The sequence below is a fragment of the Hylobates moloch genome, unplaced genomic scaffold, assembly GCF_009828535.3.
Source record: "Hylobates moloch isolate HMO894 unplaced genomic scaffold, HMol_V3 SCAFFOLD_19, whole genome shotgun sequence".
Lineage (NCBI taxonomy): Eukaryota > Metazoa > Chordata > Mammalia > Primates > Hylobatidae > Hylobates > Hylobates moloch.
Genome location: NW_026652294.1, coordinates 39731171 through 39801974, shown reverse-complemented (window position 1 = coordinate 39801974; position 70804 = coordinate 39731171). Strand labels below are relative to the sequence as shown.

Below are 70804 nucleotides of genomic sequence, written 5' to 3'. Positions count from 1 at the left end.
TTTGTCTTGATCAGTGTAAATGTGAAGAAACAGGATAAATAGTTACATGTACTTCTTGAGTTTCCTAGGGCTGCCGAGGGACCACCTGAGGTCAGAGTCACGATAATAAAACCAGTTTCACAGACCCTCACCTCCTGCTCCTCAGCCCCATCCCCTTCCAAACCTGGCTGCCCAAATCTCATCAGTGTATATTCCAGTGCCGGCAGAGACAGCCTCACAAGCATTTACAAATAAGTCCTATCTCACCAGGCGCTCACTGGATCTCTGTCACCATGGAAGAGATGAGAAGATTCCAAGAAAATTCCAAGACCTTCCACTATCATATCAACATGTTACAATTTTCCTCTTTCAGGAAGCATGTGGCATCAAGAAACAGTGCTTCTTCCTATTGTTCTTGGCAAATTACATCAAAATCTGTGTGCTCTTAGTCCAGAAAAGAGATGACACTTCCAAGAAGGAGAGAATATAGCACCTGCTTTTGGCTAAAGCCCCTCTTCTCCAAGGTTGTACTGGCAGGTTTTCTAAATTTCGATTAGAGAATAGTGAGAAGCTTGCCCTTGGAGAGGTGAGTTAGGTAAGAGAGCTATGATTGGATGTTACCACTGAACCTACCTGAAATGAGGTAAGAGAGTTGGGAATGGATCCCACCAGATGCCCATCATTTTTATGGCAAGTCGTAAGAGGGATCTGAATGTCTCTCCCCCAGGACAATAGCTGCCCCATCTTGCCTTGGAACTTGGCTGTCAGCAGCAAATAAACCTCACTGTGTCTGTCCCTGGGACTAGCGAGTCAGACCAACTTGGGGGCTCAAGGTATTTGGATATTTGAAGAAGTCTTGCCTTCCACAGAAGACCGGAGTCTGTGTGGTGATATCTGAATTTTGCTTAGCATTGTCTTGAACAGGGACTAAAGAAACATTTCAAGAAGAAAACAATTGTTTTTAAAAACTTAACTCTTCTTTGTCATTTGGTGCTCAGAAATCTTTGTCTCATTGCAAACAAAAGAAACTAAGTAAGGGCAGTCTTGGAAAGAAGAGGCACCAGGTACCATTACTGCATTCATACTGAGGCCCAGCACCACCACGACTACCACCAATGGAAATGAGAGATGGGGTTCACATGTGGATGACAAAGATGTGGATGACAAAGGTCTAGCATCAAAGGACAAAATCAACAGAAGTGAAGAGGCAACCTATGGAATGGGAGAAAATATTAGCAAATCATTAACGCCTGATAAGGCGTTAAAATGCAGAATATATGAGGAACTCTTAAAACTCAACAACAAAAAAACAAACAACCTGATTTTTAAATGGGCAAAGTACTTAAATAGACATTTCTCTAAAGAAAATATACAAAAGACCAGCAAGCTCATGAAAAGATGCCCAGCATCACTAATCATTAGGGAAATGCAAACCAAAACCACAGTGAGATACCATCTCTCACACTTATTAGGATGGCTGCTATGAAAAACAAACAAAAAACAAACAACAACAACAAAAAAAACACAGGCCAGGCACTGTGGCTGGCTTGTAATCCCAGCACTTTGGGAGGCCAAGTTGGGCTGATCCCCTTGAGGTCAGGAGTTCACCTGGCCAACATGGTGAAACCCAGTCTTTACTAATAATACAAAAATTAGCTGGGCCTGGTGGCACACACCTGTAATCCCAGCTACTCGGGAGGCTTAGGCAGGAGAATCACTTGAACCTAGGAGACAGAGGTATGCAGTGAGCTGAAATCGCACCACTGCACTCCAGCCTGGGTGACAGAATGAAACTGTGTCTCAAAAACTAATAATAATAATAATAACAAATGTTGACAAGGATGGAGAAATTAGAACACTGTGAACTGTTGATGGGAAAGTAAAATGGTACAACCACTATAGAAAACTGTAGGGTTGTTGCTAAAAAAAATTACAAATAGAATTACCATATGATCTAGCATTCCCACTCCTGAATATATACCCAAAAGAATGGAAGGCAAGGTCTTGAAGAGATATTTATACATGCATGTTCATAGCAGGATTATTCACAGTAGCCAAAATGTGGAAGTAATCCAAGTGCCTATCAACAGATGAATGGATAAAAAGTGTGGTATATACATACAAAGGAATATCATTGAGCCTTTAAAAGGTTTCAGATGTTTCCTCTTTCCTTTTTTTCTTCTCCTCCTGTATTCTCATTACATGTATTTATATGAATAGCTTTTGTAGCTATCCCACAGTCCTAGGATGCTCTGTTCGGTTTTTCCTTTTTTAGTCTCTTTGCACTTTGCTTTTTTTTTTTTTCTTTGAGATGCAGTCTCGCTCTTTCAGCCAGGCTGGGATGCAGTGGTGCAATCTTGGCTCACTGCAACCTCTGCTGCCCAGGTTCAAACGATTCCCCTGCCTCAAGCCTCCCAAGTAGCTGTGATTACAGGCACCTGCCACCACGCCCAGCTAATTTTTGTATTTTTAGTAGAAGTGGGGTTTCACCATCTTGGCCAGGCTGGTGTGGAACTCCTGACCTTGTGATCCACCCACCTGAGCCCCCCAAAGTGCTGGGATTACAGGCGTGAGCCACTGCACCCAGCCTTGCACTTTGCTTTTTAGTTTTGGAAGTTTCTTTTGAGATATCCTCAAGCTCAGCAGTTCTTTCCTCAGCTGTGTCCATCTACTAATTAGCCTATCTGGGCGGTCTTTATTTCTATTACAGTGTTTTTGATCCCTAGTGTATCTTTTTGGTTCTGTCTTAGAATTTCTATCTCTTTGTTTAAATAGCCCATCTGTTCTTGCATCTTATCTGCTTTATCTGTTTAAACCTTTAGCATATTAATTATATTTGGGTTAAATTCCTGATCTGATAATTCCAATATCCCTGTCATATGAGTCAGATTCTGATGCTTTCTCTGTCTCTATATTTTGTTTTTGCCTTTTAGTATGCCTTGTAATTTGTTTTCCCCAGACATAACGTACTGGGTAAAAGAAACTTCTGTTCATGAGCCTTTAGTAATGTGGTGGTAAGGTGTGCGGGAAGAAGAGCACTCTATAGTCCTATGAGTAGGCCTCAGTCTTTTAGTAAAGCCAATGCCCCTAGACCGTGAACTTAACACGTGCTTCTCAGTTGTTCCCCTCTCCCCTTAGGTAAGCTAGGATGGTTAGAGTGAACTGGAATTAGGGTTTTCCTTCTCCCACATGGAAGGTTAGAGGAAATTAGAGTTGAGTATTTCCTTTCCTCCATGTGGAAGCTACAGCTGGTTAGAATTGGATATTTTCCTTCCCCTAAGTTAATTACGCTCTGATAAAAACCCAGCAGGTTAGACTGGTTAAGTAGTTTCTCCTAGAGGAAGGCTTTTTTGAAAAGAATGGAATGCATTAGTATTTCCAGATAGCTTCTTTTCCCATCCCCAGGATGGAAGCATGAGGGTTATTTTCTCAAATTATTCACTGTGAGAACCTGGTAGAGCTCCAGGAGGTAAAATTCACAAGAGTGTAGGGACCCCTTTATGCCTGGGTCCCCCTGGAATATTTATCTCTCAGACTTGTCCATGCCAAGCCTCCAGCAACTCATCAGGTACAATGCTGGTTTCTACTTGTGAGTTTCTGCTTCAGTATGTTTTGATTCTCTGTATTCACCTCTCTGTCTCTCCAATCTTGGGGACACTGGTTTATCCTGTGACATTACTTGTCTCACAGATCTAAGAAGAGTTATTGGTTTTCCAGTTTTTTTCAGCTTTTTACTTGTTAGGACGGAGTGTTTACTTCCAAGCTTCTTAACATGCCAGACCACAAACTAAAAGTTCTGCATTTTCAAAAGTGTTAACCTCTGAGGGTTTTCTAGTTGTGATTGTGACCTTTGGTTCCAACTCAATTTTAACCAAAGTTAAATCAAAGTGTTTGAAGCTTAAAGCTCATATTTCCACAATATCCTTTGCCCAGTTTTTGTTCGGTTTCTTGTCTTTTTTCATGTGGTTTTGCAGGAGTGTGTGTTGTATAATCTAGATATTAATCCTTTGCTGATTTTCATTTTGGAAATATCTTTGCCCAGTCTGTCACTCATTTGTTAACTTAGGTATTTTTTTTTTTGAACAGAAAATCTTATTTGGATGTAATCAAAGTTTTTTATTTTCCCATTACAATTTATCTTGCGAATCTTATTTGAGAATCTCTCTTGCTACAAGGATTCTAGGGAGAAAAATAAAATAAAATAAGAATCTCTCTTGCTACCCCCCCACTTCCAAGTTAAAAAGATATTATACTACATTTTCCATATTAGCTTTTAATTTTAAACTCTCATTTTAGGTCTTTAATTCATTTGGAATTTCTTTTGAATAGACTTAAGATAGGGACCCACCTTTACATTTCTCCACTTAGCCAGTTTTCAAAATGCTATAGACTAAATAATCCACTCTTCCTCTATGATTTCTGGCACTACATCTTTATATTTAAGTCTGCTTTTGAGTTCTCTAGTTAGTTTTATTAATCTATTTCTCCCTGCACTAATATCACAGTTAGCACTTGGCTTTGTAATGTCTCAATATTTGGTAAGGTGAGTCTTTCCTCTTTACTCTTCTTTTTTGGGCTTTATTCTCCCTTATAAATTTTACAGTAAGTGTTTCACTTTCCCCCAAAAAAATTCTGGAAATTTTATTGGAACTGCATTGAATTTGTACATTAATTTGAAGGGATTTGGCATCCTTACATTGTTAAGCCATTTATCCATGAATATAGTATGTGTTTCTACTTATTCAAAACTTCTTTTTTTTTTTTTTTTCTTTTTTGAGACAGAGTCTCGCTCTGTCGCCCAGGCTGGAGTGCAGTGGTGCCATCTTGACTCACTGCAAGCTCCACCTCCTGGGTTCACTGCATTCTCCTGCCTCAGCCTCTGGAGTAGCTGGGACTACAGACACCCGCCACCATGCCCGGCTAATTTTTTGTATTTTTAGTAGAGATGGGGTTTCACCATGATAGTCAGGATGGTCTCAATCTCCTGAGCTCGTGATCCACCCGGCTTGGCCTCCCAGAGTGCTGGGATTACAGGAGTGAGCCACCGCGCCCGGCCTCAAAACTTCTTTATGTCCTTTAATAGTTTTAAATTTTGCTCCATAAAGATCTTATGTAGTTTTCATTATTAAGGTACTAAGTACTTGACAGTTTTTTATGCTATTGTAAAAGATCATTTTGTAGATTTTTATATTTTCTAATTGGTCATTGATAGTGCAAACAAGCCCTATCAGTTTCTGTATGCTGGGTATCATCTCCAGCAATCTTGCTGAACTCTGTTTTTAGTTCTGTCTCTCTCTATATCTCTTAATTCTGTTGTGCTTATGATGTAAATAAACATTTAATCCGCAAATAAGCAATTTTGGCTTTACCCTGCTAGCACTTGACCCTCTTGTTGTTATTGGTAGTGGCAGTGGTGGTGGTTTTCGTGGTCCTGGTGTGTTAGCAAGGAATTCCAATGCCATGTTGAATAGTAGTGATAGAGTAAGTAACCATTTTTGTGTTGTTCTCAACCTTAAAAAGAATATATCTAAAGTTTTTGTCTGTTTGTTTGTTTGTCCATTTGATTTTTAGAGACAGGGTCTCACTCTGTTGCCTAGGCAGGAGTGCAATGACATGATCATAGCTCATGGCAGTCTTGAACTCCCAAGCTCAAGTGATCCTCCCACCCAAGCCTTCCAAGTAGCTGGGACTATAGGTGCCACCATGACCAGCTAATGTTTTTAATGTTTAATTTTTGTAGAAATTCCTGGCATCAAGCAATCCTCCTGCCTCAGCCTCCCAAAATGCTCAGATTAGAAGCACCATGCCAGGCTGCATCTAAAGCTTCAGTATGATGTTTGCTGAAGGCTTTATTAAGTTAAAGAAGTTCCTTTTTATTCCTGATTTTTTCATAACACTCATCATAAACTTTATTAAGCATTTACTGGATCTATTAAGATCATGTAGTTTTCTTCCTTCTCTAGTCTATTCCTGTGGTGATCGTATATTAATATACTTTCTAATTTTTTTTTTTTGAGACAGAGTTTCGCTCTTGTTGCCCAGGCTGGAGTACAATAGCACGATCTCGGCTCCCTGCAATCTCTGCCTCCCAGGTTCAAGCAATTCTCCTGCCTCAGCCTCCCGAGTAGCTGGGATTACAGGTGCACACCACCATGCCCGGCTAATTTTTTGCATTTTTAGTAGAAATGAGGATTCACCATGTTAGCTAGGCTGGTCTCAAACTCCTGACCTCAGGTGATCCACCCACCTCAGCCTCCCAAAGTGCTGGGATTATAGGCATAAGCCACCATGCCCGGCCTACTTTCTGATTTTTAAGTAAACATGAATTATTAGATAACTCTAACTTGATCCTCATAAATTAGAATTTAAAAAATACACTGTTGGATTGGGGCAGCCAATATTTTATTTAAAATTGTTTGCATTAATATTCACTCTGTTTTCTTTTCTTTCACTTTCCTTAACCTGTTTTCTCATTGTGATTATACTAGCCTCATAAAATAAATCAAGCAGCTTTCCCTCCTTTTTCTGTTTTCTATTTTATGGAACAACTTGTGTAACATAAGGCTTATCTGTTCAACATATGGTAAAACTTGGTGCCTGGAGTTCAGTGGAGCCACTTTTCTTGTATCCAAGAAAACTTTATATACAAATGTTTATGTAATTTTCTATTTCTTCATATGACATTTTACATTTTCTGGAAATTTGTCCTTTTCTACCCAAGTTTTCAAATGTATTAGTATATAGTTCTTGAGACTGTTGCTTTTCCCCTCTTCTTCACCATCCATTTCCCCTCTTCACCATCCATTTCCCCTCTTCTTCACCCAAATTATGTCCCTGGCAGCAATTGTGTTCAAGTAAAATGTTCACCTTACCAGACTCTGCACCTTAAAATGTTCACCTTACCAGAAATTCTGCAAAGGATGTCTGGTAAAGACTTTTGCTTCCCAGATGTAGGCTCTACCTCCTCCTCTTCTCTTTCCTTAGAGGAGAAACAGCCATCTTGCAACCATAAGGTGAAAAGCATGAGCAAGAAAGTGCTATACTCAGTTGAACACAGTCCTTTTTGCTTAGTTACTCTTATCAGAGGTTTGTGTTTAGTGTTCTCCCCCCAACTCCCTGAAAAAAAGGCTCGTTTTGGTTTAGCTAATTTTATCCATTGTGTTTGCTCTCTTTTTATTTCTGCCATGATAATTATTAGTTCCTTCATTCTCATTTCTGTGGGTTCACGCCATTGCTCTTTTTTTTAACTTCTTGAGTTACGCACTTACCTTTTTGTTCTAAGTATTTTTTATTTTCTAATAAGCATAGTCATAAATTTTAAATTCTTTTATGTACTTCTTTAGTATAAATTTTGACATTGTGATTCAGCACACACTTTGACATTATAATTTGTTTCTAAGTATTTCATAATTTCCCTTGTCATTGCCTCTTTATCCCAAAGTTAATATTAATTCTTCCCAGAAATGTGATATTTTTAAGTGCTCTTTTTATAATGAATTCTAACTTTATTTCACTATAATTGGAGGATGTAATTTCCTCATAATTAATTTTTTGTAATTTATGGATATTTCCTTTGTTAAGTATAAAAGCACATGTTTGTGTGTGTATGTTTTAGTTCAAAATTATTAAATATATTATTCAAATATTCTATCTTGCTTATCTTTGGCCGTCTTGATTCATATTCTGAAAGAGCTGTGCTAAAATCTCTGCATATAATTGTTCATATATCTATTTCCCCAATATACATTTTGAGACTGCATTGTTGGATGCACATATGTTTAAGATTGTTATTTCTTCTTGATTTATTATCCTTTGTTAGTATATAACATCTCTATTTGTCCTGTATGTTATTTTTGCTCTAAATTAATTTTTCTTCTGATGTTAAAATTGCTACCTTGGAGTTCTTTCTTTTTTAATGTGCCTAGATTTTTTTAACCTTTTATTTTCTAACTGTGCATAAATTATATTTTGCTAACAGTATTTTATTGAATTTTGTTTTTATATTCAACCAGAGTCTCTTTATTTTGATTTCTGGGTTGAATTCACCTATATTTATGTTAATTAATGTTATCTTGGAACTTATTTCTGCTATCTTGTTTTGTGTTTTCTATTTACTGTACTTTCTACTGCTTTCCATCTTCTTTGGGATAATTCAAAATTGTTTTCTTCCATTGAAATGTCTGGATTTTATATTTTCCATTGACTGTGTCAAATTTATTTTTTAGAATATAATACATTCTATGTATACGCTTCTCATTGTTGACCGTAACTTATTATGACCCTTACTTATGTTTATTCTTTCCCTTGTCAACTTCTTAAGCTTAACAGCATTTTAAGCTTAATAACTCTTCCTTAAACAGAACAAGTGCATTGGCATACTCCCATCACCCTCTAGACTTTCCTACTAGCAGCTTCCCACTCCTCTTCCCCACCACACTTCTGGTTTCAGGTTATATTTCTGAATTATCTATGATACATAAATTTTTCAGGAGGAGGGATTGCTAATTTAGGTAACAATATACTTTTGTAAGATATGTTTCTCCCCTTTACCTTGCATATCTCATTACTTCATCTTGTACTCATTTCCTATCTTACTGGGATACTTCTCTTTTTAAAATGCTATCAAGGGAGATTGCCTTCCAAAATGGTGAAATGAGGACCTTGGTGAGCCATTATCCCTTAAAAACAACAAAAATACTGGAAAAACAACTAAAATCAACCATTTCAGAACTTTGGAAGTATACCAAAGCCACAGAAGGAACTGAAAATCATTCATCCAAGAGAAAAATACTGAACTTCAATAAGACAATGGTGTTTGTGGCATGGAAGCTATTCCCATCCTCTCTCCCTCTCCAGCTTGGTGGCCCAGTAGCCATGAAAAGCCAGCAGACATGGAGCTAATGGAGATGACTGACCTCTTCTGGAGCTCCATTAAAAGCCCCATGCCTAGAACACACTCAATATTTTGTCCAAATTAGCAGCTACCTGGAAAATCTCTGTTCCCAAGATGTTGTGGTTATTTCATTTGATTCACAACTCAGCTCATGGACAAAAACAACAACAACAACAACAAAAAATCTGTCCCCAGGGCATTGCCAAAAGCAATAGCAATCTGATGGCAATATCTCAGCTGCCTAAGTCTGTGATTCTGGTTGCAGCAAACAAGAGCCTGGCCAACAACAATAAAAGTTTAAAAGGAAGTTCTTGAGAACTAGAAAACCACAGGGAACTTTAAAAAGCTCCAACATATTCCTGGGGATGTAGAAGGCTGTACTCATATGCATGCTTGGGGGAGACCATGGAAAGAAGAAGGCCCCAGTCATTCACCTCTGGGTGACCCTGAGTCCCTGTACAAGCAAAAAGTGAAAGCTAAGGCTGTCTTATAAACTGCCTGAAGTGTGAAGCTGTGCCTTCAGATACAGATCCCCTTGGCAAATGGTGAAAGATATACAGACAAAGCATTTAGGGAAATCTTCAGACCAATCATTATTGGCTGACCACTAAATTATACTGACCTAGGACTGAACCCTAGGAAACCAGACTTAAAAATGAAAATAATAACCCTTCTTTAAAATGCTAACAGAGAACTCAGGACCTGCATATTGCAGGTCATATAGAATCTACAGAATTAGTCCAGGAAAGGCACTAAGCACATAAGAAGCAAACAGGAAAACAATGACATAAAAAGCAGCAATAGCAACAAACCTGGGGGGGTGGTATCTCATACCATGTTGTTACAATATACTATCTATCTTAGTCTGTTTTGTATTGCTATGACAGAATGCCTGAGACTGGGTGGGTAGCTTATTTTTAAAAAGACAGTGGGCCTAGTGGCTCATTCCTATAACCCCAGCACTTTGTGAGACTGAGGCAGGAGCAGTGCTTAAGCCCAGGAGTTCAAGACCAGTCTGGGAAACATAGTGAGACTCCATCTCTACAAAAAAAATAAAATACTAGCCAGGCATGGTGGTTCACATCTGTAGTCCCAGCTGCTTAGGAGGCTGAGGTGGGAGGATTGCATGAGCCAAGGAGGTCAAGGCTACAGTGAGTTGTGATCGTACCACTGCACTGTATCCTGGGTGATGGAGCAAGACCTTGTCTCAAAAAAGAGAAAGGAAAAAGAAAACAGGTTTATTTGGCTCATGATTTTGGTGGCTAGAGAGTTCAAGATTGGGCATCTCTATTTGATGAGAACCTTGGGCTGCTTCAGCTCATGGCAGAAAGCCAGGGGGAAGTGAGCATGTGCAAAGAGATCACATGGCGAGAAGGGGAGCAAGAGAGAGGAATCGAGGAAATCAGACTATTTTAAACAACATGCTTTCATGGGAACTAATTGATTCCCACAAGACAGAAAACTCACTAACCCCCATGGGAAAGCATGAATATATTCATGAGGAATCCACCCTCATGACCCAAACATCTCCCACTAGGCCCACCTCTCAGCACTGCCACATTGGGGATCAAATTTCAGCAAGAGTTTTGACGAGGACAAAATACAACCAAGCCATAGCACTATCAAAAATGTTCAGTTTCAGCTGGGCGCAGTGGCTCACGCCTATAATCCCAGCACTTTGGGAGGCCAAGGTGGGCAGACCACAAGGTTAGGAGATGGAGACCATCCTGGCTAACATGGTGAAACCCCATCTCTACTAAAAATACAAAACCATAGCCGAGAGTGGTGGCGGGCACCTCTAGTCCCAGCTACTTGGGAGGCTGAGGCAGGAGAATGGTGTGAACCCAGGAGGCAGAGGTTGCAGTGAGCCGAGATCGCACCACTGCACTCCAGCCTGGGTGACAGAGCAAGACTCCATCTCAAAAAAAAAAAAAAAAGTTCAGTTTCATCAGTAATTTACAAGACATGCAAAGAAACAGAAAAGTATGCCACACACACAGTTAAATAAACAGCCATCAGAAAATATCCCTTAGGGCACACAGATGTCAAGTTTAGTAGACAAAGACTTTAAATCAACTATGAAAAATATGTTCAAAGAATGAAAGAATATCATGCCTAAAGAATTCAAGAAAAAGATGACAACAATATCTCACCAAATAGAGAATATCAACAAAGAAATAGAAATTACCCCAAAAAAGCCAAATAGAAATTCTGAAGTGGAGAAATACAATAACTGAAATGAAAAATTCACTAAAGGGGATTGATAGCAAATTTGAGCTGTCAAGAGAAAGAATTGGCAAAGTCGAAGATAGGTCAGTAAAGATTATCTATCTGAGGAACAGAGTAAAAACAGAATGAAGAAAAATAAACAGAGCCTCACAGACCTGTGGGATATCATCAAGCATACCAACATATATATAATGAGTGTTCCAGAAGAAGAAAAGAAACATAAAGAGAAATAAAAAATATTTGGAGTAATGACTAAAAATTTCCCAAGTGTGGGGAAAACCACTAGTGTACATATCCCAAGAAGCTTAACAAACCCCAACTAGAAAAACTCAAAAAGATCCACACTAGACACATCATAGTCAAGTGGGTGAAAGTCAAAGACAAAAAGAAAACCTTGAAAACAGCAAGACGAAAACAACCTATTGTGTCCAAGAGATCTTCAATAAGATTGACAGCTAACGTCTTATTAGAAATCATGAAGGCAGGAAGACAGTGGGATGACAACTTCAATGTGTCAAAAGATTCTCAATCAAGAATTCTATATAAAACAAAACTCTACTTCAAAAATAAAGATGTTAAGATATTTCCAGATAAACAAAAACTGAGAGCACTCATCACTAGTAGAGCTTATCAGAAATACAAAAGGGAGCCCTTCAGGCTGAAATGAGAGGACTTTAGACAGTAACTTGAATCCACATGAAAAAAAGCACCAGTAAAGGTTACTAAATGGATAAATATAAAAGGCAGCATAAACATATTTTTGTTTATAACTTTCCCCTTTTTCTGATTTAACTTTCTCTTTTTAAAATCGACTGCATAAAGCAATAATTATAAAACTGTACTGATAGCTGTATAAAGTATAAAGATGAAATTTGCATAACCATATTGGCACAAAGAAGCAGGGAGGGAATGAGGTATATTGGAGCAAAGATTTTGTAGATTACTGAAATTAAGTTAGTATTAATTTGAAGTAGTTTTTTTGGAAATTAAAATGCTAATTGTAATCCCTAGAGCAGCCACTAAGAAAACAATTTGTTAAATGGTTTCAAAGAAGATCTTGATGTGGTAAATGTTTTGAGAATTTTTGTGCCTGAAAATATTTTTAATTCATAATCACATTTTAATAGTTAGAATCCATACAAAATACTAGGTTTTGGAAAGCTCTTGTCCTTCAGTCATTTGAAAATATTACTCAGTTGTTTTCAGTTTGACGTTGAGAAGTTTGATGTCAATGTGGTTATTGTTTCTTTTTCTCTGGGAGCTTTTAGAATTTTCTGTTTCAACAATGACTAAATAATAGCACATTTAGGAATGAACTTAACAAAAAATATACAAGACCTATGTAAAGAAAACTTTAAAATTCTATTGAAAGACAAAAAAAGAAGACTGAAACGAATGAAAAAGTTTAGTTGAAAAGAATAAGACCTTGTATTTGATAGCACAATAGGATGACTATAGTCAATAATAATTTAATTATACATTTAAAAATAAGAGTATGATTGGATTATTTGTAACACAAAGGATAAATGCTTAATAAGATAGACAGCCCATGTTACATGATGTGATTATTATACATTGCATGCCTATATCAAAGCATCTCATGTACCTCATAAATATATACTCCTATTATGTACCCACAAAAATTAAAATTAAAAATTAAAACAGGCCTTGGCCAGCACAGTGGCTCATGCCTGTAATCCCAGCACTTTGGGAGGCTGAGACGGGTGGATCACTTGAGGCCAGAAGTTCGAGACCAGCCTGGCCGACACGGCGAGACCCTGTCTCTACTAAAAATGCAAAAAATTAGCTGGGCATGGTGACACATGCCTGTAATCCCAGCTACTCAGGAGGCCGAGGCATGAGACTCGCTTGAACCTGGGAGATGGAGGTTGCAGTGAGCTGAGATTGTGCCACTGCACTCCAGCCCGGGTGATAGAGCAAGACTCTGTCTCAAAAAAAAAAAAAAAAAAATTAAGACAAAAGAAAAAGTTTACCATTTTCAATAGGTGATTCAGCATCACAAAGATGGTCTACATTCATGTGTACATTTAATGCAATACTAATAAAAATATTAGCTGGCTTTTGTTGTTGCTGCTGTTTAGTTGATTGCTCTGTTTGGAACTAGAAAAGCTGATTCTAAAGTTGATATGAAAAAATAAACAAGAATAGCTATGAAGACTAAAAGAGAAGTACAGTGAGATTGGACCAGCCCTAAAAGATATAAAACCGCATGAATAGACAGACTGACAGAACAGAAAATTTTCATGAAGGAAAGGACTAGTCAGTGAGTGATTTGGAGACAATTGGGCAGCCATAGGATAGGAGGGAAAAATGGATTCCTAACTCACACCCTACACCAGGAAAAACTCCAATTGGCTGAAAAACAAAAATGTAAAAAGTGAAACTATAAAATGACATGAAACCAGGCCGGGTGCAGTGGCTCACACCTGTAATCCCAACACTTTGGGAGGCTGAGGTGGGGAGGATCGCTTGAGCCCAGGAGTTCAAGACCAGCCTGGGCAACATAGTGAGACTCTGTCTCTACCAAAAATACAAAAATTAGCCAGGAGTAGTGGCATGCACCTGTAGTACCTGTTACTCGGGAGGCTGAGGTGGGAGGATCGCTTGAGCCCGGGAGGAAGAGGTTGCAGTGAGATGAGATCATGCCACTGTGCTCCAGCCTGGGTGAGAAAGTGAGCTGTCAAAAAAAAAAAAAAAAGTATATGAAACCATGAAAGTATTTAAAGAAAACATGAAATAATTCTTAATAACTTTGCAATAGAGAAAGCTTCTCTGATTATGACTCAAAATCCAGAAGCCATAAAAAATATTAATGCATTTGAATACATAAAAAGAAAAAATTATACTGGCCAGGTATAGTAGCTCATGCCTATAATCCCAGCACCTTGGGATGCTGAGGCAGGAGTATCACTTGAGCCCAGGAGTTTGAGACCACCAGCCTGGGCAACACAGTGACACCCCATATCTACAAAAAAAATAGAAAAAAATAGCCAGGTGTGATGGCACATTCCTGTAGTCCTAGCTAGTTGGGAGACTGGGGTGGGAGGATCACTTGAGCCTGGGAGGTTGAGGCTGCAGTGAGCCATGATTATGAAACTGCACTCCAGTCTAGGTGACAGCAAGACCCTGTCCCCCCCACCAAAAAAAATTCTACCGGCCGTTGCAGTGGCTTACGCCTGTAATCCCAGCACTTTGGGAGGCCGAGGCAGGTGGATCACGAGGTCAGGGGATCGAGACCATCCTGGCTAACACGGTGAAACCCCGTCTCTACTAAAAATACAAAAAATTAGCCAGGCGTGGCGGTGGGCGCCTGTAGTCCCAGCTGCTGGGGAGGCTGAGGCAGGAGAATGGCGTGAACTCGGGAGGCGGAGCTCTCAGTGAGCCGAGATCGTGCCACTGCACTCCAGCCTGGGCGACAGAGTGAGACTCCATCTCAAAAAAAAAACAAAAACAAACAAAAAAAACACCTCAGCATAAGTCAAAACACAAACTGGGAAAAATATTTGCGACTCATTTCATGTCCAAGAGGCTATTCTTCCTGCAAATCTCCTACAAATCTATAAGGAAAAGGCATAGATTTATAAATAAACTCAATAAACTCAGAGGCAAAGGATATCACAGGCAGTTCACAGAAACAGAAAAACAAGTGGGTAGACCCAGAAATCCTACTTTGTGAAATGTATCCTACAGATACACCTGCCTATTCATTAAATGGTATTTATACAAAGTTATCTATTACGAAAAAAAACTGAAAATAGCCCAAATGTCCATCAGTAAGAGACCAATTACATAAATTAGGGTTTGTCCACACAATGAAAAGAAATTATGCAATTAAAAGCACCTTTTGTGTGTTGATACGGAAAAATCCCTAATGTATATATATTAACAAAATAAAAAGTAATAAAAATATAGAACAGGATCTATATGCCACTTTTTGTATAGAAAGAAAAAAAACTAAGATTATATTCATGTCTGCTCGTATTTGCATAAAGAAACTCTGCAAAATATGCCAAAAGTAATAAAAGTGGTTATCTATGGGGAATGGGTGGGAAATGGATGGATAAAAGAAGAAATGAAAGTTAAACTTTTCACTATATACTCTTTTTTTGAATCTTTTGAACCATGAGAATCAACTATCTGCCCAAAATTAAAAATTGAATTAAAAAGTAATTTTCTATTTGTCTTTGCTATTCTTAAGTTTCACTGTAATATGTCTAGGTCTGGCTAGAATGTTTTGTTTTGTCTTCTTAGATATGAGCTTTTTTTGGTGAATCTGAAGTCTGTCTTGGAAATTCTTGGTCACTTTTTATTCAAATTATTTCATCCCTCTCCATTTTCTTTTTATGAGACTCATCTTACTACTTAAATCTTACATTTTTACCTCACTCCTGTTTCCTAGCTTTTATTCTTTATCTCTTCCTGATGTCTCCAGGAGAGTTGCTAACGTGGTCTTCCACTCGCTAATTGCTCTTTGTCTTTATCCATCCTGCCACTCAATGTATTCATTGAGTTCTTTGATTCTTTCAGTCTTCACATTCAGGATGTCCATCTAATTTATTCGACAACATTTGGGCTTGCTTCCGCTTCACATTTCTGATACCTTCCCCATGTCTTTAAACACATTTGTTATGCTTATTTCAAATTTCGATTCCATTAATTGATTGGTTGTTTCCTTTGATACAGGTTGTTCCATTTATCTTTCTCATAGAACCGTCGCCCTTCACGTGACCGTTGCCCTCCTCAGACATCCCATTCTTTTTCCTTATGAGTTCTTGTCCTTGGGACTACCAACTACACTGGCTGCCAGTGCATATGTGTCGATTGAGAGAGCCTCTGGTGTTGCAGTCTGAAACCAACCACTTCCCTTTTGTCTCCCCCAATCAGGCAATACTTTTCCTCAGCAAGTCTTCCAGAGCCTCTTTCTCAGATACTATTCTTTTCCAAGGGCTGCCTCCCTCTGTTGCAACTGCCTGTCCCATTATATTCATCTGCTCAGGCTGCTATAACAAAATACCACAGACTGGGCGGCTTCCATAACAGACACTTATTTCTCACTGTTCTGGAGGCTGGGAAGTCCAAGACCAAGGTGCCGGCCAGACTGGTGTCTGGTGAGGGCTCTCCCTTGGGTTTCAGATGGCTGCCTTCTCACTGTGTGCTCACGTGGCCTTTCCTCTGTGCGTGAACACAGAGAGAGGGAGCAAGCGAGCTCTCTGGTGTCTCATAAAGACACTAATCCTATGAGATCAGGGCCAACCCTTATGACCTCATATAGCCTTAATTACCTCCTAAAGACCCTGTCTCCAAATACAGTCATATTGGATTAGGATTTCAACATACAAATTTGGGAGTGGCAGTGGGAGATCACAATTCAGTCTATAGCACCTGTGGAAGAGGGCGTAGTCAGCCTTCTCCCACTGGAGGGCCCTTGTATCTGCTGTAACACTGCTCCCTTCTCACCTCGCTGCTCTGAGTTGGCATTAAGTTGGCCCTGGGCTAATGCTGTTTTTTTGCCATACAGTGGCAACAAGGTGTGCCGGGGTCTTGCCAGGGCAAAACGAAGGCAAGAGATCAACAGTCTGACATCCCCTACTGTTAGGAATAATGCTCAAAATCCTAAGGAAATTGAACACTCGAAAAAAGGATTCTTAGCAAAGCAATTTTACTTCTGCGCAGAGGAGTGCCTCCTTGGCCAGTTGCCATGAGAGCACACCTGAACAAAGGGGCACGAGAGCCTTTATTCCTGACGCAAGTCCTGCCCCTGTACCCTTTCCCCATTGGCCGGGGTCAGGTCGTACAATGTAAACTAATCCCGGTTGGCTAAACATTTGATTTTTTTAGATAGGGTGGGCACATAAAAGAAAGTGGAGGGAAAGGGGAAGGGGTGTCTGTAATGAGCCAGAAAGTTAGTCCTCTTTCCAAATAAGGAAAGGAATGTGAGCTGGTACTGATAATGCCCAGTACTGTGGCCTGCCTGGGCATCTAACGAAGCCAAGAAGGAAAAAAAGAGAAAAAGGGAGAAAAATGGGGGGGGGTATATAAATTAAAGAATAAAAGATTGATCAGATTATTTGAAGAGAAACGTCATCATATCCCACACTAGCCCCCATCCATGATATCTGTTCCTCTTCTGCTTTAGACTTACATTACATACATACACACACACACTCTCTCTCTCTCTCTCACACACACACACACCGAGAGAGAGAGAGAGAGAGAGAGAGAGAGAGCCATTAACCATATAACTCCTCAGGGTTCCCTCTTTGTTTTCTGTTCAGTTCCAGGACCCATCAACCTGCCTCCCATTTCTGTAGCATCTCCAGGGACAGGAGCTAAGAGCCTTTCCTGGTTGCAATCTCACAGGAAGCCTGAAGTTAGCCTCATTTCAGTTCCCAGCTTTGCCATTGCTGGAGATGAAGTTTAATCTCCAAGCCTCCACTGTTTTTCTTCTATTATGAAAAGCTTGGAATCGATGATCTCAGGTGGTTCTAGCTCCAAAATTCTGGGATTCTGTGTGGTAAGTGAAAAAGTGGCAGATAAGGAACATTGAGATATTTTAAGACTACACAGTTTCCAAGGAGATAAAGAGACATAGTGGGGGAATACCCAACAAGAGAGAGTTATTAGCAAGAATGGATGTCAAATTTAGAAGGTGGAACGTCAATCAAGTTTCAGGGAATGAGAAGAAGGCGAAGGATGTTAGTTGAGGTTCACAAAAGGGGAAAACAACTGATTGAAACGAGATTTGGAGGAGAATCTGCAAGACTGAAGAATGACAAAAACGATTAACTACCATGTAAGCAATTATAGTATTTTCTTTTTATTATTAAATATTGCAGATATAGCAAAAGGTACACAGAATAATAATGAGCACCGTGTCCCCAGAGCTCAATCTAAACTATTACGCATTACCAATATACAGTAAGCCTCCCCGGTGCCATGTCCTTCCCTCCACCATCACCAGGAGATGGTAACTATTATGCTAAATTTGTTATTCTGTACACTTCCACTACATAGGGATGTATTCGGGGGCAACATTTTCTTTTTGTAAGTCAAATTTGGGCCAGGCGAGGTGGCTCACACCTGTAATCCTAGCATTTTGGGAGGCCAAGACAAGAGGATTCCTTGAGGCTGCAAATTCAAGACCAGTTTGGGCAACATGGAGAAACCCCACCTCTGCAAAAAATACCAAAAAAATTTGTATTTTTTTGTGGTAGCATATCCCTGTAGTTCCAGCTACTCGGGAGGCTGAGGTGGGAGGATCGCCTGAACCCAGGGAGGAAGAGGTTGTAATAAGCCATGATTGCGTCACTGTACTCATACTCCAGCCTGGGCAACAGTAAGAGATGATGTCTCAAAAAACAAACAAACAAACAAACAAACAAATAAAAGAGAATCAAATCTGATGTCTGAAGACTGAGAAGTATGACTATTGAAATGCTTGAGATAAAGAAAGGTGTCCTCGCTGAAGGGGTCTGGGCAAGGAGAAAAAGAAAATGGATGGAATAACTAGGGGCAGAGCATGAGAAGCTTCCTTTTACCCACTTATGTCTTTTCAGGTGAAGAGGTCACTAGTAGTCACTTCCATATGTGGACATAGAGCATCGGTCAGCTTCCTGGTGAAGGCAGAGAGCCACACTCCCAGAACACCCAAGGTCAGAAGGAAAGCCATTATTTCAGCTACTGCCTAGCAGAGCTGTTAGTTTGGACCTGTGGGTGTTCTCTTCTCAGTAATCCCAGCATTGGGAAATTGGTCATGAAAACAGAACAGGAGGCCATTTAACATGTCAGGGACAAGCCACAGCGCAGGCTGAGGTTTGAGGCCGGTCTCCAAGACCAGACTTAGGCATGACTGCCCAGTGAGAGAAGTACAACCAGTGTTCTGCCTCATCCTTTCCCTGGGAGGGGCCCTTGAAACTGCCTCTGAGGGATCCTGTCTTCCTCAGCCTCAGCAAACTGCCAAAATGGAATCATAGAATCATTCCACGAAAAGATGGTTGGGTTCACGGAGGCCACCAGCCTTGCACCATTGTATTCTTGAAAACCCACTGGGGCCATCTTTAGACAACCCAGCCCTGCAGCAAACTTAACTAAGCCCTAAATGCTGCCATAGCAAACAGATTAAAATTCACTTTCGTCGACATTAAAAATAATTTGGGAGAAAAAAAGGCAAAAAGATTTTTCTAATTTTGCTTTTGAAATTATTTGTCTGAGTAACTCATTTAATTCACAATTTGCTTTGCTTTTTTCCCCCAAAAATCTGCGTATAATTGAGAATTCTCAAGAAGTGAGGAAATTAAATCCACAGATTACTTTCAAATGTGTGAAATGTTGTATGAATGCTAAAGTTAGCAATTCATGAAGCTGGTGTGTTAACATTTGTAAGCATCTAATTAAACATGTATTCTTTATCTTGTGGCTTCCTTTTTGCATTTTAGAGCCAGCGATTATTTTCAAGCTGGAAACATTGGTATAGGCTCCCGAGAAGCTCATAGGGCCTAGGCCCTGTGCCCACAGGCCTGGAGGATCAGCAACCCAGTGAGAAGGTTTTAGGGGATGTACTTGTGTCTGTGGGCACTGACTGGTTCCTTTGTCTCAATTCCCCATGCCTCCCCACCCATGGTCATTGTTCATTGGTTGTTTCCTCCTCCCACTTCCATAACGGTGAGGAGCTTTTGTTGTTCACTGATGCATCCCCAGCCCAGAAGAGCATCAGGCCCATCACAGATACTCGATGTAAGTATTTGTTGAATGCACGGTCACCTCTGGGAATGGGATTGGGTGGTGGACAAATAGGGTTCCAGATGTACTTCTATTGTTCGAATGATGTATAATGAGAATGTAGTCACTTACTAGCTTTGTAATTTAAAAATAATATAATTTTACAATGAGATGTCACCTCGCATCCATCAGGATGGCTACTATTAAAAAAAAAAAAGAAATAACAAGTGTTGGCGAGAATGTAGAGAAACTGGAGCCCTTGCACGTTGTTGGTGAAAATATAAAATGGAGCAGCCACTGTGGAAAACAGTACGGTTTCTTCAAGAAATTAAAAATAGAATCACTATATGATCTAGCAATGCCACTTCTAAATATATACACTCCATAAAATGGAAGCTGAGTCTCAAAGAGATATTTGAACACCCACATTCATAGCAGCATTATTTGCAATAGCCAAAAAGTGGAATCAACCCAAATGTCCATCAGTGGATGAATGGATAAACGAAATACAGTATTACTAGAAGGGGATATTATTCAGGCTATAAAAGGAAGGAAATTCTGACATAGGCTACCCCGTGGATGAGCCCTGAAAACATTATGCTAAATGAAATAAGCCAGTCATAAAAAGACAAACACTGTATGATTTCATTTACATGAAGTACCTAGAGTAATCAAATTCATAGAGACAGAAAGTAGAAAGGTAGTTGTCAGAGGCCAGGGGAAGAGCAAAATGGAAAGTTATTCATCAGTGGGAATGGAATTTCAGTTTTACAAGATGACAATGTTCCTGTTTTTTTTTTTTTTTTTTTTTTTGAGACAGAGTCTCACTGTGTTGCCCAGGCTGGAGTGCAGTGGCATGATCTCAGCTCACTGCAACCTCCACCTCCCAGATTCACGCCATTCTCCTGCCTCAGCCTCCCAAGTAGCTGGGACTACAGGTGCGCGCCATCACGCTCAGCTAATTTTTTTGTATTTTCAGTAGAGACGGGGTTTCACTGTGTTAGCCAAGGTGGTCTTGATCTCCTGACCTTGTGATCCGCCCACCTCGGCCTCCCAAAGTGCTGGGATTACAGGTGTGAGCCACCGCACCTGGCCAAAAATGTTCTAAACATTGGTGGCACAATCGTGTGAATAATACCTAACAATACTGAACAGTACAGTTAAAAATGCTTAAGATGGCAAATTTGTTGTTATGTATATTTTACTACAATTAAAATTGAACAACATTTAAAAATACAATTCTAAACGTAAATATATTTATAATTTTGAGTGCAGGAGACTGTTTTAAAGAAAACACAAAACTCAGGAAGATAAAAAGAATGATCAACAGATTCAGCTAGATAAACATTTTACATTTCTGGCCAGGCGCGGTGGCTCATGCCTGTAATCCCAGCATTTTGGGAGGCCAAGGCGGGCACAAGGTCAGGCTATCGAGACCATCCTGGCTAACACGGTGAAACCCCGTCTCTACTAAAAATACAAAAAAAATAGCTGGGCGGGGTGGCGGGCAACTGTAGTCCCAGCTACTCGGGAGGCTGAGGCAGGAGAATGGCGTGAACTCGGGTGTCAGAGGTTGCAGTGAGCCGAGATTGTGCCACTGCACTCCGGCCTAGGTGACAGAGTGTGGGGGTGCAGGTGTGGGGGTGCACACCCATAGTCCCAGGTATTAAGGAGGCTGAGGTGGGAGGATTGCTTGGGCCTGGGAAGTCAAGGCTGCATGAGCCGTGATCATACCACTGCACTCCAGCCTGGGCAACAGAGCAAGACTCTGTCTCAAAAAATATATATTATATATTTTTTACATTTCTATGATAAAAGACAACATAAAATTAAAATACAAACAGCAGGCTGGCAGAAAATACCTGCATATATATGTTGCACATTGTTCATCATACAGGAAAACTTTTTTTTTCTCTTGAGACAGAGCCTTGCTCTGTCGCCCAAGCTGGAATGCAGTGGCACAATCTCGGCTCACTGCAACCTCCCCCTCCCAGGTTCAAGCAATTCTTTGGCCTCAGCCTCCCAAGTAGTTGGGATTACAGGCACCTGCCACCACACCCAGCTAATTTTTTTGTATTTTTAGTAGAGATAGGGTTTCACTATGTTGGCCAGGCTGGTCTCGAACTCCCTTCTGCAGGTGATCCACCAGCCTCGGCCTCCCAAAGTGCTGGGATTACAGGCATTAGCCACTGCATCTGGGCCATAGAGTAGAACTATTTATGGGAGGAGGTAAGTATATTTGGTTTAGTTAGTATAAATCAAATTACTGCAGTCAGTGAACTCTCAGGACACACTTGACAGACACACAAGATAAAGAGGAAGAGGTTGCAAAGTGTTGATGTTTGTGTAACCACAAGCACGGCTGAGCCTAGAACATGATTAGTATTCAAGCAAATGGAGCCGTGCAGGTATTGTTACAGATTACCTTCATTCTAGGACCTTTCCTTCTGTCACTAATACCATAAACCACATGCAAATGAGGCAAGTAAGATCTGGGAGGAACTTGAGAAGCATTTGTGCAATGTCCAGGGGTAAGCTTATAATGGGATGAACTTAGGGAGTTAACAAGAGTCTGCACTGACCCTCAACACTCCAAACATTCTTGGGATGGCCAGGCACAGTGGCTCATGCCTGTCATCTCAGCACTTTGGGAGGCCCAGGTGGGCAGATGGTTTGAGCCCAGGAGTTCAAGACCAGCCTGGGCAACATGGTGAAACCACACCTCTATAAAATACAAAACTTAGCCAGGTGTGGGGGTGCACACCCATAGTCCCAGCTATTAAGGAGGCTGTGTTCTGGCAGCTCTCTCACCAGTGGCAAAAAACAGAAAAGTATCATTTCCATTGGATATCCTGCTACAGAATGAATTTTCACGTTGAACATTTAATTTCCCATTTAAATAAATCCATCTGGAATTTGATTTGTATATGTCTATTTTCCAAATAATGAGCTAGTTGTGTTTGCGTGATTTGCGGCACATTCTCTACTTTCCCCACTGGGATATGCCATGACAGCATTTAATGCATTCCTATAGAAACTTGGGTTTATTCTGAACTTTCTATTCTCTTTATTGTATCAAGGATCATAAACTGGGACCCTGTAACCTGTTTCAGGCCTCTAGACCCAGATTTGTGTTTGGTCTTGTTTTGCTTTTGGTCAGAAGTGTCTTTGAAAACTGTGAATTTTCATGCCTTTAGGCAGCTCACAAAGTCGGGCCTATCTTAGAGCAAGGTACTTGCCCAAGCCCTTAGAGCACTTGAGGTTTTTTGCCTGGAGTGACACTAGCAACATGCTGTTTTAACACTTTCACCTTAGAACACATTTTGGTGTCTGGCAGTGGACATTCCCTCTCATTCTTTTGTAATGGTTCCTTAAGTACTCAATTCTCTACATAAACTTTTACATTGTTTTGTCAACATCTGTGGGGGCGGGGTGGGGGAAAATCTCTGAGATTTTGATTGCAATCGCATTAAATTCCTAAATTCATTTGGATGGAATGTACAGCTTTACCATATTGAAACGTCATTTAGACATTTTGTAAGTCCCTATTCAGTTCTTTTATATTCTTAGTTAAAATTTTTAGTGTTTCTTCTAATTGAGACGCGGTCTCACTCTGTCACCCAGGCTTGAGTGCAGTGGCGCTAACTCGGCTCACTGCAGCTTTCACCTCCCAGGCTCAAATGATCCTCCCACTTCAGCCTCCCGAGTAGCTGGCAGTACAGGCAGGTGCCACCATACCCTCCTAGCTTTTTATGCTTTGGTGGAGACAGGGTTTCGCCAATTTGCACATGCTGGTCTTGCACTCCTGCGCTCAAGCAATCCTCCTGCCTTGGCCTCCCAAAGTGCTGGAATTACAGTTGTGAGCCAATGTTAGGGGGCTTGTCGACCAGCATACAGGGGCCTTGGAGGTTGCTTCAGAAGTTCCCACTAAGCCAAGGATACAAAGCCTGGTGACAGCCCTCCCATGTGAGGACCAGGTCTTATTTACCTCGCTCAAAAAATCTTTCCTGCTCATTTCATTTGAGAGTGATTTTGCTTTCTTTGCGATCTCTATTGCACTGCCCCACCCAGAGAGTTCCAAATCTGAATGGACTCTAATGATGAAGTTAAATCAGCCCCCACTTCAGTCCTTTGGAATTAGAATCTATGGGGCTGGGTCCTGGCATCTGTATCTTAATGTTCCTAGTTGAGATCCTTAGGCTAAAAGGCCGGTATTTGCTAAGCACTTCTTTTCCTCCAAACTCAGCCTCTGAACTAGCTGGGACTACAGGTGCATACCACCACACCAGGCTGATTTTAAATTTTTTTGGAAAGACGGAGTCTCACAACGTTACCCAGGCTCGTCTCCAACTCCTGGGTTCAAGTGATTCTCCCGCCTTGGCCTCCCAAAGCGTAGGGATGACAGGCATGAACCACCATGCCCAGCCAATAAAGCCCTTCTGTTTCACTCTAATGATATTTTTGGTGCATACCTACAGCCATTGTTGTATTAACCTGCATCACTGAAGGAAAAGAGAAGGGGAGAAGTGATAGTTTTGCTTTTCCCTGAGCATATCAGATGAAACCTGGGCTGTTTAGCTCGTTTTTGGACAATGTATCGACATAATTTAAGATGGTTGTCTTATTGTAGCCTGTCTACAGAAGGTGCCTAGAAGACAGAGGAATATGCAAAACTGGGTTGAAGAGTGATTAATCAGAAGTTTACGTGGTACAGAAGAGAAATTTTAATGGCAACAGAATATTGACCTTCTAATATTTGAAAGCCTATTAAATAGGAGAGAAAGATGATTTTCTGTTTTGTTGTAAAAAGATCCAACCAGTTCTGATGGTTGAAAGCATCATGAATGCGAAGGTCCACTCAACGTAAGCAGAGCTTCCTAACATTTGGACTTCCACAGCGACGGGATCTGCGTCCTCGTTCAGTTGTGCCTTTCCCATCAGCGAGAGACTCCTAGGAGCCCATTAGGAAGCTGGGCCAGAACTCACAGGTTTTTTGGATGGTATCTGAGATACTATCCTGCTCTTATATTTTTACTTTTTCTTAAAAAAATATTTCTGAGGCCGGGCGCAGTGGCTCACGCTTGTAATCCCGGCACTTTAGGAGGCCGAGGCGGGCGGATCACGAGGTCAGAAGATCGAGACCACAGTGAAACCCCGTCTCTACTAAAAATACAAAAAATTAGCCGGGCTTGGTGGCGGGCGCCTGTAATCCCAGTTACTTGGGAGGCTGAGGCAGGAGAATGGCATGAACCCGGGAGATGGAGCTTGCAGTGAGCCGAGATTGCGCCACTGCACTGCAGCCTGGGCGACAGAGCGAGACTCCGTCTCAAAAAAAAAAAAAAAAAAAAAAAAAATATTTCTGAGACTGAGTCTCACTCTGTCCTCCACGCTGGTGTGCAGTGGTGCAATCATAGCTCACTGCAGCCTCAAACACCTGGGCTGAAGCAATCCTCCTGCCTCAGCCTCCCAAGTACTGGGACCACAGGTGTGTGCCACGATTCCTGATTACTTTGTTTATATTTTGTAGAGATGAGGTTTTGCTATGTTGCCCAGACTAATCTTGAACTCCTGACCTCAAGTGACGCTCCTGCCTTGGCCTCCTAAAGGAGTGAGATTATGAGCAGGAGCCCCTGGGCCTGGCTGAGATTTTTCCCCTTAGTCTTTTTGTACACAGGATATTTTATTCATAAAATACATAAATAGTAGGAAAATTGGGGGGTCAAGTAAAATAGATATGTTGTAATAGTTGATATATAGACCAGAGTTCCTTAGCTGAACTGGAGGGGCAGGCTTTAGGTGATCCATACCCTAAATTTCCTTCCACCTTCCTCCCTCTCCCACCAGACTGGACTCTGAAATGGGAAGGACCAGCGGGGAGGAGAGCCCAATACCCCTCAAGTTTAGAGTGGAGAGGACACAGCCTCTGCTGGGACAGGGAAAAGAGGAATGCGGAGACCCTGAGGATGCTTTCGGACAATGCTCAGAGGTTGGGACATTGCCAGGAGATACCGTTCACCCCGGAACTCCAAGAAGAGATCAGTTTGGCAGTTACATGTGTTTTTCTTCAAACTGGTTGCCAGGTTGGAAAGACCGATGACATCAGAGATTCCGACCTTCCTGATTGGACTCTGGGTGCTTGGGAGCTCAGGTGGGCAACAGCAACTTCTCAGAGCTGCTCTTCACTCCTAACTTCTCCCGAGCCTCTAGAAGAGAAACGCGCTCTTCTGGGTCCTAACGGAGTCTGGAAGAAGGCTTTGGACAGAACAGGGACTAGGTTCTGTGGACAGAAACAAAGCGTTTGGGAGAGATTATGGCCAGTGGTCAAGCGCACCCCCCATCTGAGGAGGAGAGCCCCCAGCCTAGCACAACGGCGTGGTCCCCTGAGGTAGTGGTGGATGACGAAGTGCCAGGACCATCAGGTGAGGTGACTGGAGGGAGAAGCGATGGGAGATGATTGGCTGAGGAGAGGGAAGGGGGCCAGTTACTGGGAATCTGGAGCACCTGAGTAGGGTGTGTGGGAAAGAAAGGAGGGACTCAGAAAGCCAGGGATCTGGGAAGGAAGGTGCAGGGAGTGCGGCCAAGCATGGCCACATGGAAAGAAAGTCTGAGGAGCAATGAAGGGGGTCAGGAGATGCGCTCAAAAGATGACAGAGGAAGGCCGAGGCGGGCGGATCACGAGGTCAAAAGATCGATACTATCCTGGTTAACACGATGAAACCCTGCCTCTACCAAAAATACAAAAATGATCCGGGCATGGTGGCGCACGCCTGTAGTCCCAGCTACTCAGGAGTCTGAGGCAGGAGAATCATTTGAACCCAGGAGGCGGAGTTGCAGTGAACTGAGATCCCGCCACTGCACTCCAGTCTGGGCAACAAGAGGGAGACTCCACCTCAAAAAAAAAAAAAAAAAAGACAGCGAGAGAGAGAGGAGACAGAACTCAAGGGAAGGTTTCCATTTTTCTCCAATCGAAAGTTCTTATCTGTGATGAGGAAATGTTTTGAGGACAGAGAGCTGGAAGAATGGGGAGGTGAGGGAGAGGCAGATGGAGATCAGCAAAGGAGAAAGGTGGAAACATGGCTTGGAGAAGCCGACAGTCTGCGAGTCTGGGGAGGATGGAAGAGTAGTTTGAGGTTTCTGGGTCGGGGGTCTAAGGTGATCAATGGCAGAAACATGACACCATGGCCTGGTTTCTTCACTCAGCCCCTTGGGTAGATCCCAGCCCCCGGCCTCAATCCCTTGGCCTGAAAAGGAGGAGGGAATGGTCAGACGAATCGGAGGAGGAGTCGGAGGAGGAGCTGGAGTTGGAGCGCGCCCCTGAGCCCAAGGACACCTGGGTGGTGGAGACGCTGTGTGGGCTCAAGATGAAGCTGAAGCGAAAGCGAGCATCCTCCGTGCTTCCTGAGCACCACGAGGCCTTCAACAGACTGCTTGGTAGGAGGATACCCCAAAGAGCACCTCCAACCCGGTTCTTTTAAAAAAGTGGAACCTTTCAATAGTCACACTTTCCCAATAAGAAGAATATGCCCTCCTTGGGGGGTGAGCGCTCCATGCGGGAGGAGGATGCTTAGGAGATAGAGGATTAGGCTAGTCTTAATAAAGGCCTGCACTTGAAATAAGAAAGCTTGGTTTCTGGCCTGGTGCAGTGGCTCATGCCTGAGATCTTGGTGCTTTGGGAGGCTGAGGCCGGAGGATCTCTTGAACTCAGGAGTTTGAAGTTGCAATGAGCTATGATTGCACCACTGCACTCCAGCCTGGTTGACAGGGAAAGACCTTGTCATAAAATAAATAAAATAAAAGATAAAAGAAAGCTTGGTTTCAGCTGTACCCTCTGAAACTCTATGTCTCTTGCTGACTTTTCTAAACCTAAGTGTCTCCATCCATGGAAGGGGATGATAACAAGGCCATGGGCACACCCAGCTGTGACTATCTCAGGAAGCAATGATGGGAATTCCATTATGACTTCTGCGGTGGTCCCTTCGTGTCTCATGGGAGGACATCATGGCTTATTCACAGCTCTTCATCCTGTAGACTCTGACACCAAAGGCCTCCTTCAGCCTCTCCTCAGGGGAGTCTCAGAGCAGGAGCCTCCCTCCTCGCCCAGTGAAAGTCCTTCTCTCCTCTCCCATCCACCTAACCCTTGGCCACAATCCTGAGACTTCCCCCAGAGGGGCACAGTTCTCCTCTCTGCTCTGTTGCTCCCACGGCAACCCTTTTCTGCTTCTCACCCTGACACAGGCTCTCTTTTCACAGAGGATCCTGTTGTTCAAAAATTCCTGGCCTGGGACAAAGATCTGAGGGTGTCAGACAAGGTAAGTTTGTTCTCCACTCAACTGTGTTCCTGTTTTAACACATGTCCTGGGGGAGGGTGCAGCGTCTAAACCCACAGTTCCTCTCCTCTCTCCCTCTATCATCTCCCACCTGCTGATTCCATACTCTTGGGCGCCCACGTTTTGATTTTTATTTTTTCGGAAACAGGGTCTCGTTCTGTTGCCCAGGCTGGAATGCAGTGGTGCCATCACAGCTCACTGTAGCCTCAGCCTCCTGGGCTCAAGTGATCCTCACGCCTCAGCCTCTCCAATAGCTGGGACTGCAGGCGTGAGTCACGGTCCCCAGCTATTCTAGGTCTTTTCATAATTTGTCAACATCTCCCTCGGGGCTCTGGTGGCCTATTGCATAGTGGATGGGTGGCCCCTGCCTCTCCTCAGGGTCCTTTGGGATCCAGGCCCTGGGCCACAGTCCTGAAACTCCTTACCCCTATCCTCTCAGATCTTTGGGACAGTCCTTTGCCCCAGCTCGCCAAGACCCTCCTGACATTAGCCGCCCTAGACACACTCCCTCCAATGATCCCATCGGAGCTCATCATCATGGGAGCATCACAGACCTCCCTTCCTCCGACTTCCCGGATTTGCAGCTGACTTTGAACACTCTCCACCTGCAAGCCCCCAATGAGCATAGTCACCCAACACTGAGGTTCCTTCTGTGATAGACAACCGCGCCCCAGCCCCTGTTCCCTTATCTCCACCATCTTCCTCTTCCAGGATGTGACCAACCTTTCTCTCTCTGTATTCCCTTCTCTCCATCAGTATCTCCTGGCTATGGTCATAGCATATTTTAGCCGTGCCGGCCTCTTCTCATGGCAATACCGACGCATTCATTTCTTCCTGGCTCTGTGAGTAGTTTGCTTCTTCCCACCTGTCAATATCCAACACCCTGGGACAGTGGATGAAGTGGGATTCCAACCTTCCATCTATTTTTTTACCCTATTTCTCCTCTTCACTCTGTGTATAAAAATGATAAGATTATACTATGGCATTCTTAGTCTCTTCTTTCTAAAAACAAACACAAATGCAGTTGACAAATAGTAAAATCAAACAAAAGGAAACATAAACCCGTCCTAAAGGAAAAGGAAAGCCGTGGACACGACCCTACTCCCCAAGCAAACAGCCATTTCTGGTTCTCCCATCTCTCTCCTTCCCATATCAACACCAAATGCAATTTTCCATCCTTCTCCAGGTTCCCATGACAGAGGCCGAAATTCAGGTCGTCCTCGCATAACACGGATCCGTCATCAAATACTCCCTGCTGGGGCTTCCCGCGAGTCCCGCCCCAAGCCAGGGGGCTTCCTAGTGCTGCCTGAATAGCTTTCCAAAGCACAGCTCCCACCCCTTCACTGCCCACCTGAACAACTTCCTTAGCTGATTTGTCTCTAAATGGAGGCCCGGGTCCACAGGGCGAATTCAACCCTCTCTGCAATCCTTCTACCACCAAACCTGCCCACCATCTTCATGTTTCGTTGTTTGCTTTCGCCACTCCTCCCAAATGCCCTCCACTCCATTTGGATTTTGTGTTTTCTGTCTGGGTGTCCTGCACACATGTGGATCTGAAGGGAATGACCCATTCCTTCAAGTCGGTTCAACCCCACAGCCTTTGCAATGCCTCCCTTGATCTTCCAGCTTCTGCATGGCCGCAGCACTTTAGTGACATCCTAGGATAATGTGACATTTTGGATTCGTTTATCTGCCCTCCTTTTCCCCAAACCCATCAGACTAGACCCCTGTTGAAGACAGGGTCTTGTCAAAATATCAAAGTTTTTGTTTTTGTTTTTACCAGACAGAGACTTGCTCTGTTCCTCAGGCTGGAGTGCTGTAGCCAGATCATAGCTCACCACAGCCTCCATCTCCCAGGCTCTAGTGATCCTCCCACCTCAGCCTCCTAAGTAGCTGGGACTACAGGTGCATGCCACCACATCTAGCCAGTTTTTATGATTTTTAGTAGAGATGAGGTTTTGCTATGTCACCCAGGCTGTTCTGGAACTCCTGGGTTCTCACCTCAGCCTCTCAGAGTGCTGGTATTATAGACATGAGCCACCCAGTCAGCCAAAATATCAAAGTATTCTTGAAACACTCAGTGCAATTCTTTTCATTTTGCAAGTGCTCATGTTATATTGACTCTATGAAATAATTCATATGGCATTTGCCTATAAGATAAGTCTTTCCTTCCTTCATTCATTCATGTATTCATTTATTCAACAAAACCTTATGAAGTACATCATATGTGCCAGGGAATAGGAAGGATGGGAAGAGAGAGTTCACAGCAATGCTTGTTGAATTAATGCACCAAGATAAACGAAGCCCTCTAGTGGCCTTTTGGTAGGTGAGAGATGATTTACAGAAACATACCAGTCAGTTCCTGTCCTTGGGGGCACTTATGATGGAGGGGGAAGACAGGTGTATGCATACATGACAAGGAAGGGGGGTTTGGGAGGAACAGCGATGGGGACTAGGATGAGGTGACGTCATCTGTCTTGTATAAGGATGGCGGGACACATCTTAGGACAAGACTTGGGTTGTTTTTAAATTCAGAGGGGGTCTTGCCATATTACCCAGACTGGTCTCTAACTCCTGGCCTCCAGTGATCCTCCTGCCTGGACTCCCAAAGTGCTGGGATTCCAGGCAACAGCCACCACTCCCAGCCACCACTTGGGTCATCTCCTTCTTGAAGGTGTGAGAGGCGCCCTTAGCAGGTCTCTGTCCAGCGAGGCCTCCTGAGGAAGGCAGGGCTCTCTGCAGGGTGGGTGTTGGTGCTGAGCTGAGGACGGTCCCCTGCACTCCTCTCTGGGAAGCTGCCCTCAGGCAGGGGTCCCTCTTTGTGGGGCCCCTGAGCAGCAACCTGATCTCTCTCCCCAGCTACCTGGCCAGTGACATGGAGGAGGACAACCAGGCCCCCAAACAAGACATCTTCTCCTTCCTCTACGGGAAGGACTACTCCCAGCGACCCTTGTTCCATAAGCTTCGATACCAGCTCCTCTGTTCCATGCGCTGGAGGACGTGGGTTTCCCCAGAGGAGATGGAGGAGGTAGGTGGGGCCATAAGAGGAGGTGGTGGTGGGGAGGGATGGGGTGGATTGGAGGCTGGAGGAGGGCAGGGAGGGGTCTTCCTGGGGAATCCCTGGCTTCTCAAGTGGTGTGTGTTTTTCCAGATCCAGGCTTATGACCCAGAGCACTGGGTGTGGGCCCGAGATCGCACCCTCCTTTCCTAGAGCTCCGGGGACGTGGAGGCCTGAGGTCATCGGCCTGAGGGAAGGTACGTGTGTATCCTCCGGGGTAAAGGCAGAATATTCTCATCTATAAGAAAATCTGAGGAAGCTAACTGCTTGATCTGGCTTCAAGCCTGGTCAACATGGCGACACCCCATCTCCACAAAAAATACAAAAATTAGCCGGGCGTCCTGGTGGGCCCCTCTAGTCCCCAATACTCAGGAGCCTGAGGTGGGAGGAACACCAGAGCCCCGGGGGTCGGGGCTGCAGTGAGCTGTGATTCTGCCACTGCACTCCAGCGGGACGTCAGAATGACACTTTCTCAAAAATGAGAATACTACCTAGGTCCAGGGAGGCTCATGGTTGACACACTTGAGTTACTGATTTGGGGAAAGGATTCAGTGAAGATTTGGTTGACATCTTGTGCAGCTAACCACATTTAGGACCAAGCCTTAGACTTAAACATGACAGATTAAAGTTCAGGATTAGGAATCTGGTCTGCTGGTTCCTGAGGTTGTCGTGTTAGACATGTTTGTAGCGTGGTTAAAAGTTTAGATCTTAAGCAACATAAAAGGCCCCAAGTGTGATGAAGTCCAAAGCCACGTCCTCCAAGGGTGCTCACTCCCTGGGTGGACCCACCCAAAGTGCTTGCTATGAAGCAGATCACTGGGGCTGACCTTGGGTGTATTAAGTGATTTTTGGAGTCAAGCTCACCAAAGTGTGAGTACCAGAATCAAAAATGATGGTTCAGAATCAGGGTTTACAATAAAGGGTTAGAGATAAAATCGGATTTATACATTGCTCTGAACTCTAGTTAGGATTGACGTGGGATGGGAATAACCTTCCTGTCTAGAGATCTCCCTCCTTGAAGTGTGACATCCTCTCTCTCACTTACAGAACACTGGGCCCAGGGGAGATGGGAATTTTCAGCAGGAAGTTTATCGCGACGCTAATGCCAGACACCAGGAAGGAAGAGAGGAGCCTCCTATGCAGATCATCTAGAAGAAGCTGGACTCTTCTAGAAGGGGCAAAATAGAGTGACCAGGTTTCCCTCCTAGGAGCCATGGAGGTACTTTTAGGAGTCAGTGGAGGGAAAGTGAGAAAGCAGTGGTGTTTCTGATTCCACCCCTTCCTGCGGCAAAACCTCCCTTCTCACGTTGCTGAATCCCAGCCTCCCCTGGGCTGGAAGCTGGAGTTCCTGTTTCCTATGGACTTGGTTGCCACAGTCCAGAGCATTTGAAGGCACAGCGCAGGCGCTCAGATTGTCACAGAATTCTTTGTAAAATGTGAAATTACTGCCATAGGATTTTAAGAGATAGTTTAATAGCTACTGTACATTTTATTGTTTTATTTTTAAAATGTTGGCCATAGAATTATTACTAGGTTGATTTGAAATAGTTTGGAGTTTTTGTAGTTTTGAAAACATGCTGTTCCTATACAGTTCTCTGATGGGTGTTATATGCACATAAATATAATTTAGTTTTCATTTTAAGAGAGGATTATTTTCATCGTAAATGTTTTCTCTTTAAATCGTTTTATTATTACATGTGCTCCTGAAGGGAGCACTCTTGTTATCTATGATACTGACCTAATATATGCATTATATTAATAGGTAGGTGGTAGTTCCCCTACATTCTTGTAAATAGAAATGTTTATTTTCTGTTTAGTGTTTGTTACTGAATTGTGAGAATTCAGTTGTGATTTTTAACATGCCTTCCATATATACTAACATGTGCAATATATACTATACATTTTATTTGTTTATTTTGAAAATGATGGGCATGGCATTATTACTACCTTTATTTAACTAGTTTAGAAATAGAAGTATTTTTTAAAAGACACTGTTCTTATCAAGTTGTGTGATGGGTGTTACACCTGTTATATACACATAAATATAATTCTGTTTTCGTTTTTAAGAGAGGATTCTTTTTATCCTAAATGTTTATTTTTAAATCTTTTTTATCTGTTATTACATGTGGTGCTGAAGGGAGCACTGTTATTACCTAGAGTAGTTACATAACATATCTATTATATTTATAGCTACGTGGCATTTCCCCGAAATTCTTGTAAAAATAGATTTTTATTTGATGTTGAGTGTTTGTTATTGAATTGTGAGAATTCAGACATAATTTGTTAGCTTGTATTGAAGGGTTTGTATGTTACTTTAAAGAGGACGTGTGTTTGAAAGGAGGACAGGAGCTGTGTGTTGGAAAGAGGACAGTGCAGTGCGCTGCCTGGGAAAATGCAATAAAGCTGGAGTTTTCTCATCTTCACAACGACTGTGACCATATTGGTCTGGATTGCTTATTTGTTGTCCAGTGACATTTTTTGTTTAATGGGGTTTTAGTTATTTGAACAAATTTATTAACCCTGGAAAATAATGCTGAATCTTTTTTTTTTTTTTTTTTTTTGAGATGGAGTCTCACTCTGTCGCCCAGGCTGGAGTGCAGTGGCGCAATCTCAGCTCACTGCAAGCTCCGCCTCCTGTGTTCACGCCATTCTCCTGCCTCAGCCTCCCAAGTAGCTGGGACTACAGGCACAGGCCACCACGTTCAGCTAATTTTTTGTGTTTTTGGTAGAAACGGGGTTTCACTGTGTTAGTCAGGATGGTCTCGATCTCCTGACCTCGTGATCCATCCGCCTCGGCCTCCCAAAGTGCTGGGATTACAGGCGTGAGCCAATGCCCCCGGCCCTTTATTTTATTTATTGATTTATTTATTTAAGACAAGAATCTTGTCCCATTCCCCAGGCTGAAATGCAGTGTCTCAATCTTGGCTCACTGCAACCTCCGCCTCCCAGGTTCAAGCAATTCTCTTGTCTCAGCCTCCTGAGAAGCTTGGATTACAGGCACTTGCCACCACGCCCAGGTAATTTCTGTATTTTTAGGAGAGGCACCATTTCACCATGTTGGCCAGGCTGGTCTCAAACTCCTGACTTCAGGTGATCCATCCCCCTCGGCCACCCAAAGTGCTGGGATTACAGGCATGAGGCACTGCATTGCATTCGGCCCATACAGTAAAACTATTTATGAGAGGAGGGAAGTATCTTGGGTTAGTTAGTAGAAATCAAATCACTGAAGTCGACGAACTCTGAGGAGATGCTTGACAGACACACAAGATAAGGTGGAGGAGGTTGCAAAGTGTTGATGTTTGCGTAACCACAAGCGTGGCTGAGCCTAGAACGCAGTTACTATTCCAGCATATGGAACCGTGAAGCTATTGTTACAGATTACCTTCATTCTAGGACCCTCGTGTCGCCAATACCATAAACCACATGCAAATGAGGCAAGTAAGATCTGGGAGGAATTTGAGAAGTGTTTGTGCAACGTCCATGGGTGAACTTATAATGGGATGAACTTAGGGAGTTAACAAGGGTCTGCACTGAGCCTGAGCACTCAAAACATTCTTGGGATGGCCGCATGCAGTTGCTCATGCCTGTCATTTCAGCACTCTGGGAGGCCCAGGTGGGCAGATGGTTTGAGCCCAGGAGTTCAAGACCAGCCTGGGCAACACAGCAAAACATACCTCTATAAAAATACAAAACTGGGCCTGGCGCGGTGGCTCACGCCTGTAATCCCAGCACTTTGGGAGGCCGAGGCGGGCAGATCATGAGGTCAGGAGATCGAAACCATCCTAGCTAACATGGTGAAACCCCATCTCTACTAAAAAAAAATACAAAAAAATTAGCCGGGCGTAGTGGCATGTGCCTGTAGTTCCAGCTACTCGGGAGGCTGAGGCAGGAGAATCACTTGAACCTGGGAGGTGGAGGTGGCAATGAGCCTAGATCACGCCACTGCACTCCAGCCTGGGTGTGACAGAGTGAGACTCCATCTCAAAAAAAAAAAAAAAAAAAATACAAAACTTAGCCGGGTGTGGTGGTGCACACCTGTAGTCCCAGCTACCCAGGAGGCTGAGGTGGGAGGATTGCTTGGGCCTGGGAGGTCAAGGCTGCATGAGCCATGATCATACCACTGCACTCCAGCCTGGGCAACACAGCAAGACCCTCTCTCTCAAAAAAAAAATTCAAAATATTCTTGGGGACTGCAGGTCTGTTGTATCTATCTCCCAATGATGTAGTCACAGGGTAAACAGACCAAATATTGCCCAAATCTCCTGTTTAGTGCCATCTCTGCCGTTAGAGAATCCCAAGCTTAGAAGGAGGGAAAGCTAATTCTTCTGCTGACTTGGTGAATCTGCCTGTGTGACTGGCTATTGGTCAGCCTGCCATGGATTGCTGCCTGAGTTGCCTTCCTGTCTCTTGCTGCATCCAATGAGGGTCCAACCAATCCACTCGAAAGTATTAGGATGAGTAGAAGTGAGCATCAAAAATACAGGATTACTTTCCAGAATACATAAAGACCTTCTACAAATCAATAAAAATGCAAAGCAACTTAATGTTTAAAATGCACATGAAACATGAACAGGAGACTCACAGAAGAAGAAATGCCTGTATGCAGATGAGTAACTTCACCTAACAGACTGGCAAAATTGAAGAGATTGGTAACATACCATGTTAGTGAGTGTCTTAGTCAGTTTGGGCTCTTCTAGCAAATTCTCATAGACTGGGAAACTTAAAACATTTCTTTCTCACATTTCTGGAGGCTGGGAAGTGCAAGATCAAGATGCCAGGAGAGGCAGTGTCTGGTGAGCACCCATTTGCTGGTTTGCAGACTGGAAATCTTAAACATTTCTTTCTCGTAGTTCTGGAGGCCAGGAAGTCCAAGATCAAGGTGCCAGGAGAAGCAGCATCTGCTGAAGGTCAGCTTGCTGGTTTGCAGATGGCTGTCTTCCTGTTGCTCCCTCACATGGCAGAGAGCAAAGAGAGAGAAAGCAAGCTGTCTCTTTTGTTAAAAGGGCACTAAAGCTATCATAAGGGTACCACCCTTAGGAACTAATACATCCCAAGGGCTCTATATCCAGGTACAATTATATTGGAGATTAGGGTTTGATATGGTTTGTCTGTGTCCCCATTCAAATCTCAACTTGAATTGTATCTCACAGAATTCCCACATGTCATGAGAGGGACCCAGGGAGAGGTAATTGAATTGTGGGGGCCGATCTTTCCTGTGCTATTCTCCTGATAGTGAATAAGTCTCAGGAGATCTGATGGGTTTATCAGGGGTTTCCGCTTTTGCTTCCCTTTCATTTTCTCCTGCCGCTGCCATGTTAAGAAGTGCCTGTCTCCTCCTGCCATGACTCAGGCCTCCCAGCCATGTGGAACTGTAAGTCCAATTAAACCTCTTTTTCTTCCCAGACTTGAATATGTCTTTATCAGCAGCATGAAAATGGACTAAGACAGGGTTTCAACATATGAATTTTGAGGGGGGCACAGATTCAGTTCACAGCAGTGAGGATGCAGGAAAATGACTCTCTACGCTTTGGGTTGGAATTTAAACTTGTAAATTAGACTTGTAAAGTCTTCAGAGACTCACATATGACTTGCGAGATCACGGCTCTGTTCTGGCAGCTCTCTCACCATCGGCAAAAAACCCAGAAAAGTATCATTTCCATTGAATATTCTGCTACATAATGAATTTTTACATTGAACATTTAATTTCCCATTTAAATAAACCCATCTGGAATTTGATTTGTATATGTGTTTCTTTTTTCCAAATAATTAGCTAGTTATCCCAGCACCATTTGTGGTATAATCTATACTTTCCCCACTGGGATATGCCATGATAGCATATAATGCATTCCTATAGAAACTTGGGACTCTTTCTGCATTTTATATTCTGTTTATTGTATCAAGGATCATAAACTGGGGCCTTGTACCCCATTTCAGGGCTCCAGATGTGTTTTTTATCTTGTTTTGGTTTTGGTCAGAAGTGTGTTTGAAAATTGTGAATTTTCATGCCTTTAGGCAGCTCACAAAGTCAGAGCTAGCTTAGAGCAAGGTACTTGCCCAAGCCCTTAGAGCACTTGAGGTTTTTTGCCTGGAGTGACACTGGCAACATGCTGTTTTAACACTTTCACCTTAGAACACATTTTGATGTCTGGCAGTGGACATTCCCTCTCATTCTTTTGTGATAGTTCCTTAAGTACTCAGTTCTCTAGATGAACTTTTACATTGTTTTGTCAACATCTGTGGGGAAAAAAACTCTGAAATTTTTATTGCAATCGCATTAAATTCCTAAATTCATTTGGATGGAATTTACAGCTTTACCATATTGAACCATCATTTAGACATTTTGTAAGTCTCTGTTCAGTTCTTATATATCCTCAGGAGAGGGAAGGGGAGGAGAGGGGGGTGGGAATGCGAGAGGGGGAGGGAGAGGAGGCGGGGAGGGGGAAGGGGAGGGGGAGGGGAGGGCAGGGGAGGGGAGGAGAGGGGAGGGGAGCGGAAGGGAAGGGGAAGGGAAGGGGAAGGGGAGGGGAGGGGAGGGGAGGGGAGGGAAGGGAAGGGAAGGGAAGGGAAGGGAAGGGAAGGGAAGGGAAGGGAAAAGATGGGGATAGGACAGACCTCTGTAAATCCGAGACAGCCCTGCGTCTTGCTCAGGGTCCCTGGGAGGGCAGTGAGACTCCAGAGAGGGATGGCGGTGTGCGAGGTTTACGAAAACTCCCATGATAGGCACCAAACCAAGCAGCAGAAAGAGCTTCCAGATACGAGGGGATCCCTGGGCAGGAGCAGAGCATGTCTTACAGCTACCTCTATGGACCAACCTGGCCCTGGACCACCTGATTTCACGGACAATCAAAGATATGTATCATATACGTGGCGGGGAGGGGTGATTCCAGAAACAGATGGCTTCCCCCTCAAGGGCTGGCGTTGCACAGCTCCCAGGCTGAGTTACGACCTCAAAGAAAGGGAGGGGAACCCCAGATTGATTGTGCCAGCCTCTCTGGATAAACAAGGAAGCATGCCCCTCCGAGGAGCTTGCATCGTTCTTGGCAGTCTTATTGTCGCCCTGCTGGGCCTGTTCCTCCGGGGTTCCGGTGGAGAACCACTTCTTGTTTAGGGGTGGGGTGGGCACTGTGTGGGTGTGTTCTGCGTGGGGTGGGGGCTGTCTTGCTTTCTCGCTGAGCCCACTGGGCTGGCTAGAAGCGACAGGTGTGTGTGAGATGGTCCGCTCTGGAGGGGAGGCTCCGGCGGAGCGTGGGAGCGGAGCAGGGCTGGGGTGGGCCGGGATGGAGGGTGCGGCGGACGGCCAGCAGGAGGCGCCAGACGACCGGCAATGCGGCGGAGCGGGCTGGCAGCGCTCGGGACACGCCCCCGCCCCAGACCCCTAGCCCACTGCAGCCCACGCACCCCATCCCTCTCCCCCTCCCAGACAGAGAGGAGTGGAACGGGCGGCGTGGCAGGCGTGGCAGGCGTGGGACGGAGGGAGGCAGAGAGCAGAGCGAGCCTGCGCCTGGTGGGAGCGAGCTCAAGGTCACGGCCAGAGTCCAGCCAGAGACCCCAGAGCGTCCGCCGCACACCCGCCGTCCCACGGGGAGACGTCCGACCTCCAGCCAGATGAGTTCATGCGCGCAGCCTGACGGGATCAAAGAAGGAGGCCACCACGGAGTCAACACTTTAAATAGGGTCATTTCCGTTACCGTGTTTTGGCATTTCTTCCTATTTTAAGTTTATGCAAACAAAAACGCGCAGGGCCGGGCGCGGTGGCTCATGCCTGTAATCCCAGCACTTTGAGAGGCGGGGGCGGGTGGATCACCTGAGGTCAGGATTTCGAGACCAGCCTGGCCAACATGGAGAAACCCCATCTCTACTAAAAATACAAAAATTAGCCGGGCGTTGTGGCAGGCGTTTGTAGTCCCAGCTACTCGGGAGGCTGAGGCAAGAGAATCGCTTGAACCCGGGAGGCAGAGTTTGCAGTGAGCTGAGATCCCACCATTGCACTCTAGCCTGGGCGACAGAGCGAGACGCTGTCTCAAAACAAAAACAAAAACAAACAAAAAACAAAACAAAACAAAAAAAACTGTCGCAGGCCCCGAGTCTCTTCTTCTTAGGGGCCTAGCCTGGGCCCTCCTCCTGCGTCTGTCCACGCGCACCCCCCGCCCGTCCCCCCTTCCCCACTCCACCCCACCGCGTGCTGGGCCTGCCACCTAGCTTCTAACCTCCCGCCTCCTCGCGACTCCACCCCTGCCGCCGATAAGCGCCTCCTTTCTTTCTCTGCTCTTCTTCACGGCCTTCCGACCAAGGCCCGGCCCCTCCCTCACTCTCACCCACACCTGAACCCCAGGGAGGCCCCAAGAGCAGGACGCCCGCACAAGGCCGCTCCTCCACCCGATGCCCCTTCTCAGCCACACTCGCCAGAAGCTGCCTCCTGGCCCTGGGCTCCATGGCAACCAGCATCAAACCAGGCCTAATGCCTTCCCAGAGTTCCTGAGGGCAAAGGGCAGGAGCAGAGAGCACGACCCCAGCAAGGGGAGGACCAATGGGGGCAGGGGGCAGAGGGCAGCGCCTGGACTCCACGTGCCGGCCACAGAACCAGGCAGCCTGTTGCTAGGTAACCACATCTCCCATCACTGCCCCAGCACATCGTCCTGAGCCGCCCATCCTGTCTCCAGCCACCTTCTGTGGAGTCGCAAACACCATCATCTGTGGGACCCTGAAGGCCAAAGGGAGAAACAAGAGCACAGCCACCACCCCTGAGCCACCTGTGGCTCTGCTACCCACAATTTCACTGTGAAGAGTCAGCTGCCTGGGCCGTGAGGTCACTGCCACCATGAGTCTGGGCATCATGGAAGAGGAAGACCTGGCCGAGTACTTCCGGCTGCAGTATGGGGAGCGGCTGCTGCAGATGCTCCAGTGAGTGTCTGAGGCCTGGCTTGCCCACCCCTCTGTGCCTGGGACCACTCACACCCACCCCATACCTCATCTTCCAACCTGTCTGTCCCCTCCTCTCCTGTAACCCAGTGCCCCAAATAACCCTGGCACCAGTCCACCCCATCATGCTGGTCTCCACCCCGTCACCCTCCCCCAGCTCACTCCTGCATGGCCCTCTATGCTTCTCAACACAACATTCCTTTCCCTCGGAAAGGGAGAGAGGCCCTTCTCCTTCCCCATGGGTATCTGTCTCCACGGGTTACTCCCAGCCCCAGCCTACGCCGTCTCAGAAACACAGCCCTCTCGTGTTCACATTTTGCACAGGAAACTCCCCAATGTTGAGGGGGCGTCGGAGTCCCCATCCATCCGGCTACTGGAGAAGAAAAAGGAGACGAAAATCATGCATCAAACTATGGTGCAGAAGAAGAAGGTGGGGACTCGGGGATGGAGTGCAGAGGGGCAGGAAAGGAAGAGGGTGGGCTGGGGCTCTGGGAGAACCTGTGGACAGCCCTCCATTGTCTGGGTGGGGTGGCTAGAGCCAGGAATCCTCTATGGTGGTCTGGTCTCTTTGGGGAGAACAGAAAGGATCTGGGTCTTGGGGGTACCACTGTCCAGGGATGCTCTGCTCCGAGCCAGGCATGGGGTAGAAAGTGGGAGGTTCCTATGGACCCTCTTGGGCCTGGGGATGGAGCCTCTGGGGCAGGGATGCTGGGGTCTTTCTTGGTACTCATGTCAGGAGCCCTCCTGACCTCTCTGCTCCCCCACCCCCACCCCAAAGATGTTTCAGCGCAGAATGGAAACCCTGAACCTGCGCTGGGAAGAACTGGGCGTTAAGGAAGCCCAGCTGAAGGCTCACATCCAGAAGTTTGAGCAGTTCATCCAGGTTTGAAGGGGTGTGGGCGGCTGCAGTAGCCGGGGATCCATACTCGGCAGATGGGCAAACTGCCGCTCCTCCTCCTTGCTTCTGCTGACTCCTCGCCCTGAGTTAAAAGCATCCTTAGTGCTCCAACACTGCCTGGCACTTCCCTAGGCATCCTTTATGTCCCCCACCTGTCTCTGTTTGTAATTTTCCATTTACCTATCAGTCTCTGCTCCCTCTAGATGGCTGTTTCCTATTTCTTTTCTAGTACCTAGGATGTACAGTTTATCCAGTAAATGAATGCATGGATGAATGAATGAAGGTGCTACAGTCAGGACTAAACACTTGGGGAATACAATGATGAATGAGACAGAGTTTTAGTCCCTCCACCCACCCCACCCCTCCATCCTTGTCCTTGCACTGAAGGTCCAGGCAGGGGATTATTGAAGGACCAGGTGCCAGAATCCATTCCAAGACATCCTCTCTCACTTCAGTCTTTAGTGGAGCAATTTAATCATCTTAAAAATCCAGATTTATCCACACTCACTCCAGTTAGCACTTACGCAGCCCTGAAGGGCCTGGTCCAGCTCGGGGAGTGGGTAATGATTGCCATCGGCCACAAAGAAGCCCCACTCTTAAGCACCTTCCTTCCTGCTCTGTGCCTAAGCCGTGTGGGACAGGAAGTCCTTGGACTGGGCACATTCTCCAGAGGTCCAGTTCTTCTTAGCAGCCAGAGAAACACTTATGGAGTGGTTGGGGCAGGAGGAGATTTGGGCGTGAGGCATTCTCCAAACGGCTCTCAGAGGGTCGGTAGCTTCAATTCCCAGAGAGTTTGCTACAAACACAGACACCGGGGGCCTCCCTTGTTGCTTTCAGCACGTCTGAGGTTGGGGTCAGGCTTCTATATTTTTTAAAAAGCTCCCCAGGCAGTTCTGATGACCAAGTGGATTTGAAAGTCACTGGTTTAGACCCCTTCAGTCCTCTCCTGGGCTTACGGGGCAGCATACAGATCCTGCATGCACCTTCCTCAGTGGCCTCCAAGTGCCACCACCACATACGCCCGTCCTTGTGGAATCACAGGAGCCCCTGAAGGGAGAAAGGAGCCACACAGGGTGAGGGGTGGGCTTGCCCCTGATCTTAGGCGAGGGCTCTGCAGAAGGAAGAGGCAGGATTGGATTGACTGCAGTAACTGAGCCTCATTCTGTCCTCTGGGCATCGAACTGCCTGTTCTATCTCCTCCCTCAGCGGGATGCCAGTCTGAGCTTCTAGGAGCCTGCTCTCCCAGTGGCCTTACTCCCCAGGCCCTACAGCACCAGGCACATCTCCTCTCTCATCTTGCTGGAGCTCTAGCCCTGTTGCCCCAGCTTGTGAAAGGGAGAGGGGCTTCTGCCTCCCATCTCCACAGCTGGGAAAATGGAGGCACGGAGTACCGAATCGGGAGAAAATTCTAGCCTCTCAGCTCTGGCCCGGGAGGGGTCCTTCTGCTCCATGGAAAATGGCCACCACTAAGAACAGAAACCACAGAAGCTTTGTCAGGAGGGTTCCTGCTCCCACTTCTGGACTTTCTCAGTCTTCTCGGGGGGTTGACTTCTTCCAGACTCTGAGCCCAATGCAATGTAGGTCTTCCCCAGTCCACTCTCTGAAGTCCAGAGCCCAAGTCTCACAGGAAAGAACCATTTCCTGTCTGCCCCTCCGGCCCCAGGGCCACCTGTTGACTTTGGATTAAACCTCTGTCCTCACAGTCCCCTGAGCCCCACCTCAGTCCACAGAAATCTCTTCAGCCAGCTTCAAATAACCCTGGAGAGCCTTTTCCTTCACCCCTCTTCTGCCCCATGGGTGGCCCAGCAATCTCTGCCTGTTGCCAGGATGGTTTGTGCAGACAGAGGGGTCTGAGGACACCACCAGGCCCAGGAAGGCCTCGGCCCCGGGAGGGCCGGGCGAGGCTTCCTGACTAGCGCCGCCTCCCCGGGCCCCAGGAGAACGACCAGAAACGGATCCGCGCCATGAAGAAAGCCAACAAGGAGCGAGAGCTCAAGCGCCAGCACATGCAGGAGCTGACCAAGGGCAAGCAGGAGGTGGCGGCGCTGCGGCTGGAGCACCAGCGGCTGAGCGCCAAGCTGAAGGACTACTCCATCTTCAGCAAATACCTAGAGAAGGTGGTGGAGAACTCCGAGGTGAATTCAAGGAGCAGGGGCAGAGGTGGGGGGCGGCCCTGGCACCTTCCTCAGCCCCACCTCCTCTTCCCCGGGGCCTGGGGCCATGGGGTGGAGTTCAGGCTCAGCTGGCTGGGGACTGTGGACCCTCTGGGCCCCAGGAGCTCTGCAGGGTGGGCACCCTGCTCCGAGGAGATGCAGCCAGCCCTGGGGGGGCACTGGGGAGCAGCTAAAAGAAGCCTCTAGTGAGGCTGGATGAGTTTCTCAAGGGGTGGGGCCTAGTGGTGTGTCTTTGTGTGTCTGTGTGAGTCACAACTGTGTACATATCTTGCATGAGTTGCGTGTCTATGTCTACATGTGTGTCCATGGCTGTGTCTGTCTAAAGGGGTGTGTGTATGTGTGTCAGCACGTGGCCTCCCTCTATCCCCGCATCCCCTCCTCTCAGTGTCTTCTGTTGACTGGAGAGTAAATTGGGGAGAGTAAGGGAGAGGAGTAGGAAAAACACTCAACCTCCTGCAGAACTGGGGTGCTTCATATGTGCTGGGCCCCGGGGTTGATGCTTCACACGGGTAACTTCATTCAGTTCGCTGGTGAGCCCCAGGGTGAACCCAAGCTGATCATCCTTTTACAGAGTAGGAAATGGAGGCTCCGAGAAGTTAAGCCACCTGCTCAGAGTCTCACAGCTCGTCAGTGGGGAGAGCCTTTGCTTTTAGCCACGCTTCAGTAGGCCCCACAGTGTCATTGACAAGGGCTCTCCCTGCAGACTCTGTGGCTGGAGCCCAGGGAACTTCTTGGCTCCACCGCGCCTCTTGCAGCGTCTGACACTGCCGATGCCCCTCCCGGAAACCCGCCTCTGCCCTCAGCTCGGTGGCACCTCCCTCTCTCTCCTACCTCTGGCCCTTCCTTCTCAGGCTCCCCGGGCGGGGGCACCTCTTCCCAGCTCCTTCTTATGTGGTGGGTCCAGGTTCTCTGTCTCAGATCCTCCGCCCCCCCCCCCCTTTTTTTTTTGAGATGGAGTTTCGCTCTTATTGCCCAGGCTGCAGTGCAGTGGCACAATCTCAGCTCACTGCAACCTCTGCCTCCCAGTTTTCAAGTGATTCTCCTGCCTCAGCCTCCCAAGTAGCTGGGATTACAGGAGCCCGCCATCATGCCCAGCTAATTTTCGTATTTCTAGTAGAAACGGGGTTTCACCATGTTGGTCAGGCTGGTCTTGAACTCCTGACCTCGTGATCCGCTTGCCTTGGCCTCCCAAAGTGCTGGAATTACAGGTGTGAGCGATCCTCCACTTTTCTTCTTAGCAATGTCCAGGGCCTCCCATGGATGCCACCCATGTCGCATTATCTCCTCCCCCATGTGACCAACAGCCAGGAGATCCCCTCACTAGGGCAGATGGAGGCACCCCCTCCAGGGGTGTGGATCCATGTCCTCTGAGGGAAGGGGCGACAGGATGCACAACTGTTTAAAGTTCCCACAATTTCCATATCAAACCACTAACCTAATTTACTCATGCGTGAGTCCCACCCTTCATTATTTCCTCCACTCAAAGGTGCTACGTACTATAAGGTCAGTGGCTCATTTCATGGTTGGGGTTTGTTGGGGGGCAGGAAGTAAGGAGGGACTACCAGATTAAAACTGCAGATGAATTATAAGATGTAGCCAGGTACGGTGGCTCACGCCTGTAATCCCAGCACTTTGGGAGGCCGAGGTAGGTGGATCACCTGAGGTCAGGAGTTCAACACCAGTGTGGCCAACGTGGTGAAACCCCGTCTCTACTAAAAATACAAAAATTAGCCGGGCGTGATGGCAGGCGCCTGTAATCCCAGCTACTTGGAAGGCTGAGGCAGGAGAATTGCTTGAACCCAGGAGGCGGAGGTTGCAGTGAGCCGAGGTTGCACCATTGCACTCCAGCCTGGGCGACAAGAGCGAAACTCCGTCTCAAAAACAAACAAACCAAAAATAATTGTAAGATGTGTCTTGAATTCAGAGTTGGTAAAATATGTATCTTAGAATGGAGGAAATTGGCCTGTGTCTCCCTCCTAAGCTTGAGACCCCCACATTTAACTCATCCCATGCACACTCATCTAATCTGCTTCCTGCCAGCCCCAGGACAGCCCTGCCGCTGGCGCGACCTGTGCTGGTGAAAGGCAGGACCACCCACTCACAGCCCCGCCAGAACCCGGGCCTCCTTGGCTCCTCCCTCCTGCTCAGTGCCACAGCTATCAATCAGCAGATCTGGTCTGTTCTGCCTTGGAAGTATTTCTGGAATCCAGCCCCTGCCCCTTCCTCATCCAGGCCACCAGTGGTACCTCGTCTGGAGTTCAACTCCGCGTCGTTCCTGGCCAGCCTGTTCAGCTTTCCCCCAACCCCCCTCTCTTTCTCTTTTTTCTTCTTTGTTTATTTTGTTCAAAATACTTTAACACTGGAAAGTATAGAGACACACATAACAGCAACCAAGTACTCATCACACAGCTTTGCTAAATCTTCGTATTTTCCCCATCTGCCTCCAGTTCTTTTGTCTTAAATCAAACACTACCGATAATTGAAATCCGGTAAATGAAATCCTTTGTGTCCTTCCAAATCTTACATTTCTTCACCTGTCCTCAGACATCACGAGTATCCTTTTAAAAATTCTCAAGTCATGCTTGATTTTATTATTTTGTAACATTTTCTAACATTTAACGTTTTGTAACTTTTTGAGTATTCCACTTTCAAAAATTCTCAAATAGCCAGGCGCGGTGGCTCACGTTTGTAATCCCAGCACTCTGGGGAGGCCGAGGTGGGCAGATCACGAGGTCAGGAGTTTGAGACCAGCCTGGCCAACACAGTGAAACCCCCGTCTCCACTAAAAATACAAAAATTAGCTGGGCGTGGGGGCAGGTGCCTGTAATCCCAGCTACTCCAGAGGCTGAGGCAGGAGAATCGCTTGAACCCAGGAGACAGAGGTTGCAGTGAGCCAAGATCATGCCATTGCACTCCAGCCTGGGTGACAGAGCTAGACTCTGTCTCAAAAAAAAAAAAAAAATCTCAAATCATGCTTCTTTTTATTATTTTGTCACATTTAATGTTTTGTAACTTTTTATACGGAATTTTTAAGCATACACAAAACTAAAGACAATAGTCTATTGAACACCTGTTGCTCATTACCTGATTCTAATAATGATTAATTCATAGTCACATCCCCCACACTTTCCCACCTCTGCCATTTTGAAGCAAACAATATATTTTCATCCATTTGTGTCTTTCTGCAGTATGTATCTCTAAGAGATGAGAGCTCTTTTTAAAATAACTACAACACCATTGTCACACCTACTATAAAATTGATAGTAATTCCTTAACATCAAATATCAGTATCATTTATTGCACAAAATGGGCCAAGCGTGGTGGCTTATGCCTGTAATCTCAGTGTTTCCGGAGGCTGAGGTGGGAGGATCACTTGAGCCCAGGAGTTGAAGACCAGCCTGGGCAACAAAGTGAGACCCCCCAAATCTGCAAAAAATTAAAAAAAATCAGTCAGGAATGGTGGCACACACCTGTGGTCCCAGCCACTTGGGAGGCTGAGGCAGGAGGACTGCATGAGCCCAGAAGGTCAGGGCTGCAGTGAGCTGTGTTTATGCCACTGTAGTCCAGCCTGAACAATAGAGTGAGACCCTGTCTTTTAAGACAAATTATTGCACGGATGCTTTTTGTACAGTTGGTTTGTTCCAATGAGAGTCCATATAAGGTCCTCACACTGCCCTTAGTTGGTATGCTTCTTAAGCCAGACGCAAAAGAGGTTATATCTTATGATTCCACTGACGTGTTTAAAAACAGGTAAAATTAATCTTTGTTGATAGAAGTCAGAATATTGGTTTCCTCAGCGGTCACAGGAAGACACTCACTAGCAACCCTTCCTCATTTATTCGCTAGAATACTACCATAAAGAAAAGGACTTCATAGCGAGACCCTTTCCTTCATCAACCATTTGATTACTATGTGGGTCTCACAGAGAAAGTTTGTTAAACACTTAGTTAGTTTTCAGAATAATGAATTGGTTCTCTAGCACTGACCTGTGATGTTTCTAGTATCATTGTGAACTTGTGGATTTTTAACATATTTCATATGTTTTAATCCTTTGCACTTATTCTTACTAATGTTCAAATCATCTCATCTTTGGGCAGTGGGAGGCGCTTCGATTTGGCACCTAAATCCTTTTGACATCAGCATTAAGTTTTAGAGGTGTGTTCCTAGTAGCTCTGATGTGGTCCATTTATTTGAACTGTGGTACGCTGTTGCACTGTGTGCCAGATGAACTTTCAGAAATGCAGACGTGAATTGTCTCTCTGTTTCTTAAAATCCTTTAACGGATAAAGTCCACACTCCTTCCCAAGGTTTACTGAGCTCTTTTTTTCCTTCTTTCTCTTTCTTTCCTTTTTCTTTCTTTCCTTTTTCTTTTTCCTTTCCCTTCCTTCCTCCCTCTCTCCTTCCCTTTCTTTTCTTTCTTTTCCTTCCTTCCTTCCTCCCTCCCCCCTCTCCTTCTTCTTCCTTCCCTCTTTCTTTCTTCTTCCTTATTCTTTCTTCTTCTTTTCTTCTTCTTCTCAATCTCTCCCTCCCCATCTTGAACTCAGGCTACCTTGAGCATCCTGAACATACCACCCCCTTTCCATTCATCTTTGCCCAGGCTGTCTCCTTCACCTGTAGCACTGCCTCACCTCCCTACACCTGCCTTTGCTGGCTATCTTCTATTTATATACCTCCCGTCTTATTTCAGCCACCCTTTCTCCCAAGAAACCTTTTCTGGCACATGCATCCATCACTGGAGATGCCATGAGATGGAGAAGGTGCTCGGGAAGTTTCCCCTGGGTGGCTGAAAGGCATGCTTTGATAAGCCCCTAGGAAGGCAACTTGGCATCACAGAACTGGCGTTCATGCTGCCTTCTAAAGAGCGTGGGTTTCAGGGCTTCTGTTCCACTGAGTGGGACCTGAGGGTTAGGGCCAGAGTGGCATGGTTCTGGACCAGGCTGGGGGAGGTGAGCTGAGTCTGGCAGGCCACCTGCCCCACCAGCACCCTCTCTAGCCCCTGCTTCTCCCTCAGCAAATGAACAAATACCAGAGATCACCAACGTGAAGGCTTTCCCGGAGTCCCGTCCAGCCCCATCCCCCAGTCATACATAGGGCTTATCTTGCTGTTGTAACTGTTTACTTGTCTGTCTGTCCTCCCTCCATGCCACCCCCCAAGCTGTAAGCTTCCTAAGAGCAGAGTCTGGTTTTCCTAACTCCTGCTATTTCCCTAGGATTTAGCTTAGCTCCTGGCTTGTAAGTGGTTCCTGGTACAATCTTGTTGAATAGGAAATTCTTGCCTTGGGAGACGTTGCAAAATACCTTCCATCAGCAATTATCAACTCTGGCTGTGCCTAGAGCCACCTGGGGACCTTTTGCAAAATTCAGATGCCAGAGACCACAGAAGACTTGTTTATTCATCTGAATCTCCGGGGGTGGAGACTGGGAGGTGTCCTTTTTAAAGCCCCTGCAGGTGATTCTCACATGCAGTTAAAGTCGAAAATCCCTGGCCCAGTTGTGCATCCCCCTGCCCAACAAATGGACCGTGGCCCGTGCAAACCCAGGAGAAGGAGGCAGCGGGACCCCAGTGTCCCTCACAGCCTCTGGCTGTGACCCTGGCCAAGGGCCTCCCTGCCCAGGTGTCCAGGTGTCCAGGCATCCAGGCTGGGGGTTGGCAGGACTGGGTGGCTCCCTCAGGCCCCAGGGGCTGGCTGTACATTGACCTGAGCCCCTGACCACAGTTCGAGGAGATCCATGAGGTGATTGCGCGCTACAAGACGCTGGTGAGCATGCACCACGACCTCATGCAGTCTGCACAGGAGGGCCAGGAGAAGATTGAGCGCGCCAAGGCCCGGCTGGCGCGCTACATGGAGGAAAAGGATGATGAGATCCTGCAGCAAAACAACGAGCTGGCAAGGCTGCAGATGCGCTTCGACCGTGCCCGCAGCAATGTCATCATCTGGGTGAGGGGCCCGGGGTGGGCCAGGGGGCTCCCGGGCACTGGGTGAGTGAGGGCCTGAGCGTACACACACACCACATGCTGTGCTCATGCCCCGTCCTTATCCACTCTCCAGGAATCTCGCTGGGCACACATCCAGAACACCGCAGCCAAGAAGACCCTTCTGCTTGGCACCATTAAGATGGCCACGCTGAACCTCTTCCAGATCGTGAGCAAGCAGCTGAGGGAGGTGACCGAGGTGGCACTGGAGGACACCCACAAGCAGCTGGACATGGTAGGAGGAGGGGACAGGCACTGGGCCCATGGGGTCAGCTGGGCCGAGGAGGTTGCCAGTTGGTTGGGTGAAAGAAGGAACCCGACAGAGCAGCAGAGGAGGGACTCTCAAAATTTAACAACATCAGGATCACCTGGGAGGGTGAGGAGTATTACTGGGCCCCACCTGCAGAGTCTCTGACTCAGTGGATCTGAGATGAGAACCCATGAATTTACATTTTCAGCAAGTTCCCAAGTGGTTTGGGGTTCCCTACTTTGAGAACCATTGCATTAGCACCAAAACCGTTTTTAGCCCCAGTCTACAGAGCAGTAGCAGGGACCCACTATTGAATCCATTAGTTGTGCAAAACAGCCTTATTCTAGTGAGATACTGTGGCTTGCTGAAGGCTTGAGCTTGAGGCCCACACTTCGTTAAAAAGAGAAATTGGGGCCAGCGCGGTGGCTCACACCTGTAATCCCAGCACTTTGGGAGGCCGAGGTGGGTGGATCACCTGAGGTTGGGAGTTCAAGGCCAGCCTCAAAAAAAAAAAAAAAAAAAAAAAAAACCAGCAGTTGACTTGGAGGCACTTTCCCTACTTTTATAAAAAAAAAAAAAAAAAAAAAAAGGTGAAATTCATGAAATATACACAGCTAGGAAAAGGGAGTTCCCTAAAACAAATAATTAGCCTACATCTTAAAGCCTGTTTGAACAGAATTATTTTATAGCCCAAAGAAGGGCATTTGTAAGCAAGTGTGTTCTGGAAGTAGCAATTCTCAACATTTCGCCTTCATACTCCTAGAGTTTATTGAGGACTCCCAGAAAGCTTTTCTTTATGGGGTTATATCTATTTATAATTGCCATAGTAGAAATTAAAACAGAAAATTTAAAAATATTTGTTTCATTCATTCATTTTTAAATAATGATAAAACTATGTTAACTGAAATAGCATTGTTTATGAAAAAGGTTTCAAAAGTGTTTTATGAGAGGAGTGGCATTGTTTGACACACTCGCAAATCCCTTTAATGTCTGGTTTAACAGAGGACAGGCAGGTGCTTATGTCCACTCCTGCATTCATTCTGTTGTGACAGCATATGTCACGGAAACTCCTCTCCGGGAAATGCCACTGGGTGCTCATGAGAGAGTAAGAGCGAAAAAAGGCAAATAACATTTTAATATTATCGTAAAAAAGAGTTTTGGCCTCAAAAACCCCTGTCCCCCAGAATAGGGCCTCAGAGACTCCCAGAAATCCTCAGGCCCCCTCCCCTCGGCCTCCCGGAGGTCCTCAGGCCCTTGCCCTTAGCTGTTGTAAAGAAAGATGCAGCGGGAGGGCCCAGCACGGTTGCTCATGCCTGTAATCCCAGCACTTTTGGAGGCTGAGGCAGGTGGATCATGAGGTCAGGAGTTTGAGACCAGCCTGGCCAACATGGTGAAACCCCATTTCTACTAAAAATGCAAAAATTAGCCGGGCGTGGTGGCAGGCACCTGTAATCCCAGCTACCCAGGAGGCTGAGGCAGGAGAATCCCTTGAACCTGGGAGGCAGAGGTTGCAGTGAGCCGAGATTGCGCCATTGCACTCCAGCCTGGGCAACAAGAGCAAGACCCCGTCTCAAGATTCAGTGGAAGATGCCGCCCTCCAGCAGCTCACTCCCACAGGTGCATCTCCTGCTGAGACTATACCTTCTAGTCCATCCACTCCAAATTTTGAGTTTCTGAATCCTTCTCAACTTGGATTCACCTCTACAGGAGAATTTCAGATTGCCCAAAAAGTTATTTGAAAATATCTCACTTCATTCCCATAGGAGATGAACCTACTCACGGAAATACACATGACCGAGTAGCCTAAAGGTTTAAAATTAAGAGCCTGGGAAAGTTCAAGTTGAACTCAGAGGTCAAGGATGGAGAGAAATACAGACTGCCCTTGGTTCTTAAGGGTCTTAGACAGGGGCAGTAATTGTTTCTGAGCTTGCTGGTAACCCGAATGAAAAGCCACCTGTAGCTCTTATACTAGCATAAGAAAAAATAAGGTTTCCTCCCAGACAGCGCGCCTTTTCCCAGCACTTAGTTCTCACTGAAATTTCTCGATGAGCCTTCATCGACACTCTATGAATAATGTTCTCAACAGCATCCCTGCAACTAATGCAGGCACTGGCTTTGAAAGGCAGCTGCTTATACAGAACAAGGAACGTGGTGCACAGGACAGCTTAGGAAAAGCTATTCTGCAGAAGGCCAAGTCAATTTGAATTCCTTAGAGTGTGTCATAAAAGGTTTGGCATTATCCCTGAAGAAAGCCAAACTATCTGAACAAGCACTTTCCAAGCTGAATCCCGAGATATTGTTTCCTAGGGGGAATAAAAGGACTCCATAGACTAATACATTTAGAAACTCTAAATTAAACAAAGATAAGATTAAAAAAACAAACAGGACTTGGAGTCTTTGCTATAGTTCTGTGCCCTGAGATGCTCCCAGCAGGCAGCGTTTCTAAAACTGACTTGACCACAGAACTCCTTTGGGGCATGTGACCACTTATTATGAGAACATAGCTCAGGAAATGCTGACCTGTCTTCTCTGTCATCTTGGGAAAACTGCTTTAATTCATTGACTCTCTGTTTTCTCATTTGCAAAATGGAAATGATATTGGTAATAGTAATAGTATCAGCAGCTGACAGTTGTTGAGAGCTTTGGACAAAGTCTGTTTAGTTCCATCTCTGGAGACAGCCTTGAAAAGGAGAAGTTTTAGAGCTGAAATCCTTTTTTTTTTTTTTTTTAATTTTAGGTTCAGGAGTACATGAGCAGGTTTTTTTGTTTTTGTTTTTGTGGGGTTTTTTTTTTTGTTTGTTTGTTTGTTTTTTTTTTTTTTTGAGAGGGAGTCTCGCTCTGTCGCCCAGGCTGGAGTGCAGTGGTGCAATCTCAGCTCACTGCATCCTCCGCCTCCCGGGTTCACGCCATTCTCCTGCCTCAGCCTCCTGAGTAGCTGGGACTACGGGCACCTGCCACCATGCCTGGCTAATTTTTTGTATTTTTAGTAGAGATGGGGTTTTGCTGTGTTAGCCAGGATGGTCTGGATCTCCTGACCTCGTGGTCCACCCAGCTTGGCCTCCCAAAGTGCTGGGATTGCAGGCGTGAGCCACTGCGTCCGGCCGAGCAGGTTTGTTATATAGGTAAACCCATGTCACAAGGGTTTGTTGTACAGGTTATTTCATCACTCAGGTATTAAGCCGAGTATCCAACAGTCATTTTTTCTGATTCTCTCCCTCCTCCCACTCTCCACCCTCAAGCAGATCCCAGTACGTGTTGTTCCCCTCTTTGTGTCCACGTATTCTCATCATTTAGCTCCCACTAATAAGTGAGAACACTCAGTATTTGGTTTTCTGTTCCTGCGTTAGTTTGCTAAGGATAGTGACCTCCAGCTCCATCCATGTTCCTGCAAAGGATATGATCTCATTCTTTTTTATGGCTGCATAGTACTCCGTGGTGTATAAGTACCACATTTTCTTTATCTAGTCTACCACTGATGGGCATTTAAGTTGATTCTCTTTGCTATTGTGGATAGTGCTTCAGTAAACATCCCCATGCATGTGTGTTTATGATAGAACGGTTTATATTACTTTGGGTATATACCCAGTAATAGAACTGCTGGGTTGAATGGTAGTTCTATTTTAACTCTTTGAGGAATCGCCACACTGCTTTCCACAATGGTTGAACTAATTGCACTTCCACTAACAGTGTATGAACGTTCCCTTTTCTCCACAACCTCAGCAGCATCTGTAATTTTTTGACTTTTTAGTAGTAGCCATTCTGAGTGATGTGAGACGGTATCTCACTGTGGTTTTGGTTTGCATTAGAACTGGTATCTCAGAGGCTGTCTGGGCCAATCGTTTCTACCTCTCTCCTTATTAAAGATGAAGAAACTGAGTCCCAGAAAGATGGAGTGATTGCCCCAGACCTGCGACGGGGGCCCAGCTAGGTCATCTGACTTCTGGAGCATGACTTCTGTGTCGTGCTGACTGCATGCTCTTTAAAAAACAGAAGCCAGTGAACAGAATTTACATTCCTTTTCATGACTCAAGGTTATCACGATGAGCATCAGCTCTGGGTTTCCAGTGCACGACCACCTTGAGGGCGGTGAAGTTGTGGAAGGCAGTCTGCCCACGCTGACAGGACCCTGTCTGCTAAATCCTTTTCATCCACTAGCCTGCTTGTGACCCTTTCTTTCTTCTCCCTCCTGCTCGACTCTCAGCCTGGACTTCATACGTCACCAAGTCTGCCTCCAGGAGTTCCCAACTTCATCCCTGTTTGTTGCTTCTAATCGGCTACACCCGATACTCAATTCCACCTCAAAACATTGTCAAATGAGAGAAAGTGGCCTCCTCAAGAAGTCAGTCATGGCTGGGCGCAGTGTCTCAGGCCTGTAATCCCAGCCTTTTGGGAGGCCAAGGCGGGTGGATCACTTGAGGTCAGTAGTTCGAGGCCAGCCTGGCCAACGTGGTGAAACTCCATCGCTACTAAAAACACAAAAATTAGCCGGGTATGGTCGCAGGTACCTGTAATCCCAGCCACTCAGGAGGCTGAGACACGAGAATCGCTTAAACCCAGGGAGTGGAGGTTGCAGTGAGCCTAGATCATGCCACTGCACTCCACCCTGGGTGACAGAGCAAGACTCTCGTATCAAAAAAATAAATAAATAAAAATTTAAAAAGAAGTCAGTCACAGGAAAGCAATGATGAACTCTTTACAAGTGAATGCCTGGGATGCTCCATCTTGGGACAGGAGAGGCCTCTGGGGGGCGGAGTTAACTCTAGGCTCCTTGCCTTTCTAGATCCAGCAATTTATCCAAGACCTATCGGACATCTGGGCAGAGGTGAAAAAGAAGGAACAACAGCAAGTCCGGATTTAAGGAGGCTGCCTTGTTCCAGAACGTCCTGAGACAGAGGTCATGAAAGAAGAAGTCATGAGCCTGCGGTCCAGTCAGTCTAGCTCGGGACCGATGCCCACTGTGCCTTCCTGCTGAGGGACACCTGCTTATTTTCCCGCTTGGGCCTCATTCTATCCCTGAAAACAGTGAATGTTCTAAGAAGTTTGTTCTCAAGTTCTCTCTAGCCCTTTGGTAGTTTATTCATGGGGAAGAGTGTAGCGACGGGGGACTCCCCCAACGAGCACTCACTCTCAAAGCTGGTCACCTAGGCTGCCTGGGAACTAGAAACCACATCTTAGGTCTGGTGTCCCCTTGGCTTTGGGGTCACACACAGTCAGTGTTCAGGTGGGCAACAAACCAGTAGGGTCAGTACAGAGGACTCTTCTCTCATCCACCACTTCAAACATTTTTATTTTATTTTAATTTTTTATTATTTTATTTATTTATTTATTTATTTATTTTTTATTTTAATTTAATTTTATTTTTGAGACGGAGTTTTGCTCTTGTTGCCCAGGCTGAAGTGCAAGGCACGATCTCGGCTCACTGCAACCCCTGCTTCCTGGGTTCAAGCGATTCTCCTGCCTTGGCCTCCCGAGTAGCTGGGATTACAGGCATGAGGTGTTTCTAATTTGGGTGCAAAGACCCACTTGAAACTACGAAGGCAGCTTCCCAGGTCAGAGCTGCAAAAGTGCTGAGTCGAGCACTCTTCCCTGACTTCAGGAGCAAGCTCTGCTCCCCTGCCCTACTGTGTGCGCTAAAACATGCAAGCCAGTGTCAGCAACGCTAAGGAAGGAATAGCCCTAGTTACTGCCCTAGTTACTGGGCAGGCCACCAGTAACTAGGGAGGGATCACTAATGTGTCAAATGACAAGCTGAAGGCTCAGGAGCACCTCAGCAGGCTGGGATGATGGATTAAAACCAGCCAAACTCAACTCAATCGAGGTCAATGTAAAGTCTCAAACTTAGGTTCAAAAACTCAATTGCACGTTTTTAAATCAATAGCAAAAGCCAAGACAGAAAGCCGTGGGGAAGTAACATGTATTCAACAAGGACTTCATTTGTATCCGCCTTTTGAAAACCCAGTGAGGCATCATTATCCTGACTCACAGAGCAGGAAGCTTGCCTGGGAACACTGGTTACAGGACAACAGGGCCAGGATTCACCCTTGGGTCTGCTCTTCCTGAGCCTGGTCTCTCCCTCTCGCCAGTCTGCCTCCCAGAAGGCAGAGGCCCTGTGCTTTTGTCCCCAAAGCAGGCTGAGGAGCAGACTTGAACAAGGCTCCGTGTCTCCTCACTGGCCTTGTGATCCTAAAGGGCCCTCAGACTGCCCGGATTCCTGTTGCCTCAGGGAAGGCACTGCTGCAGCTGCCCTGCCAGGATCGCTGTGTGGCCGCAGTAACCCCTCACCTTCACATACAACACCTTACAGCAGTGGTTCTCAGGCGTGGTCCCCGGACCAGCAGCGTCAGCATTACCTGGCAACTTTACCAGTTAAATTCTCAGGCCCCACTCCAGACCTGAGAACCAGAAACTCCAGGGGTGGGACCCAGCACTCTGGGTTTTAAGAAACCCTCCACACGATTCTGATGCGTGCTCAAGTTGAAGAACCACTGCCCTACAGTGACCAAACACTTTCAAGCATCTGGGCTCCATTCATTTCCTACCTCAAGAAGCAATACGTGTCTACCTGGGTCAGCGTTTAGCCAGAGAAGTAAGTAGATTGAAAGATGATAGATAGATAGATGATAGATAGATAGATAGATAGATAGATAGATAGATAGATAGATAGATAGATAGATAGGATAGATAGGATAGATAAATAGTAAACAGAAGATAGATAGTAGGTAGATAGGAGATGATAGCAGATAGATGATAGATAGATATAGTAGATGATAAATTAGATAGATAGATGATAGATAAATGGCAAATAGAAGATAATATGTAGATAGATAGGAGATAGACAATACATAGTAAATAGATGACAGACACAGATCAATAGATGGATAGATGATAAATAGTAAATAGATAGGAGATAGACAATAGATAGTAGAGATAGATAGGTAGACAGATAATAGATACATAGATACATAGACAGATAGATACATAGACAGATAGATACATAGACAGATAGATGGTAGAGAGAGAGAGATTCTTCTGGTATGTGTGAAGGGCTTTGTTTCAGGGATTTGACTGTAGGCAGTCGTGGGTACTGGGTAAGCAGTGTCTATAAAGCAGCTGTCTTCTCATCTGATGCTGGGGCTTGAAGTTCGCAGGGGAGATGGTTGGGAAGGAAGCATGGAGATAAAGTGGGGGAGATCAAGGACAAGTCAGAATTCACAGCACAGGCTGGAGACCCGAGGACAGACAGGCAGACAGAAACCCATGTCAGTTCTTGTTGCTTCTGAAATTGGTGGTGTGGGCGTCCTGCCAAAGCCAGGATCCTTCGTCCTGGAAATGAACACATACGCCTGGCCCAGGGGCAGGAGACTGAAGGAGGTTCCAGGGGAGGGTGGGCAAATGCAGGCCTGGCCACCGCCTCACACCAATGCTGCGAGTCAGCAGGCATTGAGTAAGTTTGTGGATTTGTGGCTTCTCTTGTACTCAAGAAATCTGCCTAGACCCACAGAATTTCTTCTGCCCCAGGGCTGGGCCCCTTTTTAAGCCTGAAAAATGCAACAATATCAGAGTGAGTCTGCTCCCAAATCCCCTACAGGAAGCTCTCTGTGACCCACGCTAACAGGACACACCCAAGAAAAGGAATTCTGAGAATACAATTCAGCCTAGGCAAGCTGACTTATCCCGAAGCCTCCATGCTATCGTCATCGCCATCTCACAGGTGATGAAACCGAGGCAAATCTGCCTTCGGAAGAGAGGAACAGATGCTGGAGGCTGTAGTCCTGCCGGCTGGCCCTGGCCAAACAGGCGTCTCTAGCGGATGGAGGGCAGAGGTCACCTCACACACCCAGGATGGCGAGTGCTAAGGTGGTGCTCAGAGGGGCATAGAGGGGTTGGGGCTCTCCAGAAACGGCCGTGGGTGAAGGATATGCTGCTGAAATAACTTCCTCACGTTCAGCCTCCTGGACTGGGTCCTGGGAGGTGGGAGAAGGCGCAGAACAGGCAGTTCCCCCAACTCCCCAATATACACACTTCCCCCCACAGCCCCGTCTTCTGCTGCTTCTGTAAGGTGGTGTTTGAGAAGCCCAGGCTGTTCGGCCTGAACACACTTCCTCTTGGAGTGTGCAAGGCCCCCTCAGCACCACCCCTACAGCCCTACAGCACCACCCAAGGCCCTGTGCCAGAAGCTGAAGGCCCTCCCTCTGCCTCCTTCCTCTGCGCTCCCTCCTCGGCTTCACCGCCCTGCACCACCAAGTTTCCAGGGCTTGACTGAAACAGGCACTCCTCAGGGTCACACTCAGAACTACTGTGATCACACATAAGCTCATCCTGAGACACGTGTTTACACGTGTGTATAACTTACGCTGATATTGCCTGTAACTATGCATGTGCATGCTATAAGTGTGCATACACTCACCCTGATACTGCAGATGTGTAACTAGTATGTGCATATTATATATATGTATAACTCACTCTGATATTGTTGCATATTTCATGCTTAAAAAGGGTGGTCCAGCCCTGGGGCAGAAGAAATTCTGTCGGTCTAGGCAGATTTCTTGAGTACAAGAGAAGCCACAAATCCGCAAACCTACTCAAGCCCACAGAAACAGGGAGAACAAATCCAAAAGGCGCAGGGATTCCCAGGCGCCGGAGTGACGGGGTCTTCCCATCGTGAGGGTAATGGCAGTCACAGACAGGCCCTCGCTCCTTCCCTACCCCACCCCAGCCCCATCTCAGGCCTTCGGCATGGCTACCCAGGGCCCTATAGCCACATAAAGAAGCCAAGACGACCCAGTCAAGAGGGATTCCGACTCTCAGATGCATGAGATCACGCTCCAAGAACAAGAAGATGAAGTTAAGGGCCTGACTGGAGTTTTTCCCAGCAAGAAAAGACACTAACTCACGAGAGCAGAAATAACTGATTTGTTCCAGAAATGAATGGTTCTCATCAGCAAAGGCAGGAAGAAGGGCTCTGGGTGTTTTATGGATAAAGGGATGGAAGAGGAAGGAACCCTTCAGGAGCTTGCTTTCAGTGTAGAGCACTCGGTTCCCCTCCAAACCTGTGAGCTCTTCCTAATGGGTGGGAGTAGGGGAAGGACAGAAGAGGGGGTCGGAGGGGCTTGGGGGACTAAGAGATGAGCCTGTAGGCAGGCAGGTGGGCAGACAGCTGCATGTCTGTCACAACGCCCTGCCATACAACCTCCAAACTGCTGCTGAGGATGGGATTAGAACCAAGCTTTGAGCACCCTTCCATTAGAACCAAGCTTTGAGCACCCTTCCAGGTGATCTTGGTCTCCCTGGAGTAGCTGAAGAGCCTCTGCTTCTGTGAGATTAGCTACTAGCCCTTGGGATCAGCCCCCTCCTCACAAGGTTTTACCCTCAAAGCCCTTTCCCCAGCTTCCAGGCCAGGGTCCCACATATTACGGAAAAGGCTTTCGGTCAGATGGAAGGGCTCTAGAACCTTCTGCTTCTCCTTTCAAGCCATCTTAGGGTTGATCACGTGGGCATCTGAGTGAGCTCCTATGCTCCTGGACTTTCAGTCCCAGCAATGTTTACTAGAAGCCTTCCATGTGCATAGCAGGGTGCTGAGGCCAAGCAGAGTCCCACGAGACCCCTGTCTCAGGCCAATCTTCTTCTCTTGGGAGATCAGAGCTGCTGAGAGCTGTGACACCAGCCCAGTGTAGCTTCCTCACCTGCAATGGCCTGAGGTTCCCCTTAGCTTTCACCTTTGAAACACCAGGAAGAGGCTCCCAGTGTAGGCCATGGAGTGTGGAATGATGAGCCAGGCTCGGAGGCAACCGGAGTGTGATGTCACCCTCAGGGAGTAGAGGGGGTACAAATAACCATTTTAGGAATCTTATGAGGAAAAGAGGTGGCTCTAGAAACATCCAACAGAAACACAGCCAGCTGCGCAGCGATACGAGGCTGATTGTGTTAGTTTTCTAACAAATTACTGCAAACTTGGGGTCCTAAACCAGTACTCACATGTTACTTCATGGTAGCAGCTCAGAGTCCGCATGGGCTGGGCTGGCTCTGCTCAGGATGTCATGAGGCTGCAACCATGCCATGCACTGGCTGGGCCATCACCTGGAGGCTCAGGGGAGGAATCCACTTTCAAGCTCCTTCAGGTTGCTGACATAATCCAATTCCTGAAGTTGTAGGGCTAAGGCCCTCATTTCCTTGTTGGCTGTCAGCCAGGGGCCCTCTGCTCTTAGAGGCCAACTGCATTCCTCATTGCACGGCCTCTTCCATCTTCAAAGCCAGCAACGGCATGTGGAGTCCCCGTCAGGCTTTGACTCTGACTCTCCTCCAACACCAGCTAGAGAAATTATCTGCTTTTAGAGGGCTCCTGCAATTAAATTAGACTCACCCAGATAATCTCCTCCTTTTGCCCTAATACCAGAGGGCAAAGGTCATGAGAACTGTCTTAAAACTCTTCCTACCACACTGATGGAGAAAGGATGTCAAAACAGCTTCTGAAGAAAGAAGGGGAGGGGGCAAAGAATGACTATGACAAGGATGGGAAAAAAAAAAAACATTTTAGGCTGGGCATGGTGGCTCATGCCTATAATCCCAGCAGTTCTAGAAGCCAAGGTAGGTGGATGGTTTGAACCCAGAAGTTCAAGACTAGCCTGGGCAACATAGCAAGACCCTGTCTTTACAAAAACTATTTAAAAATTAGCAGGGCACTGTGGCTTCTGCCTGTAGTCCAACCCACTCAAAACGATTGCTTGATCCTGGGAGGTTGAGGCCGCAGTGAGCCATGATCGCACCACTGCACTCCAGCCTGGGTAACAGAGCAAGACCCTGTCTCAAAAAAAAAAAAAAAAAAAAATTCTTTCAGATGTGCACCTGAGCTAACATTTACTAGTGATAGTTTTATCAAGATGGGTTTCTACTGGGATTATAGATCTCCAGGGAGTCATAAATGGGCTTCAGACTGGGAATCACCTAATTTTTTATGAAACTTTTATATATAAGCATATGTGGATTTGTCATGGCTGAGGTGGGTGAGGATGGAGGTGGAGCAAGAGAAACTCTACAGCTTTCAGCCAATTCTCCCAGAAATCTTAACCCAACAAGGTTAGGAACTACTGCTTTTTAAAATAATTAACAGGCCAGGCGCGGTGGCTCACGCTTGTAATCCCAGCACTTTGGGAGGCTGAGGCGGGCGGATCACGAGGTCAGGAGATCGAGACCATCCTGGCTAACATGGTGAAACCCTGTCTCTATTAAAAATACAAAAAATTAGCTGGGTGTGGTGGCGGGCGCCTGTAGCCCCAGCAACTTGGGAGGCTGAGGCAGGAGAATCTCTTGAACCTGGGAGATGGAGGTTGCAGTGAGCCGAGGTCATGCCACTGCACTCCAGCCTGGGCAACAGAGTGAAACTCTGTCTCAAAAAAACAATAATAATAATTAACAGCTTTATTGATATATAATTTGCATATTGTATAATTCATTCATTTAAAGTGTACAGTCCATGGTTTTTAGCATATTTACAGAATTGTTCAACTCTAAACACATTTTTGGAACATTTTCATCACCCCTCAAAATGTTCCATTAGTAGACCCAATAGTTAATCTCATTTCCTCCCAACCCCCCAGCCCCATGCATCTACCTTCTGTTTCTATGGATTTGCCTGTTCTAGATATTTCACATGAATGGGGTCATACAATCTATGATCTTTTTTTTTTTTTTTGAGACGGAGTCTTGCTCTGCCGCCCAGGCTGGAGTGCAGTGGCGCAATCTCTGCTCACTGCAAGCTCGACCACCCGGGTTCACGCCATTCTCCTGCCTCAGCCTCCCGAGTAGCTGGGACTACAGGCGCCGCCACCACATCCAGCTAATTTTTTGTATTTTTAGTAGAGACAAAGTTTCACCACGTTAGCCAGGATGGTCTCAATCTCCTGACCTTGTGATCTGCCCATCTCGGCCTCCCAAAGTGCTGGGATTACAGGCGTGAGCCACCGTGCCTGGCCCAATCTATGATCTTTTATGTTTGGCTTAGCATGTTTTCACTTAGCATAATATTTTCAAGGTTCATATGTGATATCTACAACATGTATCAGTGCATGACTTCTTTTTAGGGCTGAATACTATTCCATTGTATGGATATATGGTAGTATATTTTGTTGATCCAATAGTCAGTGGATGGACATTTGTGTAGTTTCTGCTTTCTGCTTTTGGTGAATAAGGCTGCTATGAACATTCTTATACAAGTTTTTGTGTGAACATAGGTTTTCATTTCTCTTGTGTAAACACCTAGGAGTGGAATTGATTGGTCCTATGGTTATTCTACGTTTAACCTTTTTGAGGAACTGCCAGACGGGATTTTGAGATACGTCAGGAGCATTTCTATTTCAGGGATTAATGGCAAAGTAGTACAGAGGAAGATCAATCAGCCTGGTGGCCGGGTGCAGTGGTTCACGCCTGTAATCCCAGCACTTTGGGAGGCCGAGGTGGGCAGATCACGAGGTCAGGAGATCGAGACCATCCTGGCTAACACGGTAAAACCCCGTCTCTACTAAAAATACAAAAATTAGCCAGATGTGGTGGTGGGTGCCTATAATCCCAGCTACTCGGGAGGCTGAGGCAGGAGAATCACTTGAACCCAGGAGGCGAAGGTTACAGTGAGCTGAGATCACACCACTGCACTCCAGCCTGGGCAACAGAGCGAGACTCTGTCAGAAAACAAATTAAATAAATAAATAAACAAATAAATAAATTGATGAATACAATCGTCAGTTATAGCTGCCAGTCTTCAAGGGAGAGGAGCCTTGACCATGCATTAGAGACCAGGCAGCCATCTCAGCCCAACCCATAATTCACTGTATGAGGCGACAGTTTGCCTCAGAGCTCCCACATGCACCATCCCCCTTCCCACCTCAGGCCCCCGTCCTCCACCCTCACACCTGGACCTCAGAACCCTCTGGGAATCAACAAATAATGGTTCTGGCCGGGCGCGGTGGCTCACGCCTGTAATCCCAGCACTTTGGGAGGCCGAGGTGGGTGGATCACGAGGTCAGGAGATGGAGACCATCCTGGCTAACATGGTGAAACCCCGTCTCTACTAAAAATACAAAAAAAAAAAAAAAATTAGCCGGGCGTGGTGGTGGGTGCCTGTAGTCCCAGCTACACGGGAGGCTGAGGTAGGAGAATGGCATGAATCCAGGAGGTGGAGCTTGCAGCGAGCCGAGATTGTGCCATTGCACTCTAGCCTGGGTGACAGAGTGAGACTCCGTCTCAAAAAAAAAAAAAAAAAAAATGGTTCTATCGAGTGCCTCCTATATGCAAGCACCAAGCAAGGCAGAGGGGACAAAGTGGTAAACAACTGATCTGGGTCCTGCCTCTTGGAGCTTTTGGCCTCTTGGGAAAGAGAGACATTCCACCCCTAGATATAAATAGCTAAATCATTAAATAATCATCACTGCACTGGCTGTTAGGAAGTTCCAGTACTAGGGGATCCTATGAGGGAAGGAGGTGGGGAACAAACCAGGGGCTGTTGAGGCAGCAAGGTAAGGTTTAGCAAGAGACTTGAAGAATGAATACATGTTATTTTTGTTTTGTTTTGTTTCCGCCAGACAATGGCGAGAAGGAGGAGAAAGAGAGCGTGTCACAGTGTCCTAACACAAAATGGGAAGAGGCTGGGTCTGGAAAGCGTGGGCCAAAGGTCAGGATAGCTGGAACAGAGAGTGCGAGGGTGAGAACAGAGGCAGGCAGGGGCTAGATCATGTGAGACCTTTCAGGGAGGCCTTTTCCAGGATTTTGGCTTTTATTCTAAGGGGACTGGAGAGCACTGAGGGTTTTTTGTTTTTTTTGTTTTTTTTTGACAGTCTCACTCTTGTCACTCCACCACTTGGAGTACAGTGGTGGGATCATGGCTCAGTGCAGCCTCAACTTCCTGAGCTCAGGTGATCCTCCCACCTCAGCCTCCTTACTAGCTGAGATTACAAGCACACGCACCACACCCAGCTAATTTTTTGTATTTTTTAAGTACAGACAGAGTTTCGCCAGGTTGGCCAGGGTGGTCTCGAACTCCTGGCCTCAAGCAATTCCACCTAGCACCAAGACCCACCTCAGCCTCCCAAAATGCTGGGATTATAGGCAGAAGCCACTGCTCCAGGTAGCACTGAGATTTTACTAAAGAAAAAAAAAGAAAGAATAAGAGACCAAAGATTAAGCTCTGGGTAGGAGTTTGTTTATTTGTTTTTTGTTTTATACTGCTAGGCTTGGAAACTCAATTTGGCACAGAATCTAGGATCTGGGGAATGAGGTCTGGGGGAGAGGAAAGGGAATAGATCTTTAAATCTGGAGGAAAAAAAAAGACAAAACAAAACTCACAAACTTTCGCTGTCCCAAATTAGAAAGGCAAGTGAGTGCTGCTAGTGAGATCTGGGCTGATCAATCAGCGTATTGTGGGTACCTGCCTTGGGCCCTGTCCAGCTGTTTGATGTCAGGTGAGGTATCCGATTCAGGATGATGGCATCCAGTTGTCCTAGCAGAAACGAGGCCTGCACTGCTGTCAGCAGGCAATACCGTGTGTCAGTTTTAAGCCGGGGCGGAGTATGATCAGGTTTGCTCTTGGAAAAGATGGCTCTAGCTCCTTCGTGGAGAATGGACTGGATAGGGGGCAAGAATAGGAGGAGGCCAGAATGAATGCAGGAAGACCATCTTGTTATAAGTTTCTTACAGTAAAATTATGACTGCCACATAAATATAAACATAAATGGAGATGTCACAAAGATTTTATCTAACTCGCTGGGCGTGGTGGCTCATGCCTGTAATCCCAACACTTTGGGAGGCCGAGGGGTGCCGATCACCTGACGTCAGGAGTTCGAGACCAGGCTGGTCGATGTGGTGAAACCCCATTTCTACTAAAGATATAAAAAAATTAGCCAGGCATGGTGATGCACGCCTGTAATCCCAGCTACTGGGGAGGCTGAGGCAGGAGAATCGCTTGAACCTAGGAAGCAGAGGTTTCAGTGAGCCAAGATGATGCCACTGCACTCTAGCCTGGATGACAAAGAAAGACTCTGTCTCAAAGAAAAAAAAAGATTTTATCTAACTCATTAGTTGAGATAACCAGTGTGACATAAAACTGCGTCAGAAGAAGAATCCACAGAACAGAGACACATATACACAATCAGGAATGTAGAAACTAATTTGCTAATAGATACAAAAATGTTGTCTCCTACAGGGCAGAAATCACTTGCTACGTAAGTTAACTCTTGTCTCGACAGAGTTCAGAGTTGCAAAATAGTAAAAAGAAAAACAAAAAGAAAGGCACAAATCCCTATAGAATCAACCCCCGAAAGGTTTTCTAGAGACAACATCATGGAAAGGAAGCCCAGTAATATTTTCAGCCACTTCAAAGCCATCTGCAAACTTCCCTGACAATCTGAGGCTGTGGCAAACTTGGACTTGTGACTTGTGCACAGGAACACTCTGTGAAACAGATCCTCGTGGGTGCTGTGGTGGAATTGGGGTGGTGGAGTCCAAAGATTTCCCTCACTCCTGAACAAGCAGATCCAGAGATACGACAAGAATCCTGGGACTCTTCAGAATCCAGTTTGAAAACTTACAGCCCTGGTATTTCACAGGTTCCTTCCTACTTAGCATTCTATGTTACCTGAACTTTCTAGTCCCTAAATCTTACTCTCAATTATTTCTATTATTTAAGTACTACCTCCCGCTCATATTTAGATATCTTCAAATGTTAAGGATGAATTGTGCAATTTTTAAGAGACAATCTAGCATAGCAGTTTTAAACACATACTCTTGGAATCAAACTCTGAACTCTGACCTTGGGCAAGTTTCTTAATCTCTCTGTGCCTCTATTTCCTCATCTGTAAAATGGACAGATTCATAGTTCATAGGGTTGCTCTGAGGACTAACTCAATTAATGTGTGTGTATATCATTTAGAACAGAACCTGGAATAGGAGATGTATTAAGTATTTTTATTGCTGTGATTCTACTGGTTGAATGAAGCCACAAGCCATCATTCTGGCTCACTGTGCTCACCGGAAGCCTGCTGGTTGGTTAAACTCATAATACCAGTCTCTCATCAAAATTGGGATCCTTGGCTGGACAGAGTGGCTCACAGCTGTAATCCCAGCATTTTTGGAGGCCGAGGCAGGTGGATCACCTGAGGTCAGGAGTTCAAGACCAGCCTGGCCAACATGGTGAAACCCCATCTCTACTAAAAACACAAAAATTAGTCAGGTGTGGTGGCTCATGCCTGTAATCTCAGCTATTAGGGAGGCTGAGGCAGGAGAATCACCGGAACCCGGGAAGCGGAGGTTACAGTGAGCCAAGATCACGTCACTGCACTCTAGCCTGGGCAACAGAGTGAGACCCTATCTCCAAAAAAAAAAAAAAAATTGGGATCCTTGATCCTTAACTAATCAACAAGCACCAAGTGTGAACACGGACAGGAAGATCAGCCAGCCTCTGAGAACCTTCAAGATCATCACCATCACATACTTACTGAACGTCCACAGTGTGGTGTGGGAGGCTCCAGAGTGGGGCCGCTGAAGACTGTGGATGTCCCCCAACCATGCTGCCCACACCATCCTTGGGGAGGGAATTAGAGACTCTGGAGGCTGTAGTAGAAACCAGGAGCTCCTCGCGGCCTCTTCCTTCCCGAGGCAGCAAATGTGATGAAGGGACAGGTTAAAGGCTGTTCTCATGCCAAATTTTTGCCCAGTCTTCTCTCTTTCCCCGCAAATTTGTCCTGCGTGTCCCTTCTCAGGCTTTGCTCAGGCCCCTAATCACAGAGAGAGGGTTGAGGGCGTGTTAGAGGAAGGTCCTCCAGGGGAGGTATCTGTGGATTTAAATATATTGATAATAATAATAATTACAATAACAAATCTTGTATAGCACGTACCAAGAGTTTTTTTGCTCTTCAAGAGATGCAGCTGAGAGGTGACAGCATGCTGGCAGCCCTCACAGCCCTCGCTCGCTCTCAGTGCCTCCTCGGCCTCGGCGCCCACTGTGGCCGTGCTTGAGGAGCCCTTCAGCCCACCGCTGCACTGTGGGAGCCCCTTTCTGGGCTGGCCAAGGCCAGAACCGGCTCCCTCAGCTTACTGGGAGGTGTGGAGGGAGAGGTGCCGGCGGGAACTGGGGCTGCGCGCCAGCTAGCTAGAGTTCCGGGTGGGCGTGGGCTTGGCGGCCCGCACTCGGAGCTGCCGGCCAGCCCGGCCGCCCAGGGCAGTGAGGGACTTAGCACCCCGGCAAGCAGCTGCGGAGGTTGCGCCGGGTCCCCCAGCAGTGCCGGCCTTAGCTGCCTCCCCGTGGGGCAGGGCTCAGGACCTGCAGCCCACCATGCCTGAGCCTCCCCCACTACGCTGCCACCGTGGGCTCCTGCACGGCCCGAGCCTCCCTGACAAGCGGCCGCTCCTGCTCCACAGCACCTGGTCCCATCGAGGGCCCAAGGGCTGAGGAGTTCGGGCACATGGCCCGTCGGACTGGCAGGCAGCTCCACCTGTGGCCCCAGTGCGGGACCCACTGGGTGAAGCCAGCTGGGCTCCTGAGTGTAGTGGGGACTTGGAGAACCTTTATGCCTAGCTAAGGGATTGTAACTACACCAATCAGCACTCCGTATCTAGCTCAAGGTTTGTAAACACACCAGTCAGCACCCTGTATCTAGCTCAGGGTTTGTGGATGCATCAATTGGCACTCTGTATCTAGCTCATCTGGTGGGGACTTGGAGAATCTTTATATCTAGTTAAGGGATTGTGAATACACCAATCGGCACTCTGTATCTAGCTCAAGGTTTGTAAATGCACCAATCAGCACTCTGTATCTAGCTAAGCTAGTGGGGACGTGGAAAACTTTTGTGTTTAGCTCAGGGATTGTAAACACACCAATCAGCACCCTGTCAAAACGGACCAATCAGCTCTCTGTAAAACAGACCAATCGGCTCTCTGTAAAATGGACCAATCAGCAGGATGTGGGTGGGACCAGATAAGAGAATAAAAGCAGGCTGCCGGAGCCAGCTGCGGCAACAGGTTTAGGTTCTGTTGCTCGTTGTGGAAGCTTTGTTCTTGCAGCTGATCATTGTTTGGCTCCACACTGCCTTTATGAGCTGTAACAGTCATGTGAAAGTCTACAGCTTCCCTTCTGAAGTCATCGAGACCACGAAGCCACCAGCAGGAATGAACAACTCTAGACGTGCTGCTTTAAGAGCTGTCATACACCGCTAGGGGATGTGCAGCTTCGCTCGTGAACCAGCGAGACCACAAACCCACCAGAAGGGAGAAACTCAGAACACATCTGAACAGGAGAAGGAACAAACTCCGTACACCGCCTTTAAGAACTGTAACACTCACTGTGAGGGTCTGTGGCTTCATTCTTGAAGTCAGTGAGACCAAGAACTCACCAATTCGGGACACAGCTTAACTCCCTTCCTCCTGAGTGTGGGGTGGACTTAGTGATTCACTGATATTAGAACATGTCGGAAGTGGAGGTATAAAATTTACAAGACTGGGTCGTAAAAGGCCTTGTGGCTTCCTTCTTGCTCTGTTGCTGGGTTTATTCAATCTGGGAAAAGCCAACTACTGTGCCCTGATAGGACGGCGCTTAAGCAGCCCTATGGGGAAGACCACATAGTGAAGAACTGAGACCTCTCACCAACAGCCACGTGAGTGGAGTTTTTATTTTTTATTTTATCTTATTTTTTTAATGAGACGGACTTTCGCCCTTGTTGCCCAGGCTGGAGTGCAGTGGCGCAATCTCGGCTCACTGCAAGCTCCACCTCCTGGGTTCACGCCATTCTCCTGCCTCAGGCACCTGAGTAGCTGGGACTACAGGCGCCCACCACCAGGCCTGGCTAGTATTTCGTATTTTTAGTAGAGACGGGGTTTCACCATGTTGGCCAGGCTGGTCTTGAAATTCGACCTCAGGTGATCCACCCGGCTTCGGCCTCCCAAAGTGCTCGGATTACAGGCGTGAGCCATCAGGCCCAGCCGTGAGTGGATCTTGGAAATGCAGCTTTCTACGTCAGATAAGCCATCAGATGATGGAGGCCCTGGGGAAAACATACTGACTGTACTTTATGATGGACCTGGAGCCAGAACCACGCAGCTGAGCGTCTCCCAGATTTCTGACCCTCAAAAACCATGAGATTGGCCACACGTGGTGGCTCACACCTATAATCCCAGCACTCTGGGAGGCCGAGGCGGGCAGATCACCTGAGGTCAGGAGTTCAAGACCAGCCTGGCCAATGTGGTGAAACCCCGTCTCTACTAAAAATACAAAAATTAGCCAGGTGTGGTACATGCCTGTAATCCCAGCTACCCAGGAGGCTGAGGCAGAGGTTGCAGTGAGCCAAGACCATGCCAGTGCACTCCAGCCTAGGCAACAAACAGAGACTCCATCTCAAAAAAAAAAAAAAAAGAAAAATCACGTGAGATGATAATCCTATCTTAAGCTGCTACATTTGAGGTAACTTGTTATGCAATAGATTAGCCTTGTAGGGCTGCCATTACAAAATAGCACATAGACTGGGTGGCTTAAACACCAGAAGCTTATTTTCTGACCGTTCTGGAGGCTGGACGTTCAGAGTCAAGGTGTTGGCAGGTTTGGTTTATCCTGAAGCCTGTCTCCTTGGCTTGCAGATGGCTGCCTTCTCACTCTATCCTCAAATGGCCCTTTCTCTGCACACACACCTGGTGTCTCTCCCTCTTATAAGGGCACCAGTCACTGGATTAGGGCCCCATCTTTATGACCTCAGTTAACCCCAACTTCCTTAAAGGTTCTGTGTCTAAATACAGTCACATGAAGTTAGGGCTTCAACATACAAATTTTGAGGAGCACACAATCTGTAACAATGACAAATGGTTAGATTTTTTTCGTTTTTTCCCAGTCACTTGAAAATAAGTTCTAGACATCATGATCCTTCATCTTTAAGTACTTCAGCATGTTTCTTCTAACAGTGACACCTGTCGTAGCTGGGAGGTTGGGATGTCCCAAGACTAAGGTGCTGGTAAAGTGGGTTTAATTCTGAGGCCTCTTCCTGGCTTGTAGGTGGCTGTCATCTTGTAGTATGCTTGGAGAGAGGAAGATTTAATGTCTCTTTGTCTTTTGATAAGGGCACTAATCCTGTCCTGGGGGCCCCACTGTCATGACCTAACCTAACCCTAATTACTTCCCAAGGGGCCCACCTCCAAATACCATCACATTGGAGGTTAGGCCTTCAACACATGAATTTGGGGGGTGGGAAGACACACACTTTCAGTTCATACCAACACCCAGGAAAATTATTTCAACTTATTGAGAATTACCACATCCACAAACTTTAATACTGATTAAATAATATTATACAGTTCCTGTTGGAATTTCCCCAGTTGTCCCAAAAGTGCCCTAATGGCTCCCCACTTCAGAGTAAGAGGCAAAGTCCTAACAAAGGCCACAAGACCTTCCACGATGGCTTCTCTGATCGCATCTCCTACCCTCCCGCTTGTTCTCTCCAGTCTCACGGGCCTCCTCCACATTCCTCCGATGTGTGAGGAACACTCCCAGCTGACAGTCCTTGCACTTTCTGTTCCCTGTGCACAGAATGCTGTCTCACCTCCTTAAAGTCTTGGCTCAAATGGCTGAGATGTCAATTTCTCAGTAGAGTGGCTACCCTTTCTAAAATTCCAATCCTTACCCCACCACACCCATCTTTTTGCCTTGTGCATTTTCTCTGTCAACATACCCTCTTCTAACATACTGCATAATTTACTTGCCGATTTTGTTTAATGTCTGTTTCCACTATTAGAATGTAAGCTCCATGGCTGGGCGTGGTGGCTCATGCCTGTAATCCCAGCACTTTGGGAGGCCGAGGCAGATGGATCACGAGGTCAGGAGATCGAGACCATCCTGGCTAACACGGTGAAACCACGTCTCTACTAAAAACACAAAAAAGTAGCCGGGCGTGGTTGCGGGTGCCTGTAGTCCCAGCTACTCGGGAGGCTGAGGCAGGAGAATGGTGTGAACCCGGAAGGCGGAGCTTGCAGTGAGCCAAGATCAGGCCACTGCATTCCAGCCTGGGTGACAGAGTGAGACTCCGTCTCAAAAAAAAAAAAAAAAAAAAAAAAGTAAGCTCCATGAGAGCAGGGTTTTTTGTTGTTGTTGGCTGCACTATCCCCACTGCCTAGAATGGTGCTTGGTACAAACATCAATTGTTCGTAGGATGGATGGAGTGAGAGAATGAGCGATTTAGGAAAAATGCCTCCCATGGATCTTAGCAAAGGGCTATGGGTGATGCAATGGTAAGAAATTGCACATCACCCTGCTGGAGAAGCTGAACACAGCTTGGGGACACCCAGACAAGATAAGGCGAGCCTTGTTAGCCAGACGGGCTAAGGGGCAAAGGTGTTTGGTGGATAT

At 46.1% G+C, this 70804-nt stretch overlaps 2 protein-coding genes across 4 annotated transcripts; both read left to right on the top strand.

Moving 5' to 3' along the window:
• The first annotated feature begins 25986 nt into the window (after nucleotides 1–25986).
• SPDYE4 (speedy/RINGO cell cycle regulator family member E4) lies at nucleotides 25987–33648 on the top strand. Its single transcript, XM_058431569.1, has 7 exons — nucleotides 25987–26259; nucleotides 27041–27271; nucleotides 28091–28149; nucleotides 28924–29009; nucleotides 31027–31195; nucleotides 31319–31422; nucleotides 32273–33648. The coding sequence occupies exons 1-6, from the start codon at nucleotides 26151–26153 to the stop codon at nucleotides 31376–31378; spliced, it is 714 nt and encodes a 237-aa protein (XP_058287552.1). The 5' UTR covers nucleotides 25987–26150; the 3' UTR covers nucleotides 31379–31422; nucleotides 32273–33648.
• Nucleotides 33649–38793: 5145 nt separating this feature from the next.
• Nucleotides 38794–54500, top strand: CCDC42 (coiled-coil domain containing 42). Of its 3 annotated transcripts, XM_058431704.1 has the most exons (9): nucleotides 38794–38899; nucleotides 39886–40126; nucleotides 40469–40574; nucleotides 40923–41027; nucleotides 42980–43177; nucleotides 48934–49155; nucleotides 49267–49425; nucleotides 50443–50561; nucleotides 54221–54500. In XM_058431704.1, exons 2-8 carry the CDS (start codon nucleotides 40044–40046, stop codon nucleotides 50539–50541), a joined length of 972 nt encoding a protein of 323 aa, XP_058287687.1. In that variant the 5' UTR covers nucleotides 38794–38899; nucleotides 39886–40043; the 3' UTR covers nucleotides 50542–50561; nucleotides 54221–54500. The 3 variants fall into 3 exon arrangements, with proteins under 3 accessions (XP_058287687.1, XP_058287686.1, XP_031994300.1); XM_058431703.1 differs by lacking the exon at nucleotides 38794–38899 and having other exon boundaries at nucleotides 39758–40126; XM_032138409.2 differs by lacking the exons at nucleotides 38794–38899; nucleotides 50443–50561 and having other exon boundaries at nucleotides 39762–40126.
• Nucleotides 54501–70804: the final 16304 nt, after the last annotated feature.

Coding starts and splice junctions, on each gene's coding strand:
- CCDC42 (XM_058431704.1), top strand. CDS start 40,044: ATGAGTCTGGGCATCATGGAAGAGGAAGACCTGGCCGAGTACTTCCGG. Junction 40,127..40,468: donor CGGCTGCTGCAGATGCTCCA/GTGAGTGTCTGA, acceptor CATTTTGCACAG/GAAACTCCCCAATGTTGAGG. Junction 49,156..49,266: donor GCAGCAATGTCATCATCTGG/GTGAGGGGCCCG, acceptor TCCACTCTCCAG/GAATCTCGCTGGGCACACAT.
- SPDYE4 (XM_058431569.1), top strand. CDS start 26,151: ATGGCCAGTGGTCAAGCGCACCCCCCATCTGAGGAGGAGAGCCCCCAG. Junction 26,260..27,040: donor CGAAGTGCCAGGACCATCAG/GTGAGGTGACTG, acceptor TTCTTCACTCAG/CCCCTTGGGTAGATCCCAGC. Junction 27,272..28,090: donor GGCCTTCAACAGACTGCTTG/GTAGGAGGATAC, acceptor CTCTTTTCACAG/AGGATCCTGTTGTTCAAAAA.